The sequence below is a fragment of the Kryptolebias marmoratus genome, linkage group LG8 (genome assembly GCF_001649575.2).
Source record: "Kryptolebias marmoratus isolate JLee-2015 linkage group LG8, ASM164957v2, whole genome shotgun sequence".
In the NCBI taxonomy this organism is placed as follows: domain Eukaryota; kingdom Metazoa; phylum Chordata; class Actinopteri; order Cyprinodontiformes; family Rivulidae; genus Kryptolebias; species Kryptolebias marmoratus.
The window spans coordinates 21,423,827-21,494,899 of NC_051437.1; the positions used below are offsets into that span (position 1 = coordinate 21,423,827).

At 37.4% G+C, this 71,073-nt stretch overlaps 7 protein-coding genes across 12 annotated transcripts in view; 5 read left to right on the forward strand and 2 right to left on the reverse strand.

The window, feature by feature from the left end:
• Nucleotides 1–1,470, forward strand: part of LOC108236749 (taste receptor type 1 member 1-like) — a 4,249-nt gene extending 2,779 nt beyond the window's left edge. The window contains exon 6 of the mRNA XM_017417632.3: nt 363–1,470. Coding sequence (XP_017273121.3) covers nt 363–1,291 — 929 coding nt within the window. The 3' untranslated portion in view covers nt 1,292–1,470. The remainder of the gene's footprint in view (nt 1–362) is intronic.
• A 1,891-nt stretch (nt 1,471–3,361) lies between these two features.
• Nucleotides 3,362–8,102, forward strand: LOC108236748 (taste receptor type 1 member 2-like). The gene is made up of 6 exons (XM_017417631.3): nt 3,362–3,543; nt 3,877–4,183; nt 4,278–4,994; nt 5,255–5,461; nt 5,740–5,860; nt 5,988–8,102. Exons 1-6 carry the CDS (start codon nt 3,362–3,364, stop codon nt 6,914–6,916), a joined length of 2,463 nt encoding a protein of 820 aa, XP_017273120.1. The 3' UTR covers nt 6,917–8,102.
• On the forward strand, nt 8,096–13,340 carry LOC108236769 (taste receptor type 1 member 1-like). The gene is made up of 6 exons (XM_017417655.2): nt 8,096–8,965; nt 9,240–9,537; nt 9,678–10,403; nt 11,156–11,362; nt 11,612–11,732; nt 12,412–13,340. Exons 1-6 carry the CDS (start codon nt 8,784–8,786, stop codon nt 13,338–13,340), a joined length of 2,463 nt encoding a protein of 820 aa, XP_017273144.1. The 5' UTR covers nt 8,096–8,783.
• A 2,234-nt stretch (nt 13,341–15,574) lies between these two features.
• Nucleotides 15,575–20,838, forward strand: LOC108236771 (taste receptor type 1 member 1-like). Its single transcript, XM_017417658.2, is given in 7 exon segments — nt 15,575–15,599; nt 15,602–15,881; nt 16,482–16,779; nt 17,178–17,900; nt 18,486–18,692; nt 19,365–19,485; nt 19,654–20,838. Coding segments are annotated over 7 exon segments (2,583 nt in total). The 3' UTR covers nt 20,583–20,838.
• A 4,999-nt stretch (nt 20,839–25,837) lies between these two features.
• Nucleotides 25,838–26,891, forward strand: her3 (hairy-related 3). The gene is made up of 4 exons (XM_017417629.2): nt 25,838–25,933; nt 26,013–26,108; nt 26,238–26,319; nt 26,424–26,891. Exons 1-4 carry the CDS (start codon nt 25,880–25,882, stop codon nt 26,867–26,869), a joined length of 678 nt encoding a protein of 225 aa, XP_017273118.1. The 5' UTR covers nt 25,838–25,879; the 3' UTR covers nt 26,870–26,891.
• A 2,430-nt stretch (nt 26,892–29,321) lies between these two features.
• On the reverse strand, nt 29,322–58,154 carry LOC108236822 (probable G-protein coupled receptor 153). Of its 3 annotated transcripts, none has more exons than XM_037977043.1 (7): nt 57,957–58,154; nt 57,693–57,827; nt 44,263–44,893; nt 39,766–40,195; nt 36,610–36,799; nt 34,232–34,416; nt 29,322–32,251 (listed from the first exon to the last, which is right to left on the reverse strand). In XM_037977043.1, the coding sequence occupies exons 3-7, from the start codon at nt 44,634–44,636 to the stop codon at nt 31,406–31,408; spliced, it is 2,025 nt and encodes a 674-aa protein (XP_037832971.1). In that variant the 5' UTR covers nt 44,637–44,893; nt 57,693–57,827; nt 57,957–58,154; the 3' UTR covers nt 29,322–31,405. The 3 variants fall into 3 exon arrangements, with proteins under 3 accessions (XP_037832971.1, XP_037832972.1, XP_017273303.1); XM_037977044.1 differs by adding an exon at nt 51,787–51,883 and having other exon boundaries at nt 57,693–58,154; XM_017417814.2 differs by having other exon boundaries at nt 57,693–58,154.
• A 4,301-nt stretch (nt 58,155–62,455) lies between these two features.
• acot7 (acyl-CoA thioesterase 7) overlaps nt 62,456–71,073 on the reverse strand; it is a 43,386-nt gene continuing 34,768 nt past the window's right edge. For all 4 annotated transcript variants that reach the window (XM_017417627.2, XM_017417626.2, XM_037976799.1 and 1 more), the window contains one exon: nt 62,456–62,950. In XM_017417627.2, coding sequence (XP_017273116.1) covers nt 62,852–62,950 — 99 coding nt within the window. In that variant the 3' untranslated portion in view covers nt 62,456–62,851. The remainder of the gene's footprint in view (nt 62,951–71,073) is intronic.

The following is a 71,073-nucleotide window of genomic DNA, read 5'->3' on the forward strand; positions in this document are numbered from 1 at the left end:
CTTTTTCAGTACAATAATTTTAACACTTCAAGAGAATTTCTTCAAATTTTGAACAAGTGTTCAAAACACAATTTCAGCTATTACATAAAACTACATGAGGCAATACTGAGAAGAGATGACACAAAGGATAAAATAGATTAAATTATGAGACATGTTTTCCATTCAAGGGGTCAAAGATCAGCTTTATTATGCTGCCAAAATGTAATCAGATCCTGTAAAACCTCCAAATTTGACACATATTGCAGCCATATTTAACATTTGGATGCTATAGAATGAAGAAAACTGGACAAAAACTGTCTTAGGCAGCACATAAACTTTCACAAATCTGCTTTAAAATTGATTTTAACTTTGTTATAAAACAGAGGATCCCTACGACTGCATCGACTGTAAGGACACAGAGTGGTCTGAAGCAGGAAGTACATCATGCAATCTGCGGCTGGTGGAATATGTACCTTTCACAGACATTGGGGCTGTAGTGATCATGGTTGGGACCTGGATTTTTATTGGTCTCATCATAGCTGTGTCGGTTCTCTTCGCCATCAACTACAACACTCCTGTCGTCAAATCTGCCGGAGGACCAATATGCTTCCTGATTTTAGTCTGCCTCAGTCTGTCTGATATTAGTGTGTTCTTTTACTTTGGCGAGCCCACAACTGCTTCCTGTATCTTAAGGTTTTTACCATTTCTGATGTTCTACACTGTTTGTCTGGCATGTTTTGTTGTGCGTTCCTTTCAGATAGTTTGCATTTTCAAAATAGCTGCCAAGTTCCCCAACCTTCTTAGTTGGTGGACAAAATATAATGGCCAATGGTTGATTATCACTGTAGCATTTATCACTCAGGCTATCACACTTACTATTGGCTATTCCATTGCCCCCTCAAAACCTTTTAATGACACAATGTCATACTCAAAATCAATCATACTTGGTTGTGACTTTAACTTCGAAGGAATAGCTGCCTCTTTGGTTTTACTTTTATCATTGTGTTGTCTTTGCTTTATTTTCTCTTACATGGGAAAAGACCTTCCAAAGAATTATAATGAGGCCAAAGCCATAACTTTCTGTCTTCTTCTGCTGATCTTCACCTGGATTATTCTTGCCACTGCAAGTATACTTTATCATGGAAAGCACATCCACACATTTACGGCCCTGGCTATACTCTCCAGTCTCTACTCATTTCTGTTGTGGTATTTTCTTCCAAAATGTTACATCATTATTTTTCAACCCCACAAGAATACACAGCAGCACTTCCAAGGTCTCATTCAGAACTACACCAAAACAGTCAGTCAGTAAAACATGTTAAACATGTGCTGCTGTAAACAGAAGAGTAATCTTCTTTGAAGAAACTTTAAAAGGAAAGCATCTTGCTTTGTTCAAACTCATTGCTTTTGTGAAAACCTTCAATTACGTTCTTTTATTGTGTGTTGTTACTTAGCCGTGTGAAACATATTTTTGTAATCTGCTGCTTTATTTTCAAATGTGTGCTTCCTGTATAATTATATTTTATAAATGCAGTCTTTTTTAATGAGTAGTCAACTGAAAACGTACATACTGTAGATTCACTAAACACAATGCTTTTAACAAAAACTGAAATAATAACAATGTCATTTTTGAAGTTATCTTCAAATTTTGTACAGTAAATTTTGTTAGTAACTAATTAATAAAACATTATGTATTGTAATGCATATCTTTTCTTTTCAAGTCAATAAAAAAGAAGCCAACATTTAATCATAGTTTTGTCCATGTTTATAATATATATATATCAGGGTTTTGTGGGTTAAAGATTTGTTTATTCATTTATTTTTTGAAGGCACCTGCAACCACATTAAGGCAAAGCCCAAATGAAAATCTATCTTTTTTTGTACTGAGGCTAAAGCTGGAATTCATTTTGTCATTTTTTACAATTTTCAATTTCTTAAAGTTAACTAATTACCCAAGAGAAGCCAGGGACTGAACCTTTTTCTGGCAAACAGCAGGTTTTGAATAAATGTGGGTTTGTGCTCAAAATAAGGTTAGTCTGTCATCAACACAGTTTTGCCTAAATATCCCTAAAAATTACATCAATCTGCATCAAAAAAGGTAGTCATGTGAGTTTCGAAAACCTAAACAAGTTATTACAATTATGTCACACCAATGACTTTTATTCAAAAATTATTTTGAGAGTAGGTTATTTGCCTTCCATAGCCTATATAACCTTTTGTCTTTTTGGTTAATCACTTCATAGCCTTTCCCATCTCTTTCTTGGAACCCACATGAGGCAGATTCAAACTGGGACTACAGCTTTCTTACCAACTATCATGGCCATCCACAGAGTGATTTGCAAATGATGCTTCCAAAGATACGTGTGGCCAAAGATGAAGTCATGCAGAACTCATTTGTAAGAGGATGCAGCATTTTACCATGAACTATAGACACCTGGTCAAACAAACCAAATCTTTTGTTTATTTGCTTGTGACAGCACGCAAACTTACAGCAGCAACTTCACTGTTGTTCTTCACAGCTCTTCCTTAAGAAAAACTCTTGACAAAAACCCATAACTAAACTACTGATTTCAATAAGCAAGACTTAATACTTACCTATGAATCTATTTCATTTAATAATGTGTGCACTGTGTACAAGTGCTTAGTAATGCACATCAAAGCCATGTTTATTACTGTTGATTGTTTGAATTGGCTCTTAATCGTACATAACTTCAGTTTATGCATAATTACATGTCTTTTGTACCACAGCAAAAGAGAATAAACTGCTTTTAATCATAAAAACCTTGCACATATTCTTTGTCAGTGAAAAAATAAACTTGTTTTTCTACATGTTTTATCTGTAAGTGTTTCTATCTTTTTCTGTTTGCGTGCAGCTTTTCCACCAGGAGTGTTTTGTGACTAAGGTGCAGAGGAAAGCATGCGTTGTCCCAACACTACTTCAGCCCCAGTATTGCGGGGGCCATAAGCATCAAGGGACCCTGGAAACCCAAGCAGACGAACACTAACAAATAGGTCCAAGGAACAGCTGTGTACTCTGTGCAGGAGGGCAATCTGCAAGGAAGCAGATGGCCCCTCCTCCTCCCAAGAGATAAGGAGCCAACAAACCCAGTATGGCGACACCACTCCCGCTGCAGGACCAGCACAGGGTCCAGAGACCCCGGTGCACATGGAGCCACCACAGCAGCTTAAATTGTGTTTGCATAACCATTTGTGAATTCTCCTCCAACCATTACAAATATGTATATATGACATCTGAAGCCATGCATCATTAGGTGCATGGAAATGAACTCAAGGGGATTGTCATTCTAAGAAATACACAGCCTGTCAAACACAGATGCTAATCTCAGGAGTTCACATCATGATGGAAAATAGTAACGTTAGAATGAGGCATTTTGTTTCTTTAGTAAGTCTTCTGGGATTTTTTCTACATCTCATGAGTCAATGTTCTGTCGCAACCTCAGAGTTTCATCTGGATGGTGATTATTTAATAGGGGGACTATTTGATATTCATGTTGTCGATGGTTCTGCTTATCTCAAAAGACCAGAACCCATTGACTGCTCCAGGTAGGTTCTTACAATAAATTCTGGTTCAAAAGTCAAAACTATTGACAAAATGTTGGTGTAACAGCGTTTTTTTGTTGTTGCTGCTGCTGTTGGTGTGTTTTTTTGTTTGTTTGTTTGTTTGGTGCTGGTGGTGGAGGTAGTTTTATTGAGTTAAATCAGTTATGCAACACATTTACCTCATATAATTATCTAATTGCTATATTTTGTAGCTGTGTTTACAAAGCTGTAACATGTAACATGTCGTAGGTCCTTGTTCAATGAAATTGGTTCATATTTAGAGATCTTGAGATTTGTTAATTCAGCTGGAATATCTCTGCTGCTCTTCACTCACAGTCATGTCTTCAGTCTGTCAAGTTATCGGAGGTTTCAACTGATGAGATTCTCTGTGGAGCAAATAAATAATTCGACCAGCCTGCTCCCAAATGTGTCCCTTGGCTATGAAATATTTGACCTCTGCTCAGACACACAAAGTTTTCCAGGAATTTTGAATCTCATCTCAGAAAATGGCTTGGTGCCACCATGGGGAGAACAACACAACAATCTGTCCTACAGTCCCAAAGCGATTGCAGTAGTTGGTCCTTTCACCAGTACGGACACACTTACTGTAGCCCCACTATTCACGCCGGATCTAATTCCTATGGTATGTTTATCACATATTTGTTCTTTAGTTATGCTAAAAATGGTCACTGTGTGACTAGAAAATAACATCTGACAATGTATTATTGTCTCAACAGGTTAGCTATGGAGCTGCTAGCTCTGCCTTTTCAGAGAAAAATAAATTTCCATCGTTTCTCCGAACGGTGCCTTCCAACAAAGAAATGATAGATATTCTTGTTGCCATCATCCTGCACTTCAACTGGCGCTGGGTTGCTTTTCTTAACAGTGACAATGATTTTGGAAATGATGGATTAGAACTATTTAGGCAGAGGATTAAGGATACCAACATCTGCATGGCATACACCAAAGGTCTCAATGACAAAACAGACTATGCTCAACTATTCACACAAATAGAGGCACAGAAAATAACTGTCATTGTTGTTTTCACTACCAATCTGAATGGGGAAGCCCTCATTGAGTCAGCAATTAAACTGAATATCACTAAGAAGGTGTGGATAGCAGGAGACACCTGGTCTTTAAACAAAAAGCTCCTCAAGACGAAAGGAATCATATATATTGGAACTGTTCTTGGGGTGTCTCAGTCAGTGGTGCATATACCTGGTTTAAGTGATTTCATTTATTCTACAAAAAGCAAGATGCCTCGTGAACAGGATGTGTTCTGTAATCAGGACTGCAACTGCAGCAGTCTGCTTCCAGAAGATGTTATTTCTTTGGACCCAACCTTTTCATTTCCTGTTTATTCGGCTGTGTTTGCCATTGCTCACGCTTTGCACAACATCCTGCAATGTGAAGCTTTTACATGCAATGACAATATTAAAGCATACCCATATATGGTAAGTTTATAAGTAGTTTTTCAAATAATTAAATGAAGATTAATCAGGGTGTTTTTTACAGTGTTTGCTTTAATATTTGAAATGTGCTGTTTTCTTACACTTTTGTGGCCATATGCAACGTGTTTTTGGTACTATACAGTGCATTATTTAAGTAATCAATTGTCCAAATGGGCGTCTTATTGTATTTTCATTTTAAGGAAGAATTTACCAGACCATTTAGGACTTCAAAACTAAAGAATCATTTTGTATATTCACTGTAGGTTCTAGAAGAGCTGTTAAAATCCAATTTTACACTTTTAAATGTTAGTATTCAGTTTGACGAGAATGGAAATCCCAGATTTGGGTCCTACTCTATAGTTTTCTGGAACCAAAGTGGTGATGCACAGGAGATCGGCCTCTACACATTTTTTCCATCTGTCAGTTTCTTCATCAACAGCTCCATCATTAAGTGGCACACAAACAATCAAGTAAGCTGTTTTTCTTATAAATCCTTCTATCAAAATAAATAAATAGAACAGTATTCAGTGAATGCAGATGTTTTATTTTGTGTTTTATTTCTTCAGGAATGTGTGTATGTCTGTGAAAAACATTTTAGTGTATTTAATATGACAATTAGGGAAAACTGGTGGTGCTTACTAGTATCTGATCAATTGTTAGAAATTTACAAAACCTGTCCACATTTGTTTTCATTGTGTTCTTGGTAGCAATTTTTATTTCTTAATATTCTTTCTTTTTAATTGTGTAGGTGCCCATCTCACAGTGTTCATCAGAATGTCCTGTAGGATATTCAGAGACACAAAATGGCCTCCACAAATGCTGCTTTAAGTGTAAAATCTGTCCAAATGGAACATATATCAATCCAGCAGGTAAATAAATATGCATTAGAGCAAACATTAAATTCCTCCAGGAGCTGGGAGATCAATAATACAAAAGATTTCATCTAATACCTTAACCAAGTTTAATAATGCTCTGTTCTTATATTTCATAAAACAGAGAATCCCTACAAATGCATCAGCTGTAAGGAGACAGAGTGGTCTCCAGAAGGAAGTACATCATGCAAATTGCGTCTGGTGGAATACATATCATTCACAGACAGTGAAGCTGTCGTGATCATGGTCGGGGCCTGGGTCTTTTGGGGCCAGACTCTAGTTGTGTCTGTTCTCTTTGCCATCAACTACAATACACCTGTTGTCAGATCTGCTGGAGGACCGATGTGTATCCTGATTTTAGCCTGCCTTAGTCTGTCTGATATTAGTGTGTTCTTTTACTTTGGTGAGCCCACAGTTGCTTCCTGTATTTTAAGGTATTTCCCTTTTCTTTTGTTCTACACTGTTTGTCTGGCATGTTTTGTTGTGCGCTCCTTTCAGATTGTTTGTGTATTTAAAATGGCTATCAAGTTTCCCATGCTTCACAGCTGGTGGATGAAATATCACGGGCAATGGCTGCTCATCACTGGGTCATTCATCACTCAGGCAGTTCTACTCATTGCAGGTCATATTTATGGAACTCCCAACCCGCACAGGAACACACTCGTCTACCAAGACAGAATCATTCTGGGGTGTGACATTAACATTGCAGCAACCTCAGTCTTTGTGGTTTTACCTTTTATACTGTGTATGCTTTGCTTTATTTTCTCCTACATGGGGAAAGACCTCCCGAAAAATTACAATGAGGCCAAAGCGATAACTTTCTGCCTCCTCCTGCTGATTTTCACCTGGATGTTCTTTGCCACTGCATACCTGCTTTACCAGGGGAAGCACATCCACACATTTAATGCTCTGGCTATACTCTCAAGTCTCTTCTCTTTTCTCTTGTGGTATTTTCTCCCAAAATGTTACATTATTGTTTTTCAACCTCACAAAAACACACAGCAGTACTTCCAAGGTCTTATTCAAAACTATACAAAAACATTTAGCCATTAGCTGCCTTTTAGTGTGCGTTACCAAAGACAAGGAACTGACTTATTTCATATCAACATTGTAAGACTGTTCATGTTCACACTTGGATTTGAGTAAAACACATAATGTTTGTTCATGTATATCATTTTACTCATTTCATAGACTCTATCTAGCTCTATCCCTCTGTTTTCAGTTTTTACTAGTATACGTTACTGTAGCTGTAGCATAAATTATTAAATCATCCTGAAGTTTGAAACCAAATAAAGATAAAAAAGTACATAAGGTTAATGTAGAAAGGTGTGCTTGTGATGTTTTTGCTCAATCAAGATGTGTAAACAATATTTTAAATGATACACATCATTAATATTGTCTAACCTGAAAACAATATCTGTTAATTACATAATGTTTATTGTTTCATGAAGCTTTTTCAATAAAGTTTAAAGTTGTTTGTGTTTGTCTTGTTCTGTAGTTTTCACACTGTTTGCTGCCTGTTGTTTTTTTTCTTTATTTTTTTAACTAAATCACCATGAGATGTTACACAACATACTACTGAGCTAAATGCCAAATTTTATACAACCAACTCAAAAATGACTTGATTTGTAAAAAATATATATAGGCAAACATTTTTTTTTAATTACTTTGACTTTTAACTTGTAATAGTTTCAAATAAATAACACTGTTTTCAAGTAACAAACATTTTTCAAATCTTTTATTTTATTTTTTATTTTTTTCTGTGATGGCTTTTTGTACATTCTTTGTGCAATGAGCTTCTAATTGTTTGGTTAAAGTTTGTAAAAAGAATCTGATTCAGACAGATTTTTGATTGTCAAAAAATTATTAGTTTAACTATAATTAAACTATGTCAAAACCTTTGACTATGTCAAAAATCTGGATTATTATAGGACAAGTAATATATAGTTTACTACTTTGTCCTTTTGCAATCTCCTTTAACATCTTACTTTGATTTAGATCTGATTAGCTCTACAAATACATTCAAATTCATGAGAGATTGCTTAAATTTTGTTTACCTCTGATGTCACAGGTTTATGCTTTACATTAAGACTTGTAATTAAGTGTTGCACCTAAAGGGAAGATTTACTATGTTTCTAATTTTTTTCCTGTCGAACTGCAGTTAGTTTGACTTTCAGTGTGAAATTTAGATGGATGGGCAGATTTTAAAAAAGAGAAAAGTAGGATCAGAATCAAACCTAGGAAATGAAACATAAGATCGTTTTTACCCCATAAACAACTAAAAAGACAACTGCAAAGCACCAAACCCACTTCATAAAATCACTTAATAGAATTATTTAGGTTTAGCTGAAATATAACGGTTTATCAGTTTATCAGCTGTGTTTCTATTTGTGCTTTTATAAAAGGTTTTATATTTTATTATAATTTTATAACTTGGGAAAATAAATAAAACAGTTGCATGAAGCTTTAATTATACTAATGCATTCTGGAGATTTTATTTTAGCTGTTTTTAGTTAGATTTGTGCATTCAAACCACACAGTAAGCCTTTAGAAAATAGTGTCAAATATTTTCCAGAAAGAATACTTAAAATAAAATGTGAGATTACATTCTTCTTGTTTTTTGTCTAAAAGAAAAAGAGTCCACACTGTTTTAAAGAGTGAGATTTGATTTATAGCAGCGGCATCAAACATCACGATGACTGTTAAACTCTGTTAAACCACAGAGACAAGACAGCAGCAGTTTCGACGCTTTTGCATGCTAATTTGTGGATTTTCCTCCAACCATTTCTCAGTATGCATTTTATTACCACCAGCATGGAAATGATTAGGCTTAACTATCACTAGTGTCTCCCAACTTAGAAAAAGTTGAGTCAATTCCCTTTAGAGTTCACATCAGACTGGAAAATCATTGACGATAGAAATGAAACCTTTTCTGGCTGCGGTGTGGGTGGTGGGATCTTTCCTCCATGCCGTTTGTAAATGCCCTGTCCAAGCCTCAGAGTTTCACCTGGACGGAGATTATTTATTAGGTGGACTTTTTGATATTCACCATGTCACTGTGCCTTTTTATCAGGACAAACCAAAAGCCATTGACTGCTCCAGGTGAGTTTTATAAAAGATGTCAGTATAGTTTACTGTATTATGTTTTTTTGTTTTGTTTTTTGCAGTGCTATGTGAAAAAAATGTGTATTTTCAAACTCCACAAAAATTCCAGTCATTCAATTTTACTCAAAAGTTGCTGTGCATGATATTAGGTCTAACTATTTTATAAATATTGCATTACTTGGAGGCTTCAGGAAAAACAGAATTTTAGCTTTCTGCAGACAGTATTCAAAGCTTGATGATGCGTTTCTGCTGTGCTTTGTTTTTTCTGTAGCAAGACTTTTCTTCTTCCAAATTATCGTCGGTTTCAGTTGATGAGATTCACTGTGGAGGAAATCAATAACTCCACCAGTCTGCTGCCAAATGTAACTCTCGGCTACGAGATGTTTGATCACTGCTCAGACACACTCAGTTTCGCAGGTGCTTTAAAACTCATATCCACGAACAACTTGATCCATCCCTGGGCTGAACCAAATGAGAACCTGTCCAAAGTGATCGCAGTGGTCGGTCCTTTCACAAGCACCCAAGCCCTAACTATCTCCCCGTTTTTCATGGTGGATCTTATTCCTTTGGTAAATTTGCCAGTGTTGTGTTTTCCGAGTCATTTACTAAAGAGTATGATTTATCGGTTTGCAGTTAAAAAGCAGTTGTATGTATTTTTATTGTTTTGTTCAGGACTAAATGATTTACTTCTGTGTCGTGTTTCTGACAGGTCAGCTATGGATCTTCTGGCTCTATCTTTTCTCAAAAATCTAAATACCCCTCTTTCTTACGAACAGTGCATCCCAACGAAAACACCCTGAATGTGATTGTTAACATTATTGAACACTTCAGCTGGCGTTGGGTTGCTTTCCTTAACAGCGATGATGATTTTGGCATCGACGGCCTGGAAGTGTTCAGGAGGAGGATTAAAATCACTGAGATCTGTCTGGCTTACAACAAGGGCCTCAGTGAAAATACTGATCACTACCAAATGTTCAAGCAGATAGAGGCACAGAATGTAAACGTCATTGTTGTTTTTGCTCCAAAAACTTACGCAGAAGCTGTCATTGAGGCAGCAATTCAACTGAATATCACCAACAAAGTGTGGATAGCAGATGATGGGTGGTCTTTAAACAAACGCCTTCCAAAAATGAATGGCATCAAAACTATTGGTACTGTGCTCGGAGTGGCTCAGCCTGTAATAACAATTCCAGGTTTCGATGACTTTATCTCTTCTACTAAAAGTCAAATGCCTTGTGCAGATGCAGCCCAACAGACCTTTTGTAATCAGGTTTGCAACTGCAGTGATCTGCTTGTTGAGGATATTGTTGCTGCAGATCCATCGTTCTCTTTTGCAGTTTATTCTGCTGTATATGCCGTCGCTCAGGCCTTACACAACTCCTTAAAGTGTGATGCTGGCAGATGTGATGACAACAATAAAGTGCTCCCATATATTGTAAGTATGAACAATCATTCTATTTCGAATGTGGTTCAAATCTGATTAACAATGAGTTTTTCTTTAAGCAGGAAACACTAAATACTTGGACATAAAACCTTGCATTGTTTGAAAATATGTGTCATAATCTGTTTTTTTATTTGGAGAACAATGTAGAAATGTTTTGCATATTTATTGCCTGCTGCCAAAGATAGATGATAATGTTTTTGCTGATGTCTGTGTGTAACTGTGTGTGTGTGCAAGTGTTCATGTGTCTGTCTATTACCAAAATATTGATTTTATTTTATAAAATTTAATGACACTTTCAGAAAGAAGCCATTACATGTACACTACCAAATAATTAACTTTTGGATTCAACTTGAATCAAGATGGCTGCTACAGCCAAATGACCTTAAAAATGTATGATTATTGATAATAACATAAAATACTAGCACGTAAAAAATGGCTATAACTAAGTTAATTGTACAGATATGGTGCTAAAGTTTGGTGTGGTAGTAGCTGAGAGTCTTTCACAACTCATAGTGCTTCTTATTACACAAGACTTTTGCTTAAAATGTTAGCATTTACTGTTGTTGAGTTAACCCAGATTTCTGAAATATCTCATGAACCACTGGGCAAGTTTTAATTAAGCTTTCAGAAAGTAATCAGTTTATGTTCATCTACAACTGATTACCTTTTCATCATAAGATTTCAAGACACTAAAAAATGACTTAATTGTGCTGACAATGGCTCTTTTTCTATATCCACATAAGGTTCTAAAGGAGCTCAGGAAGTCCAACTTTACCCTGTTAAATCAGAGTGTCCAGTTTGATGAGAATGGAGACCCCAGCTTTGGATCATTTTCTATAGTCTTTTGGAACCAGAGTGGTAAAGCACAGGAGGTCGGCTTTCATCATTTTTATCCAACTGACTACTTCTACATCAACAACTCCAAAATTCAGTGGCACACAAATGGAGAAGTAAGTAGTTTTTCCAGGTAAAAAGTTCAGAGATGTGATCTGACTCGGACTGCAATTTTTAGTTTGCGTACTGATTATCTATCAGGTTCAGTTTTCTCTCTTAAATGCAATATTGTGCATTAAACTTAAACTTTAAAATGTCTAGCGTGCTAATAATTTCTGTTTATGATGTCTGATGTGGTTCCCCATCCCTGCCCTGGATGCGTTCAGTTTCCACAGTATTTTTGCTGCTTCTTTTGTCTCTTACAGGTGCCGACTGCATTGTGTTCCCCAGAATGCCCAGAAGGATATGCGAGAAAACAAATCGGAATCCACAAATGCTGCTTCAATTGTGAAATCTGTCCAGCTGAAACATATGTCAATAACACAGGTAAATAATTACATATTAGGGAAAAGTATTTAAGGGGCTCCCATACAAACTTAGAATTGTACATCTTTTATTTTCACCTTCATTATTAAAATAATAAATAAATCAATGAACTGTGATTATGCAATGATGGTTTTGGCCTAAAAACACAAGTTTTGTCCAGCATGTTTATTCAGTTTACTTTCAGTCTGTTTTATTGTTTGTGCATAGTTTCTATCTTCTTCAGAGTAAAAATACTATTAAAGATGTGTTTTTTTTTTATTTCAGTTAATATAACAGCCACATATAATTCTATTTTAACACAAAGACTTCAGTGTACTTAAAATGGCTTTAGTGTATACAACGCTACATCTTTTTCTTCATTAAATGAATGAGGAAGTACATTATAAATATGTTAACCTGGCCCTACATACACCCCACTGATTAAACAGATTACACTGGCCTGTTTGTGCTTTGCTATGGCCAGTTCTAGCACTGCAGTAAATGCAATGTGCACAGCAATTGTCAAGAAGACAAGGCTAAAATATACTAAGTAAAATACAAAAGGAAAGATCAGAACAGCTGAATTCATTTTCAGCTCATGACTGCTGAAGTTGCTAAAAGTTGAAGCTCCGTTAGTTAGATTGTTTTTGATTGTTTTTCTTTAAAGCTAACTCTACTGTCTATCTACATTGTAAAACAGAGGATCCCTTTAAGTGCACTGCCTGTAAGGAGACAGAGTGGTCTGGGAGAGGAAGCACATCATGCAGTCTGCGGCTGGTGGAGTTCATCCCATTCACAGACACTGGAGCCTTAGTGATCATGGTCGGGGCCGGGCTCTTCATTGCCCAGACTCTGGCTGTGTGTGTTCTCTTTGCTGTCAACTACAACACACCTGTTGTCAGATCCGCTGGAGGACCGATGTGCTTCCTAATTTTAGTCTGTCTCGGTTTGTGTACTCCTAGTGTGTTCTTTTATTTTGGAAAGCCCACAACTGTTTCCTGTATTCTACAGTACATCCCTTTTATTTTGTTCTACACTGTTTGTCTGGCGTGTTTTGTGGTGCGCTCTTTTCAGATTGTTTGCATTTTCAAAATAGCTGCCAAATTCCCCAAACTCCAAAGCTGGTGGACACAATATCATGGACAATGGCTGCTCATCACTGGAGCATTTGCTACTCAGGCCCTATTACTTATTATTAGTTTGTCCTGTTATCCTCCCAGACCCTACAACGAAACATCATGGTACCCAGAACAAATTGTACTTAGTTGTGACTTGAATATTGAAACAACATTTTGTTCTCTTGTCTTGCTTGTGCTGTTGTGCTGCCTTTGTTTTATTTTTTCTTATATGGCAAAGGACCTGCCAAAAAATTACAATGAGGCTAAAGTGATCACTTTCTGCCTCCTGCTGCTGATCCTTACCTGGATTATGTTTTCCACGGTTTATTTGCTTTACCGTGGAAAATACATCCAAACGTTTAATGCTCTGGCGGTTCTCTCGAGTCTCTACTCGTTCCTGTTGTGGTATTTCCTCCCGAAATGTTACATCATCGCATTTCAACCCCAAAAGAACACACAGCAGTACTTTCAAGGTCTCATTCAAAATTACACTAAAACAATGAGCCAATAGCCTCCTCCAGCAAATGTGATGTTCTTTAGGTACTGTTTTCAGCGCAACCATGGTCATTTATCAATTTAGTCGATTTCTATCTTTTAGAGTACTTTTATATTTGGTCAGTAATGGATATTATGGAGGGAAATGCAAAACTAATTCAATGTCTTCTGACATGTTATCCCTTCACATGATGACAGTCTGAGATGTGCCACTCATATTCAGGGTTTCTTACAGTAGATATGCTAACTGCCTGTCTGTCATCTTATGACCAAATTAAAATTTATTTTGGAGTCTGATCTTTCGGGGTTGGTTCTTATACATAAATGCATGTGCATGTTTCAGATTTTGTAATGCTAAATTCTCTTAGTAAAAATGAAACCTTTTTTCTGCTTTTTTGTTTTACTTTACCACTGATCTGACTGCATGACTCCCTGTTATGTCTTTTAATGGTTCAAACTTAAATGTCAGTAACACTACAAGAAGTAGGGCTGTAAAACTGCAATGACAAAGAGTAAACTTTCTACAAGTAAGCTTTTCTGCTTCCCTCACTCATCAGCTTTTAGTTGACTCAGGCACTTCCTTAGTACATGTAGTTTCAGGTTTTCTGTTGTTTTATGTCACATTTTTGTTATTTATAGCTAATATTATGAGAAGCAGTGAAGCACAATAATGTTCGGATGATAAGAAAAACAAAGTTTCTTAAAGGTCATTCTTAAAAGGTCACTTTAGGAATTAAAGTTAAGACATATCACAGTAATTACTTCTTAATAATTCTGTTAGTTCTGTCTAGTACATGAGTTATGATTTGGACTTGTAATGACAGTGTATCATGTTGTGTCGTAGAACCTCTGAGGTTGTATTTAAACCTGCAAGAACAGAAATTTGTTTGTCTTAAATCCTGATACTTAACATGTTTTAATTAAAAACAGCTTTACTATAAAAACTGTCTATATTTTAGAACTTGTCGTAGTTAAAACCTTGATCTAGTTCACCTTTTTTTGAGTTTTTCATCTTATTTGATGGAAGCCTTCTCCTTCCGACCACAGAAAGCGAGGAGTTCCGCTCTACCAACAGGTGGCTACCTGAATTCAAATACCGGTGACAGCCCTAAACATTTATCACTTTATCTTGGCATTTTTGCAAATTTTCCTTGTACATATATAACCTGTGTGGTCTTGTGGCAAACTGTGCACGAATCGTTTGTAAGAGGAGATGGATTTTACCCAAAACCAGTGACCCCAGTTTGAATTAATTTGCATGTGTTTGATAGAGACTCCATTCTGTTTGGTGTTTTAAAAATACATCTAGAATTAATGTGACAAACCACTTTAAAAACACAAAACAACAAACATTATTGTATTAAAGTAGCAGTAAGTTTTAATTTTCCATTTTAAGAATTAAGAAGAAATGGGACTGAGTGAAATAATGCATTGCTATGAAATCCATTTTTTTATTTATTATGAAATAATCTATATAACAGGATCTATGTAGTTGTTTTTTTTTTACAGTGCATTAAGAAAATTGTTATCAAAAATCTGTATTTGGGAGGAGAGTTATTGGAAATATAAATACTGTCTAAATTGCTTTCAAGTTCTGAAAATAATTTAGACTACTACATGTCAAAACAATGGCAGAAATGATCAGGAAATATGTTTTTTTTTAATATACAAAATGAAGCACATAATATGAACTGAAAGCCCCAAGATTTAAATGAATAGCCATAATTGTGCTTTAATTCATTTGGTGTTGTGTAACTACAAGAATTATTGACATTGTATATTTTCATCATCCTCTGCATTATCACAGTAATCCAGAGGACACAAATCAAACACTGAGTCTGGAGCTTCTTGTTTGAATTACTGACATTTTTGCAGCCACTCAACTTTAAGGTGACAGTAAAGCAAAAATTAATTCAGTTAGCTGCAATGTCCAACAAATGTCACAAGATGTCAGTATATCCTACACACTGTAACTTTGAAAGGACAAAGTGAAATCACGTTTCAGTGAAACTCATAGGGATGAACTTTACTTTTTATTGAAATTAAGTCAGGATTTCAAAATTCTGCTGAGTTGACCAAAGAAAGAATCTTGACAGTGTTTGATGTTGTTTACGTGAGTTATTTCTGACAGAAGCAATAAACTTGTTTGTTTGTGGTGTGCTTGCTGAACTTTGTGCAGGAGCACTAACGATTCTTTTGCATACTGATTTGTGAAAACTAATCCAACCATTATAGGTATGTATTTATCAAATGTCATGCTGTCTCTCGTGTGTGGAAATGACGACAGGATCTAAATCGTCAGCACTTTGTCACAACTTCATATAAACAGAGTTAAGTCCCAGCAGAATCCACATCAGACGAGGAGACTCGCAACAATGAAACTGTTTCTTGCTTCTCTTGTTCTGCTGGAAAGTTTTCTACAAGCTTCAACACGATATACTGCTCCAACCTCAGAGTTTAACCTGGATGGGGATTATTTGATCGGTGGACTTTTTGACATTCATTACGTCACTGGACAAGTTCAGCATGACAGACCAGAAGCCCTTGACTGCTCCAGGTGAGTTTTATGATGAATCAGTGATGAAAAGGTTTCATGCCTAAAGAAAAAACTAATTAAGAAAAGAAAATATTTGCTCAGCATAAATGTGATTCCTTTATGTTGAACAAATATGCATTAGACATAACATTCTGAAAGCTGACAGTTAAAGTGAGAAACCAAGCTCACCTTCTTCACCTTTGTGTTATTGACATAGACTTTAATTTGAACTGTCCACCAACTCTAACATCTGGACAGAACAATCCTTCTTTACACTGCCCAAACCCCCATAAAGCAGCTTCAGCAAACATTTTCAAACGTTCTGACTGGTCAAAGTTGTTTTGATATAGCAAAACAGGGTCTTATTCAATATGTGTGGGTGGTCATAATGTTATGGCTGATCATTGTAGTTGTGTTTAGTTGATGGAAAGATCTTTGGCTATTTGAGCAGATGCAAGGGTTTACTTGAACACTTGCTTTATAATAATTTTCTTTTGCAACATCCATATCTGTAAATTGTTGATTTGGTTTTAACAGGTAAAGCACTGCAATAAACCTGTAGTTCTGGAAGTTGCAGAGTTTTTTTGATCTCTTTCTGCTGTCATGTCTTTTTGCCCTCAGTCAACCCTTCAGCATCTCAAATTATCGGAGGTTTCAGTTGATGAGATTTGCCATAGAGGAAATCAATAACTCCACCAGTCTGCTTCCTAATGTATCTCTTGGCTATGAGATGTTTGACCACTGCTCAGACACACTTAGCTTCCCAGGTGTTTTCAAACTCCTCTCAGTCAGCGGCTTGATCCATCCTTGGGCTGAACCATACAAGTACCTGTCCAAAATGATCTCAGTGGTCGGTCCTTTCACAAGCACTCAGGCTCTGACTGTAGCCCCGTTTTTCATGGCAGATCTCATTCCCATGGTAAGTTTTATTGGATCATATACAGTAAAATAAAGAGTCTTATATGCCATTCACCTACACTGTTTATCTCAACACAATGCAATGCTCTTTTTTGGTAAACCTATGGTTAGATACCAACTAGTCTTATGGGATCTCAATTCAAAGAGACCACATCCCACAAACCAAAGGCTCAAACAATCTATTGCAAATGTCCTGTTACAAAACACCCTTGATCACTCTGAGGCTCTTTGTTTGTTCCATTATTGGTCAGTCCTGTTTTGCTGACAAAAGAGGAATTTGCTCGACATTCTCCAAATGGTCATTATCTTATGGCTAATTAAAAAGTGATATCCTTTTTTTACCTGTTATTTTCATTGTCGCTGATTAAAATGAACTTCTCTGTTACTCTTCTTTAACAGGTCAACTATGGCTCTTCAACTTCAGCGTTTTCCAAAAAAGCTAAATTTCCATCTTTCTTGCGAACAGTACATCCCAACAATGACGTCATTGAAGTGATTTTTACCATTGTAAAACACTTCAACTGGCGCTGGGTTGCCTTCCTTTACAGCGATAACGACTATGGCATCGATGGCCTGGAACTGTTCATAGAAAGAATCAGGAACACTGAGATATGCCTGGCTTACACCAGAGAGCTCGCTGTAGACACAAATTATTCTCAGATGTTCAAAGACATAGAAAGGCAGAGAATACATGTCATTATAGTTTTTGCTGCTGAGATGGCTGCTGAACCTATTATTGAGTCAGCTATTCAGCTGAATATCACCAACAAAGTGTGGATAGCAAATGACGCATGGTCTTTGAACAAACGCCTCCCAAAGATGAAGGGGATCAACAATATTGGAACTGTGCTCGGGGTGGCTCAGCCAGTCGTAACCATACCCAATTTCAGTGATTTCATTTATTCTTCCATAAGACAAGTTGAGTGTGAAGAGGGTGAACAGCAGATGTTTTGTAATCAAGTTTGCAAATGTAATGAATGGAGCACAGAGGACGTCGTTGAGGCTGATCCATCATTCTCTTTTCCTGTTTACTCTGCTGTATATGCCATTGCTCATGCCTTGCACAATACCTTACAATGTGGAGCAACCAGATGTAAGAATATTACAGTGTACCCTAACAAAGTAAGTATGCAGGTTAGAGGTTTTGTTTTTGTTTTTTTTAATCTATCCATGTTATGTCAGTGATGCCATTTGTTTTTTGAAGGCCAACCTCTTAGTCTGTTTTAAGCACATTCTCTTTCACTTCTAGGATTTTATATTGCTAACAAAACCAATCACCTGATTTTCATAAGGCTCTAAAATTGCTTAAAAATAACCTCAGATGAAGAACATGAGCTATGCTGAATCAGTAAACTTAAACAAAATGCACTCTTACTGAGTTTGTGAGAGATGCTGTCAGTCCAACACCTTTGATGAAATGTTTGTCAGCAAGTGTGTTCATATCTGTAAAAACAAAAATTAAGTGAGTTTCCCTCACACAGTGTTTGTTAGTATGATGCCCAGGAGAAAATACATCATCTATGATCTTAAATTCAAAAATGGCTGCTCTACATACAGCAAAAAGTTATAAAAACCATTTTCAAACAATTCAAAGTCTATTTAGTAAACTTTTTTTGAGAATGGGAAAACATTTGAAAACATTTAAAATGATCTTATTCTGACAACACTTGTGGTAATATTTTTGTAAATTTTATGTGTCCATATCAGATTCTAGCAGAGCTACAGAAGACCAACTTTACATTGTTAAACCGAACTATTCAATTTGATAAAAATGGTGACCTCAAGTTCGGATCGTACTCTGTCATTTTCTGGAACGACAGTGGTGATGCACAGCAGGTTGGCTTTTTTAAATTTTACCCAACAGTCAATTTCTACATCAACACCTCAAGTATTCTCTGGTACAAAAATGGAGAGGTAAGTGTTTGTTTGTTTTTATTTCCTTATTGCTGTAATAAAATATACTAAGTTCTTTTTAATCAAGTTTATAGTTATAAAAATGGTTTGTTTTGCTTTTCTTTTACCCCAAGACTCCATGTCACTGAACTGGTGTAAAAATGTACCATTGTTACATATTTTCCACTCGTTATTGAAGCATGCAACTATGAACCCTTAAAAATCAGAGGTATCACAGAGCCAGGACACACAAATATGCAGCCCTAAACTGAGATCTCAGGTGCATTTCTGGGGGAAATTTCAAATTTCAATAACCAAACTCCACTAATTACAATAAATTAGGTTAAAATCAGGAAAGGGAAATCATGTTCTCTCTGGAGACAGAGGTAATAAAAATGGTTGTTGGAGGATCCAGCTGCAGATTAAAGGTGACAAAGGTAGACAAAAAAAATCTAAATTTCTAAATGTAAAAAAAAAAATCTAAGAAAACAAAAAGGCAGAGCAATTTGAAATAATAGTAAACATACCATGCTAACAATGGAAAGACACATTGAGGTTCTGTAAAATCTAAACTTGGAAACTTTATGTTAGCATGTCTAACAAAAGCATTTAAACATCTTGAATGTTATAAAAATCAGAATTTTTGCTACTGTTTTTGCTTACTGATGGTTTTTTTTGTTGCTGACTATGCAGGTGCCAACTTCATTATGTTCCCCAGAATGTTCTGAGGGATTTGCAAGAAAGCAAAATGAAATCCACAGGTGCTGCTTCACTTGTGAAATCTGCCCAAATGGAACCTACATCAATGCTACAGGTACAAAAATCATGAGTCAGGGTTGCTGTGATAGGTTTACAGTAGGTTCAAAGAATCTATGAGTGTTTTTATTCATGTTTATGTCATCAATCCGGGTTTTCTTAACTGTGTCAGGTAGCTTTAACCAGAGATGAATTTTAATTTGATAGTGTGTTTCCCTTTTACCAGAAGATCCCTACAGCTGTATTGAGTGTAAGGAGACAGAGTGGTCTGCAGAAGGAAGCACATCATGCAGTCTGCGGCTGGTGGAGTTCATCCCATTCACAGACAGTGGAGCCTTAGTGATCATGGTCGGGGCCTGCCTTTTAGTGGGGCAGACTCTGGCTGTGTCTGTTCTCTTTGCCATCAACTACAACACACCTGTTGTCAGATCTGCTGGAGGACCCATGTGCTTCCTGATTTTAGCCTGCCTCAGTCTGTGTAGTCTCTGTGTGTTCTTTTACTTTGGTGAGCCCACAGCTGCCTCCTGCATCTTTAGATACTTCCCATTCTTTTTGTTCTACACTGTTTGTCTGGCGTGTTTTGTTGTGCGCTCTTTTCAGATTGTTTGCATTTTCAAAATAGCTGCCAAATTCCCCAAACTCCAAAGCTGGTGGACACAATATCATGGACAATGGCTGCTCATCACTGGAGCATTTGCTATTCAGGCCATTGTTCTTATTATTAGCTTTTGTTATGATCCTCCCAGACCCTACAACGAAACATCATGGTACCCAGAACAAACCGTACTTTTCTGTTATTTGAATCTTAAAGCAACAGCTTGTACTTTCACTGTACTTATATTATTGGGTTGTCTTTGCTTTATTTTCTCCTACATGGGCAAAGACCTGCCAAAAAATTACAATGAGGCCAAAGCGATCACTTTCTGTTTGCTAATTCTGGTCCTCACCTGGATCATTTTCTCCACTGTGTACTTGCTTTATCATGGAAAGTTAATCCAAACCTTTAATGCTCTGGCAATTCTCTCCAGCTTGTACTCGTATCTATTTTGGTATTTTATGCCAAAATGTTACATCATCCTATTTCAACCCCAGAAAAACACACAGCAGTACTTTCAAGGTCTCATTCAGAACTATACCAAAACCTTTAGCCAGTAGCTGCCTTACCTTAAGGAAGTCACTTATTCATGGACTTCATGCACACTTAAAGCAACACTATAAATAAATAGCTGTAAATTTATGTAATTTTTCACAAGATCTTGCTTTTAGATGTCTGTAGTGAAAGTGACACTAAGGTCTAGCATCAGAGTTTATCAATTAAACAAGTTGAGATTGTTTTGTGAAGCCTAGACATAAAGGGAAGTCCAACAAAATAACTGATTACTTGTTTTGGTATCTTTCATGTAAACCTGTTCTATAACAACAATAATTATTAACTGAAAATTAAAACGCTTGAAATAAACTGTGTGTTCTTTTGTCTGTACTGTTAACAAAATACCTCTTGAATCCCTGAACAGACTTTAATGAAACTTTCAAAAACCAATCAATGGGTTGATGTACACAAGTCTGGTCTCAAGCCAGTTTAAGAAAAACTCTGGCAAAACTCTGGCATGAAAGACGGCGGGCGATATGCATTACTTCAATGAATGCTAGACCTTCAATATTTTGTGGGTTTGTTTTTTTATCATACAGCTGCAAAGATTAATATTACCACACGATGGCGCCACAGTAACAATCAAAGTCTGACAATAAAGAATATTTTCCACTCCACCTGTTTATTATACCCTGCATAGCCGCTTTAAAAATAATAATAAACACAAAGTGACATTAGCTCTGACAACAACAACTGAAAACCTTCTGTATGAAGGATAGAGTGTTTTGGTGATACAGGGTTTGAGGCTACATAATAAAATCAACAGTATAGTTACTTTATGTTTTAAAAAACAAAAGAAAACAAAAAAACTTTTGTCACTGAAGTGTGAAGGGATGATACAGTCTGCTCCTGAACTCTTTCAAAATGTGTGTGCTCCTTAAAAACGTATCTTTATGGTTAAATATTTAGTTTGAGCTGCCTAATACAAAGATACACATAGTCATAAAACTGTAGACATCCCTGGAAAAGGGATGTCTGAACTTAAGGTTCCTCTGCTGGGTTTAGAGGTTTGCAGAGACAAAGAAATACTGCCTTTACAGTGATTTTATTTCCTTAAAGTTTTCATTTATCACATTTGACGTATTCTACTAGTCTTTAAATGATATGTATACTCAGTGTAGGGATGTAAAAACCAGGCTGAGGTTTTTATCTCCATCTGAAGGCTTCACGCCGTGGCGCGCAGGGGGCTCTGCTGCGCCCCCACCGTGCCAAACGGAAAGAGTCCTGCCTCAGGGGGTCTGCTGGGTAAATTGCCATTTTGTTGTGGCTTTTCAGCTTCCAGGCAAGGAAAAAAACAGGAGGATGGACCGTGAAACTAGGAACGAATTGGTAAAAATAAAGTGCCACTTAGCGTGGCATATGGCGCTGTGTGGGAGCGGAACGCTGACACCAACAAATTGACAATTTCATACCAATTTCAGCTGCTTCCGCCACACACGATGTCATGTAGGCCACTGTAACACCTGAGAGATGGGGGGATTTATTGGTAAAAAGTATTAAATACTTTGGATGTTTCAAATCAATACATATAAAAATGCAAAAGTTTTTTTTTTTTTGGTTTGTTTGTTTGTTTTTTTAAGTTTTCAGAACAAATAACCTCCCCTGACAGGTTCTGTTGTAAAGTAGAGATTTTTCTCATTTGGTTTTGTTTTGTTCTTTTGCTGATGAAGCAGGTATTTTGTTTTGGAAAATACAGAGCGAGGAGAATCGGAGGAACGCCCCGCCGGCTTTTCACTTGTAGCTTTCAATTTTCCACTTTGCTCAGATAAAGGAGAAACCCTGGGAAAAGCTTGACCAGCAACTGGGCCATCCCTTTGAGCCCAAAATAAAAACCCAACGCCGTTTATGTTTGGAGGCCATATGGAGAATTAGACAGACATTTGAACTTTGAGTTCAAAGCTGCTGTTCTTTGTCAATCCCCTGTCTCCCAATGAAACGTGACGTTCGAACCACATATCTTGTTGTAACCAAACCACGCCACTATCATGGGTTTTCTTATTTTCATCTCAAATCAAACCTTGCTCACGCCTGTTGTTTTACGCAAGACCAGAGACACGGTACAGAAAGAAAAGGCTGCTTGTTTTTTTCTCATTCAAATCTCTCTCAGAGTCCTCCAGAATAAATGGCAGATGTTTTGCAATTCAAGGCGCATCAATGCCCATGCGCTTTTTTAGCCCCGAACAATGGCGCGCTCCCTTTTGTCAGGCTCCTATGTCTTTCAGCTCAAAGCCCAAACAAAAGGCTTCATCCTCCAGCGAGTTATAAAGTTACTTTCCAGTCAGTTCATTTCGGCTCTTGAGAAAACCTTAAGCGATGTTAATGTGCGCCTCTGCTCCTTTCACGCGCTCACCCCGGCACACACAGGCAAACAGCGCTCATTGTGTTCCCAAACCAAAGTTAGAGGTCCTTAAATAACCCCCAGGACCAGTCTATAGAAATTCATGATGCTATTTCTGTTTGATCTTTGGATCACAGCTTCGTCAGCGCGTCCGTCGCGTGGCTTTTCATGGAATCCTGTCAATATTTTTATTTTTTTTCTCTCCCCCAGCAGACACCTGTCAACATACCTGTTCCTTTCCGTACTGTGGCCTTGTTGCACACAATGAGGGTTTTGGTCACACCAGCGCAGCGGCTGAATGGAAGGCGGTGCGTCAATTTGATCCGCTCTCGGTGAGCCAAATTATGGCCCAGTGGCTTGAAAACATACTTGGACCTATAGCCAAAAAACAACTTTTATAACATACCGAATATTTCCGCTTAGGCTGTTTGCAGAATGCATCACTTTAACTTTTTTGGTTTTGTTTTGCTCTGTAAAGTCAAAAAAGTGCATCACGGCTGCGCTATACAAGCATTTATTGCAAGATTAAACAGTTTGGATCTTTCTTCATGTTGTGAATTCAGCCCTACTCCTCTGTATTTATTAGTCTATTTTATTATGTATGCTGTTCGCCTACCCATTGGTTTGCAAATGCATCATTTTACCCTCAGACGAAAAATAGTTTATTGCAGTAACTGCATAATTGCCTCACTAATTGTTGTTAACAAGTTCTCCAATAGTCCAATTATTACAGCTGCATTGTCGGGTCTCCTCCGGCGGGGATCCATGACAAAGGTCTGATTGGGTTAATGAATGACCTAAAGCTGAAAGTGAAAGTGAGAGGGGGAAAAAAGGCCTTTCTCCTCTTTTTTTTTTTTTTACTTGTTATGTATTGGGACTTGCATTAGTGCGTCGCAAGTGTCTTGCTGCGCTATTCTCATGGGTAGATGATGGCCTCACAAGTTATGACGGAGCTGAGGTGCTCCATTCCTTTGCAGTAGAGCACGCGTTAGCAGCCCCCCGTGCTTTTACTTCGCCACTCTCTGTTCTTTGATCCCATGCAAAGAGAACTGGCAACACTAATTGAAATTATAGCGCGTAATCAGCGGTGAAATCTCTCCTCAGCGGCGCAGAATAACAAGACAAGCGACTTCACGCTGAAATCAACCCTCCACGGTTCTCTGATAAAAAACAGGCGTGAAAACGCAGATAATGTGGCGCAGTGATGGGACAAAAGACACCAGAGAAACCACTTACACCAGAGCATCACGAACAGATTTCATACCGATTAAATGCTCCTGCTTTTAGTGACGCAAACTTGGCAGGCAATTTTACGCAATTAGTGTTTCCAAACAAGCCTGACAGGAAACTAATTGCGTAAAACTGTCGATTTATATACCTTTAGAGTTATGAGTGGGGTTTTCCTATGTGATGCCATTGAGTTTAGTCATATTTAAACATTGGTTATAGAAGTATAGAAGTATTTTGCTGCAGTAGTAACATGGTGCCTATATGTGTTTCATTCTGAATAAACAGCTCGTTTTTAAGGCTACTGTTGTAGCAAAGCAGACAGAAATAAAAGATCAATGGCCAGGCTATAAAATGGGTTCTTTTCATGCGCCCTCTCACTTGGCTGAGCAGAAATATACCTCCCCTTTCCGCTGGGTCGGGAGCTGTTTTATGACAACCGTTGTGTGGCTTTCAGGCAAGAAGAAACTGACAACATCAAATCAGGTGTGCTTTAACACGCACAGTCTAAAAAACCTACTTTGGAGATGCTCACCAACCCGGTTGGTGAGCATCTCCAAGCACTAAGCGCTTTACAGAGCATTTTACTTTAAAGTGTATCATAAAAGCCTTTCACTCAAGTCGATCTTAGAAATTTAAATATGGAGTGGTTTTTAATCTTTTTAAGTGTCTGTGTGTGAGCACAAGATGCGCAGAGGACTGCAAGGAGCCCAAAGTCCACGCATTGTTTCAGCTGGTTTGACTTTCCCAAGACTTAACTCTTTTGAGGGAGCAGTGTGGAAAATCGGGAGGCGAGGGTCTAAGAACAAGGGGGCGTCCCGCGATTCTCCTCGGTGCCTCTCTGAGCCTGGCACCGAGACAAAAAGTGGTGACGCACAAAAGCCAAGGAATCCTAAAAGTATCTTTAAAGATATTAAAACTTAACGTTTTTCTTATTCTTATCGCCACTAAATTTAGCTTGTTTTCTGATCGCGCTGTTTTTTGTTGCACAGATTGTTTTGAAAATTAAAAAAGTATATTTTGGTTGATTATCAGAATTTGCAGCTGCAAAAAAAAGTTTGACTATCTGCGGCCACCAGAAAATCGAAATTTGTTGGGAACATGAAGGGAATTACCACGGTGCTGCCTTGAACCAGGTGGCGTGAAACCCACATATAAAAGATTAAATCACAGGAGTCAACAGTTCCTTCCCTGTACAAGAAACCGAACCTTTGTGGATATTTTATTATTTTTACGCTTTTTTAGTTTTTGCGCCCCACACGTCGACTGTAAGGTGAAGAAATACCCACCATGCTGAGGACTGCAAGTTGTGACAATGAGATTTGTTGTTCTTTTGTAATAAACCATCACCAAAAAGCAAATGCGAAAGGATGTGTTATTTCTTATTCTGTAGAACACATAAAACCTTTGTTTTACATCATGTGTCCTGTTAGATGGTGGGGACCTTAAAGTAGTATTGTTTAAATAGGTTTAGGTAACGGGTTTCAAAAAACAAACATCCAGCAGTCATTTAAAACGTGTGTTTTATCAAATTGTGAGGTTTTCTGTGCTGAGTCTTTAGTTTGAGCTGCTAAATGGCGCGCGTGATGCTCATTTGAGCGCAACAGATAGGCGGTTCTGTTTGCATTGAGATGTTAAGCGGGTGTCTCTATATAAATCTACTCCGGATCAACTCCCTCATTCTGGACGCAGAGAAGGAAAGAGATTAACTTTAAAGAAACGGGGGGGAAACTGAGAATGGTGGCAACTACAGGCTCCACGGAGAAGGCCAAACAAGCTGCTGGAAATAAGGTTTGGGGAAGCTTTAACTGAGCTCAGTGAGATTAAACGAGTGTCATCAGAATATATTAAACCGGCTTGTCTTTTACAGGTATCCAAACCACTGATGGAGAAGAAGCGAAGAGCTCGTATAAACCAATGTTTGGACGAGTTAAAATGTCTCCTGGAGAGCTACTACAGCAGCAGCGTGAGTGCGCAGCAACGTGTAGGATATAGAGCCTATTTTTATTCACTTCCAATAGTTGAATGCAATTAGTTTCAAAATATTGGTCTGTACCAGAAGATACATTTTAACTAATGAGTTATATTTACTCAGATTCGAAAGCGCAAGCTGGAAAAGGCCGACATCCTGGAGCTCACCGTGAAACACCTAAGGAACCTTCAAAAGACACAGAGCTGTGAGTTATCACGGATAGCTGGGTTTCATGTATGCACAGCTCCAAGATTTTAGCAAAAAGTTATTTTTTTCTAATGAGTTTGTGTTGCTATTGTGTCCCTGAAGGCGCTGCCTCCTCCTCAGAGTTTCCTGATTTCCAGCTGGGGTTCCGCAGCTGCCTCACTAACGTCCACCAGTACCTGCTGATGGCTGATAACCTGAGCGGCAGTGACCGCTGGATGCTCTCGCAGCTTTCCAACAAGTTGTGGCGCTCTCGGAGGCGAGGGGAGGCCTCCAGCACCACGGACAGCAGCCCGGAGCAAATCGCACAGAATGAGAGCAGGAAAGTTCTGCAAAGTGGACCTGAGGAGGACCAAACGGTCACATCTAAAGCATATAAACTCCACTCCACATCCACGGCTCCTTGTCTGCAGAGTGAAGACGCACGCCAGCCACCTGACACCAAACAGGCGCTTGTTTTTGCGCAAAACTCCGGAGAAAGTTCAGCTCAAAGAAACTCTGAGTGCAATACAGGGAATGAAGCAGAGCTCAGAGTATGGAGGCCTTGGTAGAAAAAAACAAACTTTTGTATACTCTGAGCTTGATTGAATGTTTACAATTGCACTATAGATTTCTACAGTTTTGCTGTGTATAATAAAAATGTCAAAAAGAACGAGTGTGTTGTTTTTGTAACCTGGGAATAAGTTTAAGCCTTTCACTGGGGTGGGAAAGGCGTTTTTGGGTGAAAACGTGCAGCTTCGATGTATTGCAAATTAGTCTGGCCTTTTGCTATTATCAGAGAAAGATTAAGTTCTAAACGGTTACCTTAAATAAGTAGAAATAAAAATAAAAAGGTGCTTTTTACTGAGCATCAAACGAGTTGGAATTGGGAATTGTGAAGATTTTTTCTTATCTTTCAGGTAAAATCAGACACAACTTTGGAAAATAGACAACAATTAGGTAAAATTAAACAAAGAAGTCAAGCGCGCACAAAACATGCGCTTGTCTTTCTTTCTTCCTAATGTTTACCTTCTTTCGACAGCAGAGGGGAAATCAGATGTTAGAGAAAAACAATTTTCTGCTATTAGCTATAAACTTACACCCCAGAATATCTTCTTGAAGTCATCTAGACTTGAAGACAGACATTCGAAGAAAAATATAGGAAACAATGTATATAAATGTACAGGTTTATCTTTAGATGCACATATTTTAAACATTTAACAGTAAATAACTCCACAGTCATTAAAACTAACTACAAATTTGTCAATTAAGTCTATGGGGCCAGTTGATTGCTGTTGTTGGATGGCCCTTGTGCCATTGACTTTTGTTTATGCTTAAAATGCATTACTTAATTTATGTCAATGCAGTGATGAAGCCGTATTAGTCCTGACCGTTTTCAGTGTGTAATAATAAAAAAAAGTTTGTCAATCAGCTGTAAAATAAAAAAAAGGTTGGTGGGTGGTGTGTGGGTGGGGGGGGGGGCTCTTTATTCTCTTTCCGCTGCTTTGGCAGAGATGTCATAAAGTGTCTGAAGGAGGGCTCCTCACAGCGAGGAGAATCACTGAGACGCCCCCAGTTCTTTAGGAAGCACACACTGCTGTCACAGGAGGGACAAACCCTGATATATACATATCAGTCAAATATAAGAACTAAACACTTTACTGTCTGCTGTTTTTTCCATATTTTTCAGCTCCTGAGCTGAACATTAAGAAGTTTCTCAATGCGTCCTCGACACACACACACACGCACACACGGTTAAAGCTGTTCTTTTATGAGGCGCACTGAGGCCCGTGGCTCAAGAAAAGTTTGTTTAGCGCAAGAAAGGAAATGTCACGTGACAACCACACTGAATCAACTTGAACTTTTTAAAAAGAATTTCTATGAACTCTTCTCCGTATTGTTTCAGTAACTAAACACAAGAACAGCAGCCCACATGAGAGCTGAGAGCAGAGAATCCTTGATTTACATCAGACTGAGTTCAGTCAGGCGCACCTAACGGAGCAGACGTGGATGAAGTGCGCTGCAGACGCTTTGTGTGCACATTAATTTACCCCTGTAGTCCAGATTCACGCTGTCATACAGGGTAGTCATGTGACAATCCGTCGGTAACTCACTTATAAACCCCTGTGAAGCCCACACAACAGAGGTCGTCTTTAGCTCCAGGCTGTTTCCATGTGGACCAGCAGCTCACCATCAGGGTGGAGAGAAAAACGTGTCCTCACTGCTGTGAGCCATGTCATCCCTCAGACCTCTCTGCAAAGAGTTACCCAGTCTGCAGTGCTCTCAGATGACAGCTGATAGCAGCACAATTATTAACTGCAGCTCCCAGTCTGAACTAAAGCACTCACTGCAGTCAAAAAGATAAAGGTTTTTATTTTTTTTTAAAAGAGGGCTTTGGTAAAAATAAATTACTGGTATAATGCCACAACGTTTTGACTGTGTATTCTACAATATCTTCATGGTAAAGAGCACATCTTTTTCTTAATAATAATAATAATAATAATAATAATAATAATAATAATAATAATAATAATAATAATAATAATAATAATAATAATAACTGTTGCTATAAAAAAAGAAGCAAAATAAAGAAGACTTGTTAAAACTAAAAAAGCATTTGGTGAGTTTGCTTCAAAGTGCATGAAATATCCAGCGTTGAAGTTTATTTTTTGTTGTTCATGTTCAGGAGGTGGCGCTTATGTGGCTCATAAAAGTACTGTCTGTGTTCTGCGAGAGATGATTATAATTCTCAGCATGTGTGTACAGTTGTGTCAGTTTTCCTTCCATCTCAGTCAGTTCCAGCTAAAACAACAGAGGAGTCTTGTAAAGATGGTTTAAAATCTGATTACAACATCTATCAAATTGTCCAGTTCAAAACCAACCTTTTATCCAGGTCTGCGAAAGCAGAATAAAATGTGTACAAATAGAACAGATAACTCTAATAAAGCCTAACTCCTAACCAGGACTCCAGTCTGCATGCAATGCCAGTTTATGTGGTAAAAGTCTAAACAAACACACTCTTAAGCGTCTTCTTGTGATTTTAATCAGTCTTTATGACAATGTCCTCAACTCAACAATAAAATCATAACATTTAACATCATTCATGTTTCAGTTTTTGAATATGTTACAAAATAACTTTGAAATATTGTAAACACAACAAAATGGAAAAAATATATATATGGCAAGGTTCAACAGGTGATCTGATGCTTTCCTTGAAAAGGCAGATTTTAGTTCATTTGTTCAATTGCAGAGCCTAAAAATGTACACAAACGCATTAAAATAAAACATATGAAGGATGCCTGATGACTAAAAGCATAAATGCCCGACAAAGTGCAACCTTGTTACTTGGGTGTTGATGAAAAAAAGGCAGTCAAAGGGTATATTTTCACTTCATTTTGTCCTCAAACTTGAACTTATTTTAAAAGTTGCACCTCTTTAGTGCAAATACATTCACATTATAATTACTGTCTACAAAAGAGCAAGACTTTCTTGTACTTTAAGTAGTTTTCCCTTCTTTAGTTTGGCAAAAGTTTTTTTTTTATATTCTAATTGTAACTTAAATCAACTTCAAATATTTTCTTAGAGTAGGAGTGACAATGTCTCCAAATAATTGTGCATTTTATTTTTATACTATGCTACAGCATTAGAAAAGTACAAATACATGTTTCAGATCATTTTCTTTGAGGTTTTGGGGATATTTTATTTAATCAACATTATTTTTTATGGAACTTTTAATAATTTGGAATTAAAATCGAAAAGTTCACACTCAAAAATCCTCATAGCATTTGTCCAATAATAAAGTTGTGCAGGTTATGAAATAATGTGAAATAGGTCTCCTTTGTTGCTGAAGCAAGTACACTTATGATAAGTTAAGTTTATTAGTTCTTCATTTCAACTCAATTTATAGATTCTAATGTGTGCTTTTATTTTTGTATTTGGTCAGAATGTTAGAATTTAGCATCAGAACATCCGTGAAGCTACATATTAATCACAGTTTCAAGGCTACAGTCAATAAAATTTTGGAAATCTTCCCTTTAAACTTGTAGCTACAAATATGATTACTGATGCATTGGAATTAGTTACACATTAAACAAATAAAAAGAGATGAATATAAAGCACCATTTGCATATTGTTCGTATGAGCTGTATGAAATATGATGATCACCAAGGTCAAAATAGGAGGAAGATATTTGGAAGGAAATATAAGGAAAGGTTTCATTAAACAAACAAAATAATAATAAAAGAAAATCCACTAAAATGTAACTCCAGTATCCAATAACCTTCATATATACAAAATATCTGTATCATATTTTTATAAAACGACCTCACATTTTCAAAAAAGATTAAGGGGTCTTCACTTCATATTTTAATATGTCACACAAAACCTATTAGGCGTTTGATAGTTTGGGTTTAACACTCATTTTACTTCCCAAAATCGTGCTTTAGAAAACTGTTTTCATGTGTTTTGAGTTATGTAGATAGAAAAGTTGTAGCTTATGATCTAAAAGAAAAACAAACAAGTAAAAAGTGTCCTATAAGCCAAGCTTGAGGGAAATGTGCAGTATTCAGGAAAGCTTGTGTTCATACCACACAACAAAACACACAATCATTACAGGCCAAATAAAACACAACTTAAGTTCAAGTCTGAAGTGAAAACAAAATAGTAATTGTTAATAAAAACTTCCTGACTAATACATCTGCAAAATATTTTAACCTTTTCATAAGAAACAAACATCAAAATCAAGGTTCAGGAATGCTCACGCCATTTAAAAAGAGTCTTTGTGTCTGTGCCACAGAAGTTTTCTGCTGTGGTTAATCTGTAAAGTGAAAGCTGAATAGTTGGAGCCATTAATATTGTCACCAGGCTACACATTTTATCAAGGCCTGTTCAGAAAATAGGTCCAAAGCTCCTAAGGCCATTTCGCATTGACAAAATATTTGTGGTATTTGATAAAACCGAATAATGACAAAAAATAAAATAAAATTAAAACAAAAAAAGCTTAAAATATTCCAGCATGTCACTTTTCTTAAACCACTGATATGATGGAGGTTTTCTTTATGATGACTATTTCAGTAAGAATGCTTTTTGAAACAAAAAGTGCTTCTCCTTCAGGTGGTGGATCCTACAGAATCAGAGTGAAAGGTGATGTACCCCGAGGATGATGCTGAGGGGGAGCTTACAAAACTGTTTGTGCTGCCTTTACTCTCAGCTTTACTGAGATCCTTTTGGTGTCCCCAGTCAGCTCCTGCGTTAGAGCTAGGACCCCTACCTGTTCTGGATCTATTGCCAGAGTGTCCTGAAGTCTGCTGGCTGCACCCAGGTGAGCCCAGCTGGCCCTGCTGTTTCCCTTCTCGCAAGCGTTCTCTGCAGCCTTTCCCAGAGCCACAAGCCCCATGGCTTGTTTTTCCAGGAGATCTGTCTGGTTTAGGTGAACCCTCGGGCGAGCTGCCCCTACTGCCGCTCCTTCTGTGTTCTGAGGATCGCCTGAGAGCTTGAGGCTCACGCTCAAAGTCTGTGAGGGGGAAGTGAGGAAGCGTGGCCGCGTGCTGTTCGTACACATTAGGGATGAGGGATATGGTGGATATGCGCCGTGGGCTTTTCCTAGGGCTCGGCACCGGAGTCTCGTCTATAAAGTTGATTACCTCGTCGCGGCTGAAACACAGCAGTTCGTCCTCATAGCGCTCCCCGCCACAGACCACACGGGGCAGGTGCCTGAGGGAGTGCATGCTGTCTTCAGATCGCCGCCGCTTGCGGTGAGGGTGATGGTGATAGTGGCTCTCCTCGTGGTAGGAGACCAGGCTGCTCCTGCGCCTCTCGAGGCGCGGCAAGGTTAAGCTGTAATGGGCACTCACTATCACGTCCTCGATGGAGCCCCATCGGTGCAGGTATGAGGGGATCCGGTCGCTGGTCCACATGTCTGTTTCGTCGTGGGAGTATCTTCTTGTAGGGGGCACCTGGAGGAAAGACACAGAACAAACCCTTCAGATTGCATTTGACATTAATTTAATCACACATAGAAAAATAAAAAGGTAAATGACATGCTCAGTAACATGCTCCTGGTAAATAATTTACCTTAATTACCAACTGTAAAGATTAATACATGTAGGACTCTTCAGCATCATGTAACAAATCTATTTCACTCTAATTCCACTTTAGTTTTACCCATTTTTTTACGTTTTTAGGATGTTTTGTTGTAATTATGACTGATTTATGAGTGTAGGAAATTTAGTTTTCTTTATTCTAAACTTATTTTTGTTTTAGTTGCCCTGCTTAAAATAAAATCCTACATGTAAGAATTATAAAAAGCTATATTTCCTACAATTTAAATGGTAATTAAACACTTTAAGTGTTTAATTAATCCCTCAGGTGACAAGATGTTAAATTTGTCTCCATTATCTTAAAATTACAACTGTAAAGGTTAATAGTTGCCTATTTGTTATACTTACATTATGCTCTCACAACTATGCAAAGACTGAGGATTTGTCAGGGTGACGTCAAGAGCCTCAAGACTGATATCAGCCTGCCCCCTGGTGGTGTCTTTCAGTAAATGCAGAGACATTAAACAGCAGACGAATACAGTAGCATTAAATTGTAGGGTGGGAGAGCTGAGCAGCAGAGGGCAGCACAAGCTTTAGAATGACTGAAAATGCAGGACAAACTTAGAAATGATGGACACAGAGAGCCAATAAAGCCCATCAAAAAGGCTTTATTCTGCAAAACAGACAATTAACAGTTCTAAACAGTTTAGCTGATTCTTATTTATTGCTTTCAGGAGCAACAGAAGTAAAGTTGACTGAATCAAAGTTCATTCAGTCGACCTGCAGCTGAAAAAAAAAATCCTTATTTATTGTACATTCACAGTTACAACAAGTAACACAGCTGGTTATTACTTCACTACAAAGTTAACCTACTGTAATGTGATTTCCACATGAAGACAATGAATGAACTTGGTAAAATGGAGTGATGGCTACTGTATACATCTCTGTTTGAAAACATTTTTATTGCAGTCAAATTAAGTCCATAAGGATCTCTACATGAAAGTGCATTAGTGTTTGAAATCTCAGAATTTAATGCTATAAATCTGAGGTGCAAAGCCAATCTAAATGGGACGTCTTCTAGTAACGTTACATGCAACATGAGGCTCACACTACCCTTGTCAAAATGTTTCAAATAGTTTATTACAAAGATGACACAGTATTACTGTAAGATGCTTTATAAAAGTCTATATTGCATGGCTGGATTTAGCAGGTTTGGCAGTTATATATCCTTGCAACAGTCTTCTAGGCCAATTCTAGCAAGTCTTAAAAAGTTCTACTTAAACGGTTGATTTTTTTTTTTTCTTTTTTAAGTAAGATTAATCATATTTTGTGAGACTTTGTAGTTTACAGGATCGGGTCAATATCAGAATCAAAACAGAAATTAAGTTTCTGTGAATTGCCCCAGAAGGCTGTGTGACAGTTCAAGCCTTTTTTTGTTTTGTAAATGCAGGCTGAAAATGAGCATTTCACAGCTCTGCATCTGACTGGAATGGATGCTGGATCCAATGGACACAATGCTTTAGGCAGAACATGAGCAGATGTTTTCATTGCTTTCCTGAAGCCTTGAGGGATTCCTGAAATGTAGAAGGTAAGTCAGTTACTACACTCTTACCCTCTTACACAATAACAATGTAGTCAGTTGCTTGTAGGTCCATGACTAGGACACACTACTTAATAAATGAAGCACATTTAATGTGTTGATGGGACTGCTGATGGTCATATTTACCAAACATTAGTCAGCCTGAGAGTAGTTTTGATTCACGTTTTAAAAAAAGACCAAAAAAAAATCCAGTCAAGATGCTTTATAGGCAAACAAGGCCAGTTCATCATGCATGAGATAAAAATAATTCAACTGATAAAATGAAAGAAATGAGGAAAATCAATAAAAAAATATACCTGCAAATACTGCATTTTATCTTCCTGTTGTTCCCTCAATGGATACCCTTGCAGAACCCCCCTTTCTAAGGTTGAGAACTCATACTTGGCATTACGGTCTATCTTCACGATTTCGGGCGCAGAGCTATAGTCAAATGGTCTGTCATATATTAAGTCAGCATGAATTCCTCCATCTTGGCTGTTTTCTGCAAAGTGCAGAAAAGCACGAGCGTCAGGATTAAAGAGCAACGAACTCCATACACAAGACAGACAGACAGACAGACGAATAGATAAGAGAAACAAGTTCAATCGTTCCCTGATTTGTTTACTTTTCCTATGCTCAGCACTGAAAAAAATGTGTAAAAAGAAGATGCAACAAAAATGATAAATCGGTGAAAAAGCTAAAAGCTGTTTATAAATTTAGAAACCAATTAGTTGCAGAAGAATCTCAGGACTTATGTTCTGATTAGCTGTTTTTATTATTATTTATAAGTAGCCCAATTAACGCATTTATGTGCATTACAGATCAATTGAAAATGGGTGTAAAATGTTGATTCTGAGGAAAATGCTTGCCAAAATGGATGAAAGATGAAAATAGCTTCTTGCACAGGCAGCTTTGCATGCAGATCATTGGCTTCAAAAACAACAGAAAACCATTCTTATACATACAACTGTGAAGAGTTATACATGGCAAGCGCTCTGGAAAATAAAAACAGAGAACTGGCAGTGTTAATTATCACACAGAATCTGAACTGCCATGTGGTGTTTCCTGTCGAACAATAATCAGTTCTGAGGAAGGGTGTCAAAAGAGGGAAAAGATCAAAAGGTTTGGGGAGGTTAGAAACAGGAAAGGAGAGGTTCATATTGGGTTGAGTTTAAACAGTCCCAAACAAAAAAAAGATAGTGATAATACTGTCATCAGTTTGCAAGAAGTGTAGAGATCACGGAGCCAGTTCACAAGTCTATCTACTGTATAATTATCATGTGACCTAATTATAGGACCAGATTTTCTTGAAGTGTCTGTGATTCTCTGGTGAAATGGTTCATTTTCTGCCTGCCAGATAAACTGTATTTGTGTTTGTCTGTGGTGAAACATGCAACTTTCTTTTCATCTGTATTAACTTATTGCTGTTTATTAAGTACGTCTGCCTTTAGATGGCCTCAATATGATGAGTGGGTGGGTCAATTCGGCACAAATAAAAAAAAACAAAAAAACAAAATGAACACACAAATAGTCTTTAATTTGGTCTGTTTTAATTTTGCATCCAAGACAAAAACTTGCATGCATCATTTTCTGACTCGAGGGAAATATGACCATCATGATGACATGAAAGTGCTTTTTACATCTACAGCCCTCCATCCAGCTGCACTACAGTCTAACAAACAAATGGGCAACCCTTTGTTTCACTGTCCTCCCATGTCTCACAGCATGTCAAGCAAAACATTTTAGACAGAACACACCATGTACAAAAATACACATGGTCTATTTTTGTTTACAGATAAATTACACAGACACTAGTTCCTCCAGTTTACTCTCCTGACAGCAAAGATCACATGATAGGTCACATGATAACATTTGACCAGTGATTTCAGACCCTCCAAAAGCTAAAGAAAAATGTCTACTGCAAAGAAACCAAACAACACAGAGTTTCAGGAATATGTACAAAAAGCCCATATCCTGGTATCTTTCCTAACATGATGTTTAACGTTCTTTTACAAGGTCAAAGATGCAGTTATCTACTTTTACTATCTTACTCAATATTATTTTATTCTCTGGCAGAAAGCGATTCCAGAGTAAAAAACTTGTTCATTAAAAAAAAACAAAAAACTAGATGTTAACAGGCTGATGGAAAAGGTTGTGACTGAATATGGTTACAGTTTGGCAGATATAACCACGAATAATTATTTTTACTAGTACTGTGAAACTAAAACGTTTCAACTGTTTTTTTATAAACTGGAAAAAACAAATTGTATTTAGATCATACTCTACATCAAAGACCTAAACCAAACATTTAAATCAAATCTTTTTTTTTATTATGTTGTTTATCTCTACTCACTTCTTGCTTCTTTGCATTTACAGCTATTCAAAAGTCTAAAAAAATCTTTAGTATGATAAAAGTGTTTTTTTTCTGTAACTTCAATGGTCAAGAACCTAAATTGTTTTCTTTTCTCTGAAGGATGCTTAGTGTGTGTTTTTATTTTTAACTGATTTTTTTAAACCAATTATTTTTGAAGGCTGATGCAGTTTAGATATGTCCTTACAGAGTTCTTTTTTTACTTCTTCTTTTAGGTGTTCTTACAACCAAAACTGACAACCAGGATCAATTCAGCAGGTGAAGAGGAGGGGGGAAAAGGAGGCGGGACAGGAGGGAGTTGCCTACATTACGACACTGACTTACCGTCATCCACTTCGTCATTGGACATGATGGCGACACACTTCTCCCACACCATGCGGATGTCGGCCCGGTAGCGATCACAAGCCCAGAGGAACATGGGCAGCAGGATGGACTGAGCGATGGAGCACCACAGCACACACAACACCATCCAGTTGTAGGAGCGGTCAAACTTCAGACTGGCAAAACTCACCACCTTCGAAGGGTCAACAAATAATTAGAAAAAACAACCAACAAGGAGGACTTGACCTTATAATATCACACTGAGCCTCAGAGAAATCTTATAAGCAACATTTAAAAAACTGATACTTCAAAAAATTGCTACAACAAGTCAGTAAATACTCCTAAGACTGAAGTCCAGTTAATATACTGTCAGATATTTTTTAATAGTTACTTAAATGTTTGCTTTTCAGGCTTCTTGCTTTTAGGTTAATATTTATTAAATCTTATCAATTCGGTTTCTTTAACAGAATGACAATAATTTTCAGCATTGAATAAGAAAAGTAAGTAAATGGGCATCACCTTGTTTCTGGTGTTAATATAAACATAATAACACAAAAACACTGTTTGAAACTGCCATGTCAACATTTAGGAGAGCAATTTATTTCATGGTTCAGTAGTCTGTAAAATTATAGGGACTCACTTCATGACAAGTTAAACTGTGTTTTTCTCCTTCAATTGTTTTTCTTTTTTTAGTTCTTCATGTTCTTGTTACGTAAACAATGTAGAATTCCCAAGCATTAGAGGAATACTTGGAAGTGTTGTTTCTATTTTCAGATACAGTCTTTAAAATGAAGTTTGAAAAGATGTGATTGATCTGAGCATTAGATCTTTAACATTTCTGGAAGATAACTCAGTTTTATTGGGATACCATCTGACAGGATTCCTGATGGCATGGATAAAATGGGCCACATTGCTGTGGGCTATATGCTGAATCTGTTTCAAGAAGCAAAACAACAGGAAAGGTGCAGAAATGTTTTTGAAATCTTTAAATAGATGTAAATGTTGATGAAATTATATCCCCTGGCATTTACAACCACTATAACCTAGTTTATGCAAATGTTTTGTTTGTAATATAACTGTCATCTGTCCATATAGCAGTTTAACTCCACCATTTCTACATCTGACCCACCAAATATTCTGATTTTAGAAAGTTTTCTTTTTAGTCAGTTGGTTATTTTGCACTTTGCCTGAATGGATCAAATATTGTTAAGCTTCATATAGAGTAAAGTCGTTCAAAAACCCTGAACATACAGTATATCACCTACCAGAACAGCTTTTTTTAAAACCCCAGCCCTTGTATGTAAACCTATCTTCAGATTACAGACTCAGTAAAGTACACATGCGTCTCTCTTATCTGTTTAAAACCAATAAAACTAGTAAGGTCAGCCCCATGACAAATTTCCCTTTAAAACCAGGGCATGAACATAATTTATTCTATTCCACCACAGTCTTGGAAACTGTATGTTCATATTAGCATACTGGTTTTTTTTTTATGACAACCATAACCAAGTCTCACTCTGTGCAACACCAAGCGGTTCAGTAAAATGTTGTTTGTTAGTGTTACAGCTTTCCATGCATTTAAATAGCTCATTAAATCAGGTCATAAAAACAGCTTGCAGACCTTTTTTTCCTGTCACTGCACTTGAATCATGATCTTTGATTGGAAATGTTCTACCCTTTCTTCTTTGCACTGGAATACAAACACAATAGGATGCTGTTGTAAAGCATAAAAAAAATAAAGATTTAAATTGGAAAAAATTAAATAATCGTGCAAAAAGCAAAACAAAAAGGCCTTTTCCTGAACCAAAGTAAGAAGGTACAGTGTTGAGGGTAGTACATAAAATAATATGTGAACTCTTACTCTGAAATACTATTACTGATAAATACATCCTATAAACAGACTCAGAAACTAACATCTTGCGATGATAACCATGGCGAAAGAGCAGGTTTGTTACAGCTCAGCTCACAGAGGGCAAGGACTGGTACAAGTCTTCAAATGTGGATAATCCAGTGAAAAGCCTGACAGGAATTATGACTTTAAGACCCTGTTTCAAAAGCCTAAAATAGTCTTAAATTTACTAATTGGTAACAAAAAACAGATTATTGTAGCTTGAGAAATTTTAAATAAACTGACAATGAGGACTGGATTCTATTGCTTATTTACAAGAGATTATTTGGGATTTGGAAGTAAAAGCTATTTATAATATTTTTGTAATTTCATCATCATAAGTCTTCCCCAAAAGCAGCAAACATAAAGAACTTGCTCTGTGCTTTGGTTTAATCATTTAAGGCCTCTACAGATTCTATTTAGAAATTTATATTTGGTTCGCCTCAAGGTGAACAGATGGCGTGGACAGATGATCACGAAATCCTAGGCAGTGATTTACAAATAAACTGACACTGGTACACTTTGTTTCACATAACAGTCTTTCACAGAACAATAATGTCACACCATATACAATGCAAAATCTTGTTTTCCAAAACTTCCATCCCTGTTGCCGCCTAAGTGGCCTGAACATGACTAGAGGGTTCCTGCTGTAGCAAAACTAAAAGCGCATTTATTTCCCAGAGATGACTGGATTTCAAAGGGCCAAGCTGGCTAATTTGGCTAATCTCAAAGTCTGAGAACCAGGAATTAAAATTTGCAACCAAATGGTGACGCTGTTAAACAGCACTCGCTCCTGTACTCAATACTCAAGACTCAATTTATTTTTCATTACACAAGATTGCATAATGAAAGTGAAGACGCAGTCCCTGAAGTCACTAAGGAAAAATCATTTAGGCACAAATGTGACAGTTGGTAGGAGAAGCAGGAAGATGTGGGCTGACAGACCAGACGGAGGATGTGCTTCAGGTTCTTAAGCCTGTTTGGTTTAAATCACCAGACACAGTTAAATACAACTCAGATTTGTCTATAAGTCAAGTTCCTAATGATAATGTCCTCTACTTCTTTTAGATTACTTTTCTTTACACTTATTTAGACAAGTCCATGTCATTAGACATGAAAAGCACAAATATTATAAATAAATATATGATATAAAGAAGTCTAAGAACCTCTTCTTAAGTCCGGCCTGTTGCTTACAATTCAAACACTCTAAATAACTTTTAAAATTATCATCATCCAGCATTATTTACATTGTGTTTTGGCAATGAGCTCACCAGAATGGGAAAGCCAGTCAGGAAGTCATAGATGAAGACAATGCCACTGATCAGGTAAGTGATCTGCAGCGACGTCTTGAGAGGCTCTGATCCGTCAATGGATGATCTGCGCTTCCCCTGAGCGTCCTCCACCACGATGGTGGGAACATTGAACTTGTTCTTGTCGGCATTGTGGCCCGCCTGAATGGAGAAGGTCTGGAAGAGAGCAATGCCAATGCAGATGACCCCCATGGCCACACTGCCACCGATCAGCAGTAGAAAGCACACGCCAAAGCCCAAGCCGATCTCTGTCACGATGAATCTGCAGTCGGAGGTGTAGAAACGATCGATGGTGTCGTGCCAGCCCACTGCTGGGAGTGTGGACAGGATGAAGGACACCATCCAGATGCCCATCACAGTGTGCACTGCCTGCTTCTTGGTGTTACTTAACCTGAAACACAACCACAGATTTTGGATCAAGTGAGTCGAGCTGCAAGGATTTCAACTAAAATTTGTCAACATCATTAAGAGTTAATAAGTTAGTAAATTCAACTGTAAAAGAGGACACAAAGTAGAACCTAACTCATATTGCAATATTTTTCAAATAGCCTATAGATGACAACAGCAGAATGAAACGGGATTTGGTGTGCCACCCCAACATCACGAGAAGCCCCCATCTGGCCACCTCTTTGAATCCTTTCTGGAGGTGCCCCTGAACTTTGCAAAACTAGAGCAAGACTAAGCTATAATGCAAAGCTGTTAATAAATACTGCACTACAAAATGAAAAATCTGGACAAATAAGCTGAAAAAAAGCATAATCTCATATAGTATGTATATATAGTCACGGCTTGGATGAACCTGGGATGAATGTGGAGGAAAATCGATTCTTTGCTGATGGCTGCCTTGGCCTATTTGTCATCTAGGTCTGTTTCAGCACAAGGGGATATTTATTTCCTCTTACCTCCAAGTAACTGTCACAATGACAAATTCTCTCAGTGGTTGTGTCCTCTGACAGTGTGGCACTTTGTACAGTTAGCAGCAGCAAACATACATGTGAAATTATAGCAAGTTGTGATCAGTGTTGTCACTTCCTGCACTATCAAAAAAGTGTGCTATCTTGCAAAAACATTTGCAACTAAAGTCATTATGGGATATAAAAATGAAACAGATGTTTTTTTTTACATCTGCAACAAATTCTAAATAAAGCTCAATCAGCTTTTTGAGTGTAAATGTTCTGAGACATGATTTTGGAAACAAATTTTATCAAGGTCAGTTTTCTTGGCAGAAGTTTGGCCATGGTAGTGTGGCAATTATTTGTCTTTTATATACAATCTTATTGCAAGTGATGTTTTGAATCCAAGTATTTAAGACACTGCACCACAGGTACAAAAGCTGAGAAACTTAACAGAATAAAACAAAAGTTAAGATCATTTTGTGATACCGTAGCTTAATAAAATTTGCTATGAATATCAAAACAAAGAGCAAAAGAGTCTTGACAATTCGAGTTTACAAATAAGCATAAAACCTGAGGAAAAACAGATTATACAATAGTGCAACACTGAAACTGCATTTCTTGTGAAAAACTGTCCAAATATCTGATAAGCAGCAACAGCATGTTTTTTTTTTTTTAATTTTTGAACTAAACTGTGGGTAAATATTTAATGGGTTCTATGATACAGCTAATTTGCAAATCATTTGTTAAATGATATTTGGTTCATTCATACACCGGACTAAAATGAGGATTAGAACAGTGCAGGAATAATGCAGTAAAAACTTGGCTCACCAACTTTGTTTTGTTACTATAAAGACACACCATGAAATGGTGTTTGAATTTTTTAGGAAACTGTCACTTCAGCTCAGAATATATATAGATTTTGTTGTTTAGAAGTGAATCTACAATCATATTTACTGACAAAGGCAAAGCCTTTCTCCTACTTTCTTTTTGTTAATAAAGGATGCTGTGTTGAATCTCTGTTTAATCTCTGTCATCCTTGAGAAGGAGAAGGATACCCAATCTGCTTCCCTAAAAGACTCAGCAAACATGTTGCCCTTTTTCCTCATCTTATAAAAAGAAGCACCGGGCTGACTAAGATGTGCTTCTGTTTATGAACAAGCCAAATTATGTTCAAAAATATTTGTAACTTGTAATGTAGGATTAGCTTCCATGGACTGACGTGATATGAATGGCACAAAGGGGGCAGCAGCCGCCTCTATCTTTGCACTGTGGCTCTTTGCAAAGACGAGTTGATCCTGTTGTCACAGTGAGTAATGCTAGCCTTTCCTGAATGTGCCTGGGGTACATGGAGAGGTTACATCACCAAGCTGTATGAATCTATTACCAGAGAGGGACAGAGAGCGTTGTGAGGGAAATAACTTCCATGAGACAGTGAGCCCAGACTGAGGAGAATATCTCTATAATTTAGGGCTTCTGTGCGTGTTAATGTTCGAGACAAAGCAGCTATGCAAGCTCAGCAGAATGAATGCAAGATAATTTAAACGAAAGCAACACCTGAGCTCTGCCACCATCAAATTATTGTTAAAAGTGACTTCAAAGAAAGCCACAGATGGGGAAGGTTAAAGCTTCCAGACAAAATGAGAGCCCATATAAAAAAAAACTATTGTGCAAAGCCTGATATCTGTAGCGGCATCTACAGGGTAATACAGATACCAAAACTGAAAATAGATTTATAAAGAAATGTTCATATCTTATTTGAAGGTCTGCTTATCTGTAAAATTGGCTGAGCTGACTGTAGACTGAGAGTCTACAGGGCTGATGCCACAGGCAGTACAATCACTCCCTGATTTTCAGGAGGGAAGAAAGACGGATCAACATAATAGCGTTCCTCACCACATGCTCAACAACTCTGGTTTCAGCAACATTTCAGTTGCTGCCATAATAGCTTGTGTGTAATCTGCAGCAACAAAAGCTGGTTTTATGAGCTTTCTGGCTGCACTTGCCACACTATTTAGCGACACAACAAATGTATTCAACTGAAAATTATTGTTCTTTGTCTGGTGGACAAGAAAAAAAAAAGATTTTTAAAGCAATAAATAGCAGATGAAAAGCATCAAAGCCATATTCTCATATGCTCTGAGGTGTGAGATGTTCTTTGACTGCTCAAATAACAAACCATCACAATGATAATTTATTTCACTTATTAAACAACAGTTTGCTTTCTGGTAACTATCAGCTCCTCATGTGAAAGCTGCCCTCTAAATGTAAATATAGTGTCGAAATCTTATTTCAAAAGGAACAGAAATGCTCCCTGAAACATCTGATTCTGTGTGAACAGCAGATGTCTTGGGAATCTAACAAGACCTGAACAGTGTTAGTGCATTTATGTGAGATGAACCTGAATTGTATTATTCAGTGTTGCTTGGTAAATATCGTATGTTGTGAAGAAGCAGATTAAGGTTTGAGCTAGAGCTGGCAGATGCTTAGTCTAGAAAGTTTGACATGAAGTCATCCCAAATAACTGCAACCAGCAAATTTACTGGCAGGGAAGATTTTTCCACCTGATGTAAATCCATCCCAGCTAAAAGCTGTCAAACAGTACCAGATGTTCTCTTCTTATCTCCAGGATCTGCTCCAAAAGCAGAAAATTTTAGGTTTTAACAAAACTGTTTACTTTGAAGGAGTCTTTGGCTGCTTTTGTGTTGATCTACAGAACATTACCATGCAAAACTAGAGTTAAACAAAATTTAATTTTAAAGTTTTCATTTCAGATCGATGGCTAAATGCAAATACCTAAATAAAAAGATAAAAACAGGGTTCATTTTCAGCAGATCAGATTCCAAACAATACTTCTTATACTTATAAAACAAACTGGTGCTACTTTAGTGTTGAAAAATCTCCAAATCATGTTCAATCTTGAAATGTGTGCAAGAAAATGTGTGGTGTCCTAAACAGTGGACCCTCTTTAAATTGGAGAATATGTCTTCTCACTTTCTCTTTTGGTGTCTGGAGATTTTCCAAGAACATACTGCCGATAGTTTTCATAGCAACCATTTCTTCAGCAGAGAATGCTTCCAATAATAAATGTTCCCAGTGAGAACAAGAGTTTTTGTGTTTCTGTGAAATTATAATTTTTTTATATGATGGACACAGGCAAAAAATTATTTTGATTTGAATTATCTTAATTAAAGGCCTAGCATTCCTTGAATTATTGCATATTGCCCACTGCCTTTAAGGCCAGCGTTTTAAACAAAAGCAATCAATTGTAGCTGTACTTCAAATAATTACTTTCTGAGAATTCCATTAAAGTCTGTCCAGTGGTTCATGAGATATTATACTAATGGTACAGACACAGAAACACACACGCTCACAAAGACACAAGCAAAGACATTCTTGAAACTTTGCCTTCAGTGGGAAGTAATAAACATAATTTCTGGCTTAATATCACTATGTATCAACTTTCTGTTTGGATAAAATAATTCATTAAAGATGGAATTACTTAATTTGCAATCATGATGGGACAATTATAGCAGTTATGTAAAATCAAAACCAGATGTCATACCTGTAGTTTACAGGCCAGCGCACCATCCACATGCGGTGATAGGAGAGTGAGGTGACGGAGAAGCAGGTGACCAGTGTTAGTGTATAGAAGGTAGACACAAACACCTTGCACAGACCCTCATTCCATTCGTAGTTGGAGTGCTGGCGCCGCAGTGTTATGACACAATACATGGTGATGGGGATGGCCATGTTCAGAATGTGTGTCCCTGCCAGGGTGCAGATGAGGAACTCCAGTGGCTTCCACTTTTTCTGCTTCGCGCTGACGCTAAGGATGCTCCAAGTGTTGGCCAGAATGGACACGCCCGAGCAGACCAGCCAAGCCAGCGTGTTGGCATTGATGACATCATCCTTCATGGTGGTTACCTCATCCACCATGTTGTCGCGGAGCAGGGCACAGCGTGGAGTGCCGCAAGGAAGTGTTGGCAAGAGCAGGTACACGTAAGGAGAAGGAGGTGGTGGTGATGGGCAGGAGGGGATGCAGGGCGTCGAGCGAGGCAGGCATCCTATCTGGGTGGGCGTGCACTCTCCATGGGTTGAGAAGAGCAGAGGATGCACGTGGTTTTGGTGCGACACAGTGGGATGTAAGAGGAGAAGAATGGCAGAGGTGAGCCAGTTCTCTTACAGGCGTGATGCTAGAGAGAGAGAGAGAAAGGGAGAAATACAGCTAAGAGTCAGAGGAACGACAATGCCAGTAAACTGAAAACAATACCTCTTCATACAAGGCATGAGCTGCTTTCCAGTATCAAGGTATACCAGGTTTTCCATCAGACTGTTCCAGCAGTTTAAACTGTTTTTAGTGACTCGTCACAGACAGTGCAGAGATCTCTCAGGTTGCTCTGCCTCTCCCTCACCTGTTGCTGTGAGCTAACAGGAGCAGAAACCCACTAAAACCCTTGCCTCATAAAAACGACAAAATCAGCTGTTTGGAAAATTTACAGGTAGCAAAAAGCACAGAAGTTCATGGCTTAGCTACCAGAGGAGCACCACCCATCACTCTTTCTAAAGTAATGCTGTACCAGTAAAATGTGCAGACTGCTACCAGGACAAATAACCTGGCTAATTATCAAGCTCCCAATATTTTACAGCAAAGAACAATCTGCACAAGTACTTTTTCTGGCTCTCTGGTGTTTGAATATATCATGAAGATGTGATATTTTTGAGCAGCAGTAGTATTAACAGTATTTTTATTTTTAAATACTGCATGTTTTTTATGCAACAATATTGTAAAAAAAAAAAAACATGGTGTTTTTGCTCAAGGTTATCATATTGTCAGAATGTGCCTGTGCCTCCCTCAGTTTACATCACAGATCCATTACCAGATAATTAATAAGGTTCTGCTAATCTCAGTGTTTTTCACTGTTATTAATCCCTGTTTTATTCATCAGTTTAACAGTAATCAGGCAGAAGCACCTTTGTCACAAATGTCGCATGCCTAATGAAAGAGAATACCACAGAGCGACAGTCATGCAAGAAACTGGATCACATAACTGAGTCCAAACATTTGTCTTAGTCGCAGTTATTCATAAGTTATATAACACTTGACAGTAAGAACACAGAAAACAAGAAGATATATAATGAATAAAAATTATAACAATGAATAAAAACATACAGCCTATTTTAATGCTAAAAATCTGAAACAACATCATTGTTAACATTACCAATAAATACAAAAGCAAAATAAGTCAAAATATCAGTGGAAGAGTGTTTCCAGAACTTTTTTTTTCTAAAGCCTCCAAACTTAATATACTTAAAATAATATCTTTATACAGCAGCTCATCTTCAGTGGCATTGAAAACAACAAATTTAAAAACATCCAGTCAGGCTTTTTTCCACCTTAAAGTCTTGTATCTTGGGCTCACATAGCTCCAGCAATGGATGAGATATCAGGTGAGATGTGTGTCACAGTCTGACAAAAGCTTTATTTTTATTGTTACATGGCTGCTGAAGGATGTCTCAACAGACAAACAAGACACTAAACAAGAAAATAACACTTGAAAGTGGATGCTGAGCTGGTATAGGAGCAAAAAGAAGGAACACATCTGTATGTGCTATCATGGAAATATTGTTTAATTAAAATCCACTTGAAGGTGAAGAAGCACATCTGTTCACACAATTAGAACAATCACTTAAACAACCACTACTTAGAATGAACAAGGATTTCCCTATTCAGCCATCAAGCCATTAACTAAGTAAAGCACAACCTTTATGCTGTTTTAGCTTCTGTTAAAATCATTTTTCACTTTTAACTTATCAACATAAACTGAAGGTTAGAAAATAAACAATTTAACTTACATCTGGACAGTTTTCGACTAATTAATAATTCCTAATCTAACTGGTGACATAATTGATCAAAAGCTATCAAAAGAACACAAAATAAAACCATTTAGGGATCATTTCCAGCACATCACAGCTCAGAACAATCATCACCATCGGTTCCCCCACAGTGCAGAGGAAAGTGCTTGGCACAGCTGGAGCCTGTTGTCACATCCACTTCCTGTCTTTTGGCTTGTCCAAACACTCATGTGCTGTAGGCAGGACCCTCGAGAATGAAACACTGAAAAGGACATGAACTGCGTCACCATCGCCCTGCTCATACTTGCACTGATCTAATTCTCCGTCTCACTCTTCTCTACAATGGCACACTAAATGTCACCTAGACCTGTTTAAACGAGTATCTGTGTTGTCTTTGGAACAGTTCGACCAGAAGACACAGGAGATGGTCCTGTCAGCACACACACAGCCCACACTCTGCTGGCTAAAGAAAGAAAAATTATATGAAAGCAGCCAACTGTGCAATTTCATTCCCCTGCTGTTTTGTCACAGATTCACTCATCAGCACAACAGTAACTATAAGGTAAAAACATTACCTGAGCAAATATTGCATCATAAAGTATGAAGCAACAGAATGCATTTAGAGTCTTAAAAAACAGTCTGAGATATAAAAAGCACAATTTGTAGCTTTGATTGAGGAATGTGCAGGTGGTTTGTGTAGTCTCAGCAACAGAGGACTGAGCTGAATCAAACAGTAAGCATTGCAGCAGTGTCACACCTCGAATCAAATCCAGTTCAACACATGCCATAAGAGAATACAGTAAATTGTTGATTTTTGTTGTTGTTGCAAATTTCCCCATTGTGGGATCAATAAAGTTTTATCTTATCTTATTTTATCTTATCTTATTTTATCTTTATGCAACAAAGACTAATACAGGAAAGACTGCTAAGTCAAAGCAATAGTGTAAAAGAAATAAGATTTAAGCATTGAAGGTGTAAGGCTGATAATAATGAGAACCATTTTAACGACAGAAGAACAGACCAAGAAGTATTTGTAACCAAAAACCCATCAGAATCCCAGTTTGATGTCCATTCAGGTCCTGGACCCAGAATAAAAAAACCTCCTTATCACATCCAGCTGCTGACAATAAAATCCCAACTGAGTTTTCTCTGTTGGGTACATTTCCCCTTCCTCTCCATCTGATCTTTTACTGTCATCCTGACCGTTTCTTTTAAAGGTGCGTCCTACATAAAAGCAGCCCAGGAGCTCATTTTTATATGTGCACTGGTGGGAAAAACACAGAAAATGATCACTGAAACTGGTACGATGCCTGCTTTCTCTCTGACATCTAACCCTTCAAACAAAATCTTAATATTTTTTGTTTGCAATCTTCTTAATAACTGTAAAAATAACTTTTTATATCAATGCTTGTTCCAGGCTTCTTACCTAGTTACCTTGAAACTCTGGCAAAATTTATCATGCATATTCATTTAAAAAAAAACAAAAAAAACAATAGCAATTGGTGACACACTGGCTTTTTGAAGGAGTGTCCTATTCTGGATTATGTTAATAATTACCCATCAGGACTTCAGATTAAGGGCCAATGGGGAATCTGAGGTAACGAAAGAAGATAGTTCAGCCTTCATGCAGCAATTTTACAATATCAATACAATGTTTTATTGACAAATTAGTTTTTTCATAAAGTTTCTTTGACTAGACATGACTTGTTACAACAAGAAAAATGATTGAAAAACTCAACAAAGAATAATATTAAACAGTTTAAAAGCATAAGTTTAAAAAATCAGGTGCACTGCATCTTGGAAAACAGAATATTCTTTGATTTTCTATGTTAATTTTGAGCAAAACAGATTAAAGATGACATCCAATTTATATTTACAGAAAATACATTTATTTTGTCTTTTTGTACGTTGCCTGTCCCTACAGCTATGGGGCTAACTTAATCAGAGAAAGCATATCCATTACAGTGAAGGGATTGATTTTGTTGGCTTGTTCAGTAAAAGCAAAAATAGCATCTGATATTTTGAGATGCTGCCTGGAGAACCTTGAGATACTAAATAAGAAATTACTTAATCAACTCTGAGCTCCATAATAAAAATGTCATATTTTTCGTGATAACAGAATAAATAAAAACAAACAACCTTTCCAAAATAGGTAAAGAAAAGCAGAACAGAAAACAAACTTAAAGAAGTTACTTTAGGGTAAATCATGAGAGATAACACAACAAACCTTTGGTTAAAAAAAAAATTCTGTGCCTTAACATGGTTATCTCAGAATGTTTACTTGTTTTTAATGTCTGTACAGAGAGTGACACTGTGAGAAGAACTGAAAAACCATAGGTGGTAGATCCCTTTTTTATTTTTATTCATTCTAAGCTTTAATGACTGACTATAGTTTGAGCTGTTTAAATAAAATCAAATTAAAAAATTATTTTGTTCCTAAAGATCTTAAGATTATCTAATGCACCTTAATATATTTTAATATTGTTTTAATTTATTTGAATTTATCATTTGAACGACAGCATATCAAACAAATACAAATCCTGTGTTTCTTTATTTATTCAGTTATCCTGGATATATATTTAACCCATAGAACTCAAAAAGAAAAGGCTTGAACACAAGTTGCAATACAGAAAAAGAAATATTTTTTTCTGTAGCATTAGTACGAAGTGGTATTCTCTAAGGAGTATTAGAAGTATAACAGGAATAGCAGTGGTAGTAGTTGTAGTGCTGGTTTTATTTAAAACACTTGACTGACGAGCTTCCTATTCATAGTAGAGCTAACAGCTCAATCACCCTCAATCCCACGGGCCTCCAAGCCAAATCTGTCTTACACGAGGGAAATCAGCACTGACAATTCCTCTCACACACGCAGAAAATACTTTCTCTCTCTAACACCAAGATACTGAATCTTAAATGAGACCCATAGATTGGGAAACAGAATTGAACTGTGAATTTTTATTAAGAACTTCTTTTACAGTTTCTGTGAACTGTCAACATGCAAATGTCACAGATAGTGGTGCTTTTACTCCCTGCATGACAAATTTATCTCTCTGCACAAGAGTCATGTTTTGGAAGACAATGAAAGACACTAACCACTGTTTGCTTCTTCACCTCGTCCCATAATGACACAAGGATGTGCTCAGACAAATACTGGCAGGCATGAAGACAGATTTATCTGTCAAAACAAGGAGCAAAATAATATCTGAAGATCAGCTTGGTAATTGTACTGACACCTGTTCCTGGATCCATGATGATATCAATACCAAGCACACCAGCACCATCTTGCTCAGCATGTTAGGTGTGGTACAGATGAAAGCTGCTACCTCATATCTTTGCTTCAAACTATCAGACACTGAAGTACGCCACGGGGGTGGACCCCTTTTATAAGCTCCCCCACTGTTGAGTTTGATGAATGGGATCTTGCTCCCCAAACAGCCACTCATCTCTGAAGCTGTCAGAGGAAAAATCTATGCTCCGAGGGGCTTTACTGCTTTCCCCAGAGCACAGACTCAGTATCCGACAATACATCTCTGATGTTTACACATGACAGGTGATTTACCTTGAGAGTACAGTCAGCAGGAAGGCCTTTAAAAACATTCACGCCTGAGCTCTTTCCTGCACAAGATCAGTTTAAGCAGACAGTGGGGTTATCCTAAATATTTTAAACTGTGACTCTAAAAGAAATGGTCAAAATGTCAATGTACGGATTAGAATTTATGCGTTTAAGAATTTCCAAACAACAACAGAATCATTCAGATTGACCGGTTAAAAAAAAAGCAAGTGTGCAAGCCTTCATTCCTTTCTTTTAAATATCACAGTGGACTATCCATCCCAGATAATTACTTACCAGAAGCATTTTCTTAGTTTTCATGGAGGGATAACATTACATACAGAAAGGAGTGCTGAAGACGGGGACTGGGGGATGAAAACAGATACACAAGAGAATTTATCTGAAACCAAGAAGATCGAAGTGACCTTTAAGGAAAACAATCATTACAGTTTACATCCAATGAAGAAATTCTAAAAGGTAAATTAATGTTAATTTAATAAATAAAGTTATAAAAGACCTCACAAACACAAAAGGTTTATCCATTTGGTCTGGGTTTTACATGTGGTTTAACATTGTAAGAAACTGCCTGAAGTAAGGAAGTATCAATCATCGAACCTTCAACTGAGAAAACAGGGGGATATGGACTATAGAGAAACTTGGGCTTTACTTAGAACAGAAAAATTAACAAGGAAACATAGTTAGATGTTTCCTTACACAAGGTAGATCCAGTCAATGTGACATTATTGTCAGATTGGGCAGAAGGAGAGGCAAACCCAGAGTGCAAACTCATCTTTGAAGAAATTAATTTATTAAAATAAATAAACAAAAAGCTGACGTGGCAGCATGACAAAACAAAAACTAAATCCAGAGAACAAAGCCCAGAGCAAGACAACTATGACATGACAAGACAAACACAACAAAATGAACCAGCAAGAAGGGGAGGAGATGACCGGGTTTTAAAGACAGAGGATAATATGGGAAGTGGGCACAGGTGAGTGATTACAATTGCAGGCAGGTGGAGATGGGCGTGGCAGGTAAACAAGTGCTGACTGAGGACAAGTGGAAAAAGACAAGAAACAAAGACAACATGAACAAGGACTAAACCAAAATAAATTAAAAGAAACAATAAACCCTAAAGAAACTCGAAGAACCAAACAAACAAAACCCCAAATCCTGACAATTATATTGAGGGTATAGGGATTTAATTCAAAATTTCAAGTTTGCCAGTAGCTCAGTTGTGTTTAGGTGATTATATTGTATAATACATTACATTCACTTTAACACTCATAAAACTCTATTTGAATTGAGCCACTAAAAATCTCACCATTTGTATGGACAGACAGTTCTACTACAGGCCCATGGTGTGAATAATGGAGCATTTTGGGGGAGGCAGAGCAAAGTGATAAGGAATACTAACTGAATTAGATCATTTAGATTGAAAATAATGAACTAAAAGGAAACATGCTACATTTTTGAAAAACCAAAACAACAAAAAAAAAAATTACAGCGACATGGCCATAACCCTAACCCTAATCTTTTGAAATCCATAGGATCAAACTATCTGTATCATAAAACAAGGTAGTTCTGATGAAAAATAATGATTCATAAAAAAACACAATAATATCATTTATTGGATCACATAAATGATACATATAAAACAGGACAGAAAACCTTGAAACTAACACTTTGCTGTTTATTTGAAACTTTTCAGCAGTAGTTCCATCATTGACTCTGTCCAGGTGAAGAGCTCTCCCTCAGCACATGAAGGATTGGGTTGACCCTGAGAGACAAGAACACAATCCATCTTACTCATCTACATTAAGAGCTCGTTATCTATTTATCAATGAGAGGCCCAGATAGATTCCTGTTTTCTATGACAAATCACCAACAGGAATGACTTTAGCTTACTGTCCTGTTGCAGAGAGATTAAAATATGCAATCGGCTTATTTTAAATTAAAAAAAAGAACCACTAACACTTTTTAATCTCTCAAGGCCTTTAAGTTTAGTATTGTAAAATAAAAGGAAGAATAAAAGGAAGGGAAAGATTATTGGGAAATCTAAAATCCTCCAACGTCACTTTTTGTTTAAACATTTTTCCTTACTGTATGGTAAACATAAACTCACAACAGTGCAAAAAAAAGGATGAGTAAAGTAATTCATTATTGCCAGAAGCCCTTATCCACTTTATGACCTAATTACTTAACTGTCCATCAACTTTATTGGAGGTAGCTTGATTTGAATGGCTGGCCGAGACATTAAATCCCTAATCTACTCACTAAAGTGTGTTCAAAATTAGTTTCACATCATAGCACAAATAATCATAAGGTACTACAAAATGTAGAAATTAGCAAGTGATGACCTGTTCAGCTGCAAATATAATATTTATTATTTATGATAAAATATTTGGCTTTTTGCTCGTAGTAAAAACCTATTAGATTACAGTATCACCAATATACAGTATGACATGCCCTTATCACCCGTTTATGAGATAAAATGTTAGTAAACTTCAACCACGGCCCAGATTCTGCTTCAACAGACTTAATGTCCTATTTTGTATGTTACATATCAACTGCATTAGCCTTTAAAGGGGTCCTTGGACTAGATAAAGCGCTATATAAGTGCAAGCCATTTACCATTTAAAGAAACATTCAACAGGAAATCAAGAAATACAAACTAACTTACAACTGCACTCAAATAGTAATTTTATATTTCCCTCTGACTGCTGCTTTTTTCTGTAAGCATTTTGTTACTCTGTTATTTCATGTATAAAACATAAACAAAGGAAAGAGTAAAACTTACTTACGCTTTGAAACAAATGAACAATGAAGAAATAGAAATTGTTTCTCAATACAAGTGTTACAGGGCCTATATTTATAAACAGTTGGCTTGTTCCTTATGGTGGATTGCTGATTTTATATTGGCCAATTAAAATTGGTAGAGCAATTAACTGGTCTATTTCTAGCAGGATCACTGGAAAAATGAAAGCTATTTAAATAAATTACTCAAGAACTCCAAATATACTGTATGTTATCATTTAACTTTTTCTACCAAAGTGTGTCCAATGTTGGCGTAAAGCTACTGTCCAACTCATGTGTTTCAACCAAAACATTCACTCCAGCCAAGAAAAGCTGCTCTTTACCGGGCCAAAAAACGACCAACCATTCCTGATAAATGTTCTGAGTGCCTGATTTAAATCCAGCGTCTCCTCTCATCCGCTTCATTCAAGAGAGAACTGTGAAAAAAGTAGCTTCAGCACTGAAGTCAAAGGAGCAGAAAAAAAACAAGAACTCGGTGTTACTTCCATCTTTATGAATATTGCTGATGCTGACCAATTAACTGCGCGGAGCGGCATTCACAGTCACTGTTTTCAGCTGAATTTGTGCAAAGTGTTTAAACATTTGCAGGTGTTTTAATGTCACCAGCTGGCAGTTGCCGATCCTTACTGAAACAGCGTGAATAGATTCATCTTGACGCGCCATAGATAACTACCAAATAGCAATCAAAGATGCTGGTAGGCTTTGCAAAGAGTGTTCACAAACACCAAATGTTTTTTTTTTTATTTAAACTGTTGGCATGATAGAAATAGTGGTTTGCTGGGATACTGAGAAAAATCTCTGTTTTGTGCAGAAAACTATTTCACTGCTCTGGGGTCCTCTATACAAGTTCAAAACTAATGGAAAGCTCAGATGATACACAAAAAGAGACGTTTACATGACGTGGCTCTGCGGTTGCTTTTGGACTAGAAAATCAAACCAGTTTGAAGCTTGTTTTTTTTGTTGACCTTATTCTTTGCTTAAACCAGCACCCATATCAGTTATAAAAGTTGAGAAGCTTTCTTTCGTTGGTAAGAGCAAAGTTTAAAATGCATTTTTTGGTCATAAGTGGCAGGGATGCTACAGTAGATGACAGTTAACTCATAACAACAAAAAAACTAAAGGTTTTATCATTAAAAACAAAACAGAAACACAAACTAATCAGTCACAACATCACGACTACTGACAGGTAAAGTAAGGAAAACTGCTCTTCTTTTTATAACAGTGTTTTACTTGGAAAACATCATCTCTTTTTCCACTTGGCCTTGTACTTAAACATTTTAGAGCAGTCATTCCTCCCCAGCAGCAACACTCTGATTAGAAAGAGCTCCAAGAACCCACCAAGTGTTCAAGGCATTCATTCAGTCTCCAAACTTACCCTAAATGCTTCAGGCATGCACTGTAGTAGAAAATATGTAATACCATTATTGATTTTCAAATATCTGAGTCATTTAATTTGTTTGCAACAATATATTTAAGTCATAGAAGCTCATTAGAGTAAATTAACTTTGCTAAGTCACACTCATCACAAATAATGACAATTATACTGTTATGTTTTTATTAGAAAAGGCCTGGAGGCTGGACGTTGAAATGTGACTCAGAGACTAGAAATAAATGTGTTTTACAGACACGTGTACTCTGTGTTTTTATAAGACAACGAGATCGTATTATACAACGATCTTTTCATGGGAGTAACTCACCTTTGGGGCCGTCATTGTAAGGTGCACGCTTACAACAAATGACAACAGACAGCAAATATGCAAGTGCGCATACTTAAGGACTCCAACAACAACAATAACATGTTATGAGCAGATGCCCCTTCCGTTTAATCACAGCATTTCACTAATGCACAGCAGGGTGGCAGAGTAAGTTGGCAGCCTGCTCTCTAACCAGATTTGAGCCCTTGTGTCAGCTTTGCTCTTCTAAAGTTGCTAAAAGAAACCCCTGAAACTGAACCAGCTCCAGTCATCAAAAAAAGTGAAAAATGTAGTATGAACCGATGATTAGAGTGTGATTGCTCTCTCTCTCTCCCCCCATCGTTCCTGTCCAAGTTATAGTTTAATATTATGTGCATATACTGTTGTAGATTCTTAGTGATCCAGAACATGATAATGTTAGCAGGATGAACTGAAGTGACTGGATGAAGAAGTTCAATTGCCTTTTTCAGTGCAGTTGTTAAAACTGTTATTGTCTTTTCTTCACAGTAGATTAAAAACTAGACCAACAGGGCATTTAATGCAAATCTGCTTTCAGAAACAAAATGTATGAATTAGTTTGCAGGTAAAATTAAAAAGGCAAAGAAAGTGTTGGCTAATTATTTTGCATTCAAGCCCCTTTCAAACATGAAATATACAACAATAAGAACTTTGTTAAAGCAGCATGATTTGGTCCTCCAGACATATAGTACCTGTAAGTGTTGTCAACATTTACGCTCCTCGTGGCTTTTTCAGAAATACCTAGAAAGTGTTGGGACAGCAAAAATCTCAGCATAAAAAGTTTTTGCCATTTGTGCAAGGCTGAGCGGTGCATGATAAAGTGAGGAATAATAACTAAATGCTTGAAAAGTCTGGGTTTTTGGAACATGTCACAGTAACAAGATTTCACATTAGAAATCCAGACATACTGTAGCTATGTGAAGCCTATTAACGACTGATCAAATCGGCTGAAAAAGCAGGTTTTACATGTTTAAGCTCATGGAAAAAAGATAAGAGCTAAAGAACTCTGATTGCTGTTTTACCTGCGATGAATTTATTTTTCTTTCTTTTTTTATTAGTAACAATATTTTTAGTAAACTCTAGAAATACTTTCATTATCCCTGGTTTTACAGTCTCCAACTACTCTTTTATTTGCGTGTCCAGCTTGGTTTGCTTCAGCTCAAATTTGAGCACAGCATTGTCACATTTAAGTGGGTCAGATTTTATGGGGAAAAACAGGTCAGGTATTGGATCTACTTATTAACAGGAAAACAAATGAGTTGCAAAACAAAGTTGCTCTCTTTTAATGTTTACATAAACTGGAGGTTATTCTTAAAAAAACAAAGTTCTGTTCATTTGACTGCATTCAGGCCGGACTCGTGCTTTGTTAACAGTGACAAATAAAGATCGCCATCAAAGATAATTAAATTAAAGCACCAGAGTAAGCACTCAGACACGTCTAAAAAAAAATGCTTCAGATACACACTGATCACATTTCAGCTTGTTGATCTTTCCGGCTGTCTGCTTTCTATGCCAAGCTTTACATCATTATCTTAAGTACTACGTGCAGTAATTAGAAAACAGCAAACTTCCATATATCAACTGATTTCCAGAGATTTTTCATTGAACTCCTTTTTCTAGTGATACAAAGTAGCAATAACTACCAAACAGTATCAGTAGTGTTGGCGCGCTCAGCCTATAGACGATACTTGACTACAAACGCACTTAAAAGAGTGCAAAATAATTTAAAATAAGCAGATTTCATTATGTTTTATGTCCCCAAAAACACCTTAAAGTGCTTTTCCTATTTTCAGGACCAGCTTGTCACAGATTGAGTGGCTGAACTTTCCATCATAAATGCAACCCTAGAAGCTTTCTTCTTGTTTATCAGCTGCCTACAGCTATGACTGTAAGTGGATCACTGGGCATTTTATGTTGTTTTAGCAGCCAGTATGTAGTTTAGATGACATGCATTAGACCTCATTTGAAGTTAGCATAAAAGTATTGAGTCTTCAAAAAAAAAACAACAACCAAGTTTAACACCATCTCTGTGTCATTTTTGAGATCTAATATAATTCGGTCCAGATGAAGGCAGTCAATGTGCTGCTGGTGAGTGAAAAATAGAACAGTGCGAATGCAGACTAACACGATCACAAAATGACAGAGCCAAACGTGTGACAAACAAAATGTCACATTTGCCCTGCGAAACACTGAGATGTTTTGAGGCTTCGTGGTGTAGCAGCAACTGTCACACACAGGCCACGGTGTCGAGCAGCGAAAGCCATCGCTGGCTTCGGTGCCTGCTTTCTGACCTGAAACCACATGTCACCTACTTTTTTTTTATTGTTATTACTCACTGCATCTGTTTTGACTTTTCTGACGGGAAGTGCATCGAACATAAGCTGAAGATAAAGTGCCTGCTTGCGTTATCTGTCACTCTGATGTGAAAATACAATAATAATTTAAAAAATGATGCTGTGGATGCAGCAAACACACAACAGGGAGACATGCTCTGACACTTTGGGTCCTTTTTTTTTTTTTTTACCAAAATCCAAGTGAGGACTTCAAGACAGAGAACTCTTATATCTTCAATTAGCACATAACCTGATAAAGGGGTGCCAATCAAACTAAAAGTAACACCTTTCCAAAATAGATTTGACATGTTCTACTTGAAGCCTAATCACTATTGTGACTACAGCATGCTCAGGAGGCTATTTTCCCCCCATGTCAGTTTAGTCAATAAGAACACTACAGTATCTAGGTTACTTGTCTTTTATTGCTGGGTGCTCTGTCAATACAGCTTCCTCAGAGTAATTACCAGCCTTACAGCACACAGATTCCTGCCTGAACATCTACAGTGTTGTAATACGTGTCATTTGTCTTTTAATAAGGCCACTTCTCGATCCATATCTCCTGCCATCTGATATAGGTCAGCGCGCGGCCACAATAAATCTACTTTTTTCCAGAATCAGCTGATCTGTGGAGCAGGGCAGCCCCCGTTTAAATGAAGCCCTTTTGTTTGTCTCGCATTTATTATGAATTAGCAAGCTAATCGCCGCTGAGTCTGGTGTAAAATCTTACCTTTTTTAAGCTTCTAGAGGCTCATTTTCCCCCCACGGAACGAGAGGCGGTCGTCTGAAGTCCCCTTAAAGTGTCTTTCCTGCATTTAAATCCCCCCGACGAAGAGTGTCGACAGCACCAAGTTAAGGGAATGACCTACAAAATAAAAGGGTGAGCCCTTTAAACACCTCACCACATCAGCTGTAGTTACTCCTCTTCTTGTTGCCTCCCCCTCCTTTTTTATTTTTTTGTTTCATTCAAGGAGAAAAATGAGAATTTATCGACCTGTTTGGGTTTATCTGAGTTAGGCGGGGGTAAAAAAATGGTAGTTGCTCCTACAGTCAAGGCGGATGAGCTAATTGAAAGGAGCGAAAAAAGACGAGATTGTCATCTCAGTCTCCGACGCGAGCGAGGCGAGCGGTGGATGGAGGCATGATGGGCGCGCGCTCCCGCGACTCGCTCCGCGCGTCCGTGCGGCAGACGCGCCGTGGCCGTGGGAGTGTACCGCAATAAGGAATAATTCATAGAGGAAAAAAAACTGAGCTTCAGCTGCCTCTGCCCGTTTCATTCCTGCTTTGAACAGAAACACAAAGACACTGCGGCGTTTGAACAAACATGAAGGGGGGAGAAAAAAAAGAAGAAAAATCCTCATTTGTGTGAATAAAAATGAACCTCATTTGCCACAGTCAAAGACAACAGCAGATTTATACTGAGTCTTCAAATCCGCCAGAAAATAAATCTTTCAACAGAGCCATTTTAATTCTGAGAGGCCGTTGGAACACTCCTTTTGTATCTGTTGCATCTTTACATCTTACTTTCCCATAATATTCATGCCCTTTTCAAATAAATAAATAAATAAATGGGGCTTTCATTGACATTATAGGACTTGTTATGTAAGACTCATCCCTGGATGATTCAGTTAGAGCTTTCCTACAGCAGGGCTGAGATTGTACCCTCTGAGAGAAAAAAAGGGGGTGAAAAACATAGGCCCCTGCATGAGGAGGGACACAGATCAGTCTTGATTTTTGCCACATTTGTGAGGATTACTCCATTTATTTCTTGAATGGTGCAATGAGCAGTTCACAGTCTCCTGCCGCCCATTCATTAAAAGCAAAAAGGCCTGTGATGCATTCAGCTACACCTGGGAGCTGCCCATGCAGCACACAGCCAGGCTGTTCAATGTGAAGTACCTCTTTAAAAAAAAAAAAAGCAGCACATTCACAGTTGATACAGTTAATACCCTCAGTTTGCTACAATGAAAGCTCCAGGATAGATTTGATCTATTCATTATATATGTGAAACCACCTCATTCAGGTAAAAATAAATTGTTCTCAGTGGTTAAATTTCTTACCAGCTTCACTGAATGCAATTAAAACGTGACAATTAAGTGGGACGTGTTTTGAAAAGCCTATGATGACTTGTTTTCTCAACCTCATTTCATGTGAACATCAAAAAAGACAAACAGAAAATAAACTAGAAGCAGTTTTAAAATGAATATCAAGTCTTTATGGTTGTCTGAGGATTATGCTGATCATCGTTTTGGAGTCTTACCTGCAGTAGACAGCAATCAGAACAACCTCAGTTTGAAGACTCAAAGAACTTCTCATTGGTAATGGGATCTATTCCAGAGGAGATATTAGCCATCTAAAACATGACATGGGGTAAAACTTTAAAGCATTTAACAAAACTGTTAAATTGTTGAAGTTTGAGTTGTTTTAGGTGACATATGCACTGGAATCAGCCTGATTCTAACTAGTTGTTAGTCTGAATCCTCCGGGAGAATTTCTCTCTGATTCACCAAATTCAATCGCTCTTACTGCTGCACTGCTGTCTACTGCAGGTAAGATACTGCCCACACCTACAAGAGTTAATTCCCACTGAAATAAATTCTTAGCTTCTGTGAGAATTTCTTATGTTTTTAAAGAGTAACCGAATAAAACAGACACTTTTTGATGAAACACAACCTCCAAAAAATTAAAATAATTTGAAAAAAAAAAACTCGACTGCATGCAGAATCAATAAGTTGTTAATGGGAGACGAAAAGGAAACAAACTGAAGAGGACTGTGGATGAAAATGACTTCAAAGATGCTATATTCATATTTTCTGACACCTTTTTATCAAATGGTGCAGTTTTCTGAAACAAATGTGACACAAAAATGTATTTCTGAGAAAAGCAGCATTACATTTTTACACAATAACTCTGAATCAGTTACTTTTTTTGTATTTCTATTCTAAACCTTTTAAAATGTTCATTATTAAGCTGTCAGAATAAAATTAGTTGGGTCTGCTTTAGCAAATCTGTCATAGCAATCCATTACAGCAGAATTACAATGTCTCCAGTTAATCATGGCTGCCTGGCTTGCGGTAACCAGATTAAACATTTTCCTCATGATGGTTTGAGTTTCAGAGAAGTTTATTGCTGTGTATGGTGGTACATGTGGGCGAAACCCTCTGTGAAGGTACTGTTTTTGAACATAAAACTTAGATTAGTCCATCAATAACGCTGGACAAGAGGAGAGAAGTTGAGTTTGTGAGATGCTTGGTGACCTGGAAGTAAAAACTAACAGAAGGCGTTCCCGCCCACTGGCTCCACAGGCACCATGCTGCCCTCACTCTCCCCATCAGCTGCATCTCCCCCATCACACACACACACACAAACTCTTTAATGCTTAACACTGTTCCAGTGTAATGTTTCTTAGAACTGCCACCTCCCTGTGAAGAGAAGATAGTCCATGCTATAATTAAAGGAGCCAACTTTAATAAAGTAAGTTCTGCTGTAGCTTAAAAGAAGGAAGATTTAAGAAAGAAGTACGAACCATTACCTCCTTCTGTTTGCAAGGAAAGCCCTGCTGGCTCCATGCCTGGATAACTTGAAATGTAGGGCTTGGATCTCTGGTCCAGAAAGCAACAAACTACTTTTCCAAAATAAAAAAAAATTGCAGCATTGATTTTTATTTTTTTTTTACAATTTTTGTGTGAGGTTTTTGAAGCATGTGCAACTTCTGCCAGCGAACCGAACAAAAGCATATCCTCAAAGAAATATTGACAGAATTATTTGCACAAGTGAGGCAGAGGTGCTTGCAGTTCAGGTCGATGCGTTTTGTCTCTTGTGCGGAAGCGAAGCCACTGCTGCCAGAAAATGACTGAAGAGACCTCCTTGAGCTATTAGCACAACAGGGAAAATGCAAAGTCGCATGGTGATAAAATGCTTTTATTTTTTTTCCCTGAACGCTGACTCGCCTCATCTATTACTGTTTCTTCAGAGTACTTAATGGTTTTCCTGCTGCACCAGAGGATCTTTTATAAAAGCAGCCCTGACAGTCTCTCAGGGATGCAGCAGTGAGAGTGCTCCCATCCCCTGCTTTAGATGCAAAGACACAAGAGGAAATATGAGATCAGCATTTTGTCCTCATTCATTATTCTTATTCTCTGGTGGGAAAAGCAGTTTCAAATTGCTGGGGTCATCATCTTTAGTGTGCTAAATATAAACTGCAGGTCATATCTGCACACTCATAGTATTTTCATGTAACACAATGATGCAGTTTAAACTTACATGAGCATTTTGTTGCTATTTTGAAACAATTTTTTGTATTAGACCATAAAAAAGTTTGTTTTGAAATTGTGATCCCTTCCATTGTAAGTTATATCTTCCATATAAGTAACCATGGTTATTGTAATGTGTGTATTCTATATAAAAAGACAGCTGCCACTAGCTGACATGTCTGAAGACAGTAATGGACATTGTTACGAATATTTTCAGAGCAGAGACAGGTAAATTTATTAGACGTTCATTGAGGTCATATTTTTTCAGAGGTCTGGTCTTGCCATTTGATTTACATCGCATCTCCTTCCTTCTCCGTTCTTCTCCCACAAGATGCCCCCAGTTTACTGGGGTTAAAAATAGAAATATCCCTCCAGTGCAGTTTGGGCCTAACTTTATTTTCACGGGGGAAATGAAAAGCACACATACTCCTCTGCCTGGAGGGACGGAAGGAAAAACAATAACCTTCAAGATCCAATGACAAAGATTTTCAGTTCAGATTAAAAAAAAAAAAAAATTAAAATAGAGGGAGCAACTGCCCAAACAAAAAAGTCATTTCTCATGTTTAGAAATGTCAAAAGGTGTAGTTTCTGCTTTGTTTTATGAAAGACTGAAACCTCCCTGCTCCACCTGAAAAATCAGATTCTATTCAAAAAGTGTCAGAAATAAAACAAAAACTGAAAAAGATTTCATCTAAATGGCTACAATTATGTTTGGATGGCAGAATAACAGTCACAGTCTTTGACTTTGTCCTATAGATATTTGTGTTTCTTTTGCCCAATCAATCCTTCTGATCTTACCCTTTGCAAACATGCACACAACCCTTTAATAAGACATACTTTTTTGTTCATTTTCCTTAACAAAGAGCAAGCAATCTTCATATCTCAGCTGTGGGAAAAAAAGACAAGGCAGGCAGATGATAGGATAGAGGAGGAAACGTAAGGATAGAAGGACTGAATGAGCAAGACAGCGACATTGCGAAAAGAATGGAGACGGATGAGAACATGACACAGGCTGAAGTCAGAGTGTGACAGACTCGCAGAGGAGGAGGAGGAGGAGAGCACAGAGGAAGGAGGGGGCAGGGATGCTAGATGAGTCAAAACCCCTGAGCTCCTGTGAGTTCTCTGTGAAAGACACAGTGCTGAAAAGATGGATAACATGTGCCCTCTCTGCCAAGACATGCCAACGACAATGACATAATTATCATCAAACAAGCAAAGACACGCGGAGAGAGCCTCCGACTCACGCTCGGATCTTTTATTTATTATTATTCACTCAGTTATTCATCATTTCCCTCGCACTCTCAGTATCATTTTGCAATGACATCACTTGCAAAGTCTGTACTTAAAGATATTCTGGAAAGAAAATAGTGCTCTTACTTCTACAGACAATTTGCATCAACACTCTTAAAGAACAGTTTTCACATATTAATAAAATAAGTACTTTTACATCAGTTTACACAGCTCTATATGGACTCTTTGGCTTGTAGTACAACTGGAAAAATAATGCTCACAGAATCATGTTTAACAGGCTACAATTAGAGCAGGAGAGGTGGTTTCACTCCTTCATATTATGCGTACTGTGTTTGTGGGGGAGTTAATAAAATAATGCTGCACAGGAGTCTGGTGAACCTCGACGTCACTGTTGGCGCTCTTTATCCGCGAGCCTCTTTGCTTTGTTCTGGAGGTAACGTGCTTTGCCCTCTTCAAAACGTCTCTGCTCGTCCTCTCCTTCAATCTAAAGTAGAAAAAGCAAAAAGACAAAATTTGTTTTTAGATGCATTTGTCATTTACTCGTAAGTGCTCACTGGAATGTTGCCTCTGCAGCTGCATTATCCAAGAGAATAGAACCCTGATCTAATTTACCACACTGTGCTGTTGTAATAATAACCATTCATCATTTTTGGTGAAATAGACATGGTTGAAAGTTAAAAAAAGGCCTTTTCTCCTATAATGGGTACATCAACAAATCTGGATGCATTTAAAAGGCACTGCAGTTTTTAGAAGACAACTTGTTCAGGCAACACTGATGCAATATTGGGAAAATGGGATGAGTGAGTCAGACAAGCAGAGCTCAAAACTAAGATGTCAGTAAAGTAAAAATATTTGTTTTGTATATATATATATATATATATATATATATATATATATATATATATATATATATAGTTCTAATAATAATGCCACCTCACAAAATCACCATGCACACAAGTTAACTCAACACTGGCTCTGTGATCTTTGCCTACNTATAGTTCTAGCTATGACATAATAATTATCATAGCAATATATAATAGGATTTAAGAAACAGTATCAGTAGTTGTTTTTCTGTGTTTAAGTAAAAGCAATTAGATTTTAACATTTTTGTGCATAACACTGTGAAGCCAAAGTGTTTTTGCTTAGTGCTCATACTGACCCATGCTTAAGTGCACCACACTTACTGATATTGACAAATTATCATTCCCAGAAATTCCCAAAAGCTCGCCCGGTTTCACAGCTGCTTTGAATCGATCACATTCAAATTTGTTTGGGGTTTTTTTTCTGCAAAGGTCTTTCAAACCCTTTTTTGGGACTTTGACTAACATGTAGCCCAGCTTTGGTGCTGATTTGTGGGAGGAAGAACTTGCTAGTCTGCACAGTTAATTAGACTGCCTGGCAACCTCATGTCTTAAACAATACCACCACCATCGACCGTGTCAACATTTAATTGTATGGCACTGTCTCCTCCCCCACTACTTCATTTGAGTACTCGCTGCTCCAGCAGAGAAGGTTTAGGGAGCATTTAACGTGTTTGTGTGTGGCTTTCTATGCAAAATGTACTGCAGAAGTAAAGGCTCAGATAGAGGCTTTTTTTCGGATAGAGGCCCTTCGTTGTGCGCACACCAGGTGGTCTGAAAATTCAAGAGCACCTGCAACCCAGAGGAAGTAGGTGCAAAGCTGGCAGATTGCACCTAATGAATGGAGCAGGGTGGGAACAAATTGAACACAACATACCAGGGACAAGCTGGAGGGGGGGTCATGACTCAAATGTGATGAGAATATGAGCACAACACCACTGTGAATATCTTATCAGGGAGCCGGTTTCAGAAACATATAACTGCAGTAGTGGTTTGTTTGTGGAATGCCAGTTATATAACATACCGCTCAGCCAGTTCTGCTTTTGCCATTCAGCTGAATGGAATTAATAATTCCAGCTCAATGATTTTTAAAAAACAGAGACATCAAGTTTCAGCACAACTCAGCATTTTTAAACTACAACATCAGATATAATGTCACTACAATCTGTTAAACTGTAAAGATATCAAATAATATAAACGTGTCAAATTGTAATAAAATATTTATTTTCTGTCTGTGCGAACAATCACACGTTATCTATTAACAAAGCCTGAGACAGAAATATTTAGCTAGTTAACACCTCAGACTGGACTCCAAAAAGCACATCTGCACAAGTTCAAGAACACATCTGCCATTGGATCAAATGATTTTATTACAATTAGAATTTAGCACAAAGTCAGTGAGATCAGTAATATTGAAACTTTTATGCCATATTATGTTTTTTCAGTATTCAATAAAAGGTTTATCATTAAAGATTTCTGGAGCGAGAGCAGAGAAAGATGCATGTTGGTAAAATAAGAACTGTTTGACCTTTGTAAACGTGTCTGAAGATGAGTTGTGCACAAAAGGAACACATGGATGCAAGTTCTTACACAGATACTGCAAACGTGCTGGGACTCCTGATAGAATATCTGTTTTTGCATTGTTTGATGATTAAGTATCGCCTAAAAGGTTAAACTCAGGTAACATTTAATTGGTTTGTTAGGACTGTGGCTTCTTTTCAACCAATGTGAAAAAGGCCAAATGTTGCAAATGTAAAAATACAAATACTTAACAAACTTGTTTCAGCAGCCGGCAGCGATTGGCTCTTCTCAACATCCACCTAGTACTCTGTATATTTACATGAATAATATTCACCAAAGAGTCCATAAGAAGTCCATAAAAATCCACAAACTACTACCTTAAGAGCTGCAGCCTAAGGTTTGAGGTCTAAAGTCTGAAAATAAGGGAAAATCTGTGGCCAGACCTGAGTGCAAACAAGAAGAAAAAAGGAATTATGCAGATAGCAAAGCTTGTAAAAGAGACCTGCTTACACAATGCCATCAAAATGCCAGGAGGTGTTCCTTTGTGTTGGAATGAGACGTTATTAGAGAGAGCATCTGTGGCACTGCTAAATGTCAGTGTTTGAAAAGTAGCATCAGGCTCTATGAAACAGGGTCTGACAAACTGACCGCATTCTTCTCTTAGACCAGGCTGATTCTGCATAGCTAAATTCTATAATTGTGTTTCCAGTTTTTCCCTGAAGTGCAATTGTTTTTTGTAGGGTTGTTAGTTTTCTCACATAAGTCAGCCATAAATACAGCTCAAATGTAAAGAATCCGAAATGGTAATGGCAAGTAGTATTGCATTCAGTGTGAAAGACTACAGAAATATCTGAGGGGAGAATGAAAAAACTTTGTAAATCTGGAGTGTTTTAAAACATTGTAATTTGATTTTGTCAAAGGGCTGTTTTTCTCCATTTGCTTTGTATCAGCCACAGAAAAATGCAGAAAAGTTTATTTTTTTAAGTAGTTTCTTATTGCTATTTTATCTACAAGACACTGTGAAGGAAAAAATGTCCTTGTTAAATGATCTTGGGCCATTTTTACATGTATTCAAATCAAGAACTGATAACTGTAAATGTAGTTCTTTAGGATCTGAAAAAAACCATCTTTACTTAGTTACTTGCATATAAAATCTTTCTTTTCACTAAAACAAATTAGTAATAACAGTGAGAGGCACTGAAAGAGCATCGAGCAATTTAACCAAACTGTAAAAGTGGCATGTATGGGTTTTGTTTTTGGAAAAAGTGTGTTTGTTCCACATGTCAAAGATGATTTATTGTGCCAAAATTAAACTTTGTACCTGGACACATAACTTCAATTTGGAAAAGCACTAACAGCAATTTGTACCATTAAACCGCCAGTGTGTGCGGCAAAATCAAAGTTCATTTTGCCTGATAATTATTACTAAATCCTGTGTTAGATAAAAATCACAAAAGGTCTGCAGGCAGAGACATGAGAACTTGTCATGTCAACGCAACTGTCAAATTGGACTTTGTTAAAAGCTTATAACATTTTTTTTGCTGCACAATTATCACAAAAGTTGGAACAGAAGACCCTCAGACAATGCTTCATAAAATCAATATTTGTTTCTTTACAGCCAGACAAAACATGTGTCCAAGCAAACTGCAGCTTAGAAATCATGTGATGGTAAACCTAAAGCTGGTATTTTGGTTTGGCCAAAAAGGAATCCTGTATTCTGACCACGACTTGGGGCAGCATAAAAAAGAAAGGAGAAAAAAATCATTGCTAACAACTATGATTTTAACATGATCAGCTCAAGTTGCCATGGCTACTATGCCCCACTGAACTGATTGGCGCCCTTATCACCGCTTGCAGCCATATGCCTTTCTTGGTGAAGCAGTCATACTGAGTTCTTTAATAATCTGGTCCTAATCAGACCTCCAGCCACAAGCAGTGTTGCATACATGATTAAAAAAAAATACTGTCTACAGCTGCAAAGGGCAGTCATTTCTGTCAATAGTTTACTTCACCCTATAACACTTGGACTATGTAAACATTGTACTTTGCATTTTTGCAAAGTACATGGTTTGATATTTTATTTAAAACTATTTTAGTTTTTTGTTTTTCCTTCATGAATTTGTTTTTAGCACATTATATTTTAGCTCTTGAAACATTATCATGTTGTCATTATCACCTACCTGAAGCGAGTTGAGGGTTCACAGATAATTTTTCAGAAATGAATGGTCTTTAATTGTTACTTAATTACCAACACAAATAATGATTTTGAATACTATGAAAAAGGTTTGGCAGTGGTTTACACAATTCATAATTCACAAGACTGAAATTTGTCAAAGCTTTGGATGAATTTTAAAAAGGCTTCAATTTACTGAAAAATTCTAAAATGCCAAACTGTGCACTTTACTAGAAGCCGACTCAAAGTATAAGACTGGTTGCCAAGCATTATTCCTCTTGCCTTTCTGAACAGGATCTAGTTTATTTTTGGCAGTGAATACATACATATTTAGGCTTCCATACATATTTATGAGTAAGCTATATTGAAAAAGCCTACATTAATTATTAAAGTCCTCCTAAAGATTTATGAACTGGGCGACAACGAGGAAAAAATAGCAACAAGCTTTGTGTGTCATGCTTTGGATTACTAGAGTCAGAATCCCTGGTGTGAGTGCACCCATTAACCCGAACATTTATGTCTTGAAAGGTGGGCTTCTAAAACTAAAAGTGAATCATTTTATGTGGACTACAGGAGGTTGCTATGACAACTGGCCTTGTTTTTTGTGTGTCAGAGGAGACCAGTTGAGTCTCTGCCAACAAGGAAGAAGGGAGATGGGAACGAAGAATGAAGGAAAAGGGGTGAAGTAAGAGTGGAAGGACTGGATGGAAGATAGAAGAAGAGGGTGGAAATGGAAACAAGGCAGAAAGAGTGAAAGAGACAAGGAGAGAACCATTACAAAAGAGAAAAAAAAGAGAAAGGAATAAATTAATATGTGCAAAGAACAGAGAGGGATTAATAAATGCACACACATAGCAAAACCACAACATTCTGACATTAGTAGATAAACAGGTTCTTTTAACCACTGGTAGGGGAACTGCTGACCCTTGAGGTTTTAACGTACTGGTAAAAGGTGCTTCCTGATTTTTTTTATTTCCACAATAGCCTGACATGCACATTTATCATTTCAGTATTTTTCAAGGGTACTGCTGGCAAGGCATTCCCTCATATCCTCCCTGCTCACCCTGTCCTCATGCCCTACTTCAGCTCTACCAGCATTATTGTCAGTCTATCTACAACCCCCCTACATACCCACACTCACACAGTGCCTCACCCCTGCTGAACTAAAAAAGGAAAATCTAAAGATAGTAAACGCAGTGAGCCCACTGGAGAGAAACCAAGGATCAGAGAATGTGGGGAAAAGCACCTGCAGTCAAAAATAGCAGAGGCAGGCCTTTCGATCAAGCTATTTTTAGAACACAACTGGGGCAAAAACTGTCACGGTGTCATAAAGATTTTATTGGTGAAGGTTTGATGTTTTTGTTTTCAGCTTACAGCAGTATTTCTATTTCTACTAGACAGAATTCGGTGAAAGAAAGGTAAGATTTTTTTTTTCAAGAATTTATGAATAAAACTGTAGGAAAAACAGGATAGGCCTATGCAATATAATGCAAATCTGATCAACGTCTTGAAAAGTAAATACTGCATGGATAAATTGGAGAACCAGAGAGATAAAAAAGGTGCAGAAATTCACCCCAAGTATCCACTTCACATTATTTGATCCTTTCATGAGGTGTTGCCAGGTTGCAAGTAATTAATGGACACGCTGTTATTTCAGCTCTGGTTTTAGCTCGGTGACAACAGGTAGATGCCAGTGCTGATGAAACACTGTTAGCAAAGTTTGACAAAACAAGTCTTTTTAAAGGCTTTCATATACTTGCTGCACTTTCCTCCCTTATGGTTCTGTCTCCACTGTAAAAGAAAATTTAAATGTAAAACAGTCTGACAGGTTAAATCTTATTTCCTGTACATGACGCTCCTCTTTCATACACAGAAGATCAACATCTGTGAACAGTTTGCACCTATTAATTGAAACTCCATGTGAGCCATGGCATGTTGAAGTCCACGGTAAATAGAAAGCCAGAAATAGCACCGAGCGAGCCTCACTCTGGTTCATGTAATTGGTACCCAGTGATCCATTCACACAAAAACACAATCTCACATGTCTAAAACAGTCGGCATATGTTGCATCTCCGGCCAACATTTTCTCCATTACACATTCAAACACAAAAATATGTCTCTTTGTTCCTTTGTTTACCTGACAAGCAATATCAAAGCACTGGCTTAGGCCTTTATTAAGGTTTTACGGTGGCCGACAGGTGCAAATGCAGAGCAAACGGCTGATCGTGCAGCAAATGGTGAACTGCCCTGCAAACATACGAATGATGCAAACTCCAAAACACACAAACACAAAAAAACAAACGCAACAGAAAAAACGCTGCAAAAGAAAAATGCTGCAATCACAGAAAATAGATAAAAGCAAAAACCTACAATCAACAAAACAAATGCAAAGGAAAAATGCTGCATATACCAAAAAACACTAAAAAAAACGGCCAAAACAACAGTAAGTAAAAAATGCTGTAAATTCACTCCACAAAACAGAAGGGCTCCAGACCCCTAGGGGGACTCAAGGTTGGATGTTTGCTCTCTGTGGATTTAGCAGTGTTTTCCTGCCGTTTGACCCGGTGCTGGCAGTGAGATGTCCTCCTAAACGTGGTGGTGCGCTTAGGGACCATCAACAAATTACAGAACCAATGAAACTTGAAAAACAAAAATTAAACAACATGTCATGTGAACTTCTGACCAGGATTTAAAGTTGAATCGTTTCACTAGACTGGACAAATAATACACCTAATTCTTTCTGATTTTAAAGCATTTTATATTTTTGATTAATGTTTTTATTTAAAAATTATGTTTTATTTCTCATTGGCTTTCATGTAATTGGGTCAGGTGAGGAAAAATTTATGTTGAATTGTTTCACTAGACTGGAATAATTACGCACACTCAACAAATGAAACAATGAATGAAACATGGAAGCTACTGACAAAAAAAAAACAAAAACATTTAGCTGTTTGCTGCGTGTTTGCACCTGTTGGCCACCGTAAGGTTTCCATTTATAGTATCAAAAATGTGAAAGCAGCCTGGAGATTTCTTTTTTTTTTTTTAGGAGGTTGTTTTTTTTCAAAAAATGGAAGTGAGCCCAGAAATTAGAATTAATCAGCACAGATATCCTAGAGTATTAAAATAAAAACCACGAGCAGCTCATGTAACACCAGGTAATGAATGCACAGAAGGGGAGGCAGACAATGGGTAAACGGGCGGGTTTTGTGAAATGGAAATGGGGAGAACGGAAGGCCAACCACAGGAGACGTGTGTTTGATGCCCATTTCTATCTGGCAGCAGAAGAAAAAGTGTCGCTTTTAGTGAAAACATGGTTCTTACAGATAATAGGCCACCTTCAAGTTCTTCAGGATGTTTATGGTCAAATAAGTCAATGCAGCAACCGTTGGCATGACAACCCACGTAAGACAACCCATTTGAACACGTCACACTCGTTTATGCTGCTAAGTCTGGACTTCTCCATGGAAATTATTCATTACACTTAAACATGAAACTCAGCAGGGCAGAGAGTCGTGCATCAATCTTTTTTATATTGTACAGTGAGGTATAAAGGATTTTTACAGTGCATTATTAAGAAAACTCTGTTCGTTATTTGGATTTTGAAAAAGACAGAGTTTACAGAAATCTTAGTTCCTTTCTGTCTGTATTAAGCTGTCATTACTGCTGCTCTGGCTTCATTTTCAATACATCTCCCTCCCTCATGAAGTGGGCCACACATACTTAAAATTTCATGATTACTTCAGGTACTTACTCTGCAAATGTTGTTCAAGTGTTCACTTGAGAAAATAATGACCTGCTGTTGGACTTTTAAATTTCCCCGAAGCTGCACAGTCAGCTCCTGTCATTGTTGTACGTTATTGACTGAAAAAGCAAGTTAAATGGTATCATTACCGAGAAAATTTCTGAAGACATTCCGAAGGGTGCCAATGCAGCGACTTCCCAAAATTCCAACATAACGTTGATATTCTAAGACAAAATAAATTTTGTCGAATGAACTGTAAGAAGTGTAAAGAAAAACAATATAAAAATATATAATTAAAGCTGCTAACAGTG

Excerpts from the sequence above, each read along its gene's own strand:
- her3 (XM_017417629.2), top strand. The coding sequence starts at position 25,880 with ATGGTGGCAACTACAGGCTCCACGGAGAAGGCCAAACAAGCTGCTGGA. Across the intron at positions 25,934-26,012 it reads AACAAGCTGCTGGAAATAAG|GTATCCAAACCACTGATGGA; the intron begins GTTTGGGGAAGC and ends TGTCTTTTACAG. Across the intron at positions 26,320-26,423 it reads CCTTCAAAAGACACAGAGCT|GCGCTGCCTCCTCCTCAGAG; the intron begins GTGAGTTATCAC and ends GTGTCCCTGAAG.
- LOC108236748 (XM_017417631.3), top strand. The coding sequence starts at position 3,362 with ATGAGGCATTTTGTTTCTTTAGTAAGTCTTCTGGGATTTTTTCTACAT. Across the intron at positions 4,184-4,277 it reads CGCCGGATCTAATTCCTATG|GTTAGCTATGGAGCTGCTAG; the intron begins GTATGTTTATCA and ends TTGTCTCAACAG. Across the intron at positions 4,995-5,254 it reads TTAAAGCATACCCATATATG|GTTCTAGAAGAGCTGTTAAA; the intron begins GTAAGTTTATAA and ends TATTCACTGTAG.
- LOC108236822 (XM_037977043.1), bottom strand. The coding sequence starts at position 44,636 with ATGGTGGATGAGGTAACCACCATGAAGGATGATGTCATCAATGCCAAC. Across the intron at positions 40,196-44,262 it reads CGCTGGCCTGTAAACTACAG|GTTAAGTAACACCAAGAAGC; the intron begins GTATGACATCTG and ends GTTGTGTTTCAG. Across the intron at positions 34,417-36,609 it reads CAATGACGAAGTGGATGACG|AAAACAGCCAAGATGGAGGA; the intron begins GTAAGTCAGTGT and ends TGCACTTTGCAG.
- LOC108236769 (XM_017417655.2), top strand. The coding sequence starts at position 8,784 with ATGAAACCTTTTCTGGCTGCGGTGTGGGTGGTGGGATCTTTCCTCCAT. Across the intron at positions 11,363-11,611 it reads AGTGGCACACAAATGGAGAA|GTGCCGACTGCATTGTGTTC; the intron begins GTAAGTAGTTTT and ends TGTCTCTTACAG. Across the intron at positions 11,733-12,411 it reads AACATATGTCAATAACACAG|AGGATCCCTTTAAGTGCACT; the intron begins GTAAATAATTAC and ends ATTGTAAAACAG.